General features: G+C 39.0%; 2 protein-coding genes across 2 annotated transcripts; both read right to left on the bottom strand.

Annotated features, from left to right (window-relative positions):
- Window positions 1–23,411: 23,411 nt before the first annotated feature.
- LOC103713638 (exocyst complex component EXO70A1-like) lies at window positions 23,412–45,484 on the bottom strand. Its single transcript, XM_039115898.1, has 12 exons — window positions 45,215–45,484; window positions 44,955–45,050; window positions 44,103–44,308; window positions 41,903–42,160; window positions 38,589–38,727; window positions 38,300–38,512; window positions 36,508–36,713; window positions 30,469–30,669; window positions 30,289–30,388; window positions 27,670–27,779; window positions 27,173–27,319; window positions 23,412–23,868 (listed from the first exon to the last, which is right to left on the bottom strand). The coding sequence occupies exons 1-12, from the start codon at window positions 45,362–45,364 to the stop codon at window positions 23,751–23,753; spliced, it is 1,944 nt and encodes a 647-aa protein (XP_038971826.1). The 5' UTR covers window positions 45,365–45,484; the 3' UTR covers window positions 23,412–23,750.
- A 5,739-nt stretch (window positions 45,485–51,223) lies between these two features.
- On the bottom strand, window positions 51,224–62,302 carry LOC103713637 (serine/threonine-protein kinase Nek5). The gene is made up of 14 exons (XM_008800640.4): window positions 61,403–62,302; window positions 61,231–61,297; window positions 61,079–61,144; window positions 60,533–60,579; window positions 60,405–60,450; window positions 60,239–60,319; window positions 60,100–60,142; window positions 59,952–60,001; window positions 59,119–59,200; window positions 58,977–59,026; window positions 54,908–54,981; window positions 53,707–53,758; window positions 52,932–53,588; window positions 51,224–52,852 (listed from the first exon to the last, which is right to left on the bottom strand). Exons 1-14 carry the CDS (start codon window positions 61,498–61,500, stop codon window positions 51,437–51,439), a joined length of 2,829 nt encoding a protein of 942 aa, XP_008798862.2. The 5' UTR covers window positions 61,501–62,302; the 3' UTR covers window positions 51,224–51,436.
- Window positions 62,303–72,089: the final 9,787 nt, after the last annotated feature.

Raw genomic sequence — 72,089 nt, 5'->3', positions numbered from 1 at the left:
ATGTCATTATAATAGTTTTCATACTGGACAACCAGACCTTAGCTCGCATTGGGACTTAGTAAACTACTACAATCCTAGCAAGAACATAGTCTAGATATCATTATCGGGATAAAAATTTGATCACAAAGATACTGACCTTTAGAATACTTTGAGGTGTCCTGTCCTTCGTATCAAGGGAATACTTACAAGCTATGCACATACTTGATTCACACCTCCACCCTCAATGGTTCTTTTGAGGTAGATTGTTAGTGTTAATTTTCAGTATGATGGCACACTGTATGTCAATACAAAGTCTAATATCGGCGAAAGAAGTCCATCAAGTCACTGTCTATCTTAGCAACCTTATAGGTGCAATGCCCAATCTCAACTATAGTTGTGAACATATTTTGAGTACCTAGGAACATATAATGCTCCTCATGGAAAACACTCGATCTACTTAGATAAATCCTCGAAGAATTCAAGGACTCTTTTCCTGCTCTAAGGCTTATGTGACACAGATACCCTCATCCTATTTATCATTTCATGTAGAAAAGAGATGACCATATATGACGTTTTAATTATTCTCTATGCTGAACATACAAATCGCTTATAGTGCATACCATACTTTCAACACAAAATCCACCATGTAAGAAAATTTTTAAGCGAAAATACAAGTTTGCGTGCAAATAAGAAAAAGCAAACTTCGTTGGTGTGGCAAATAAGGGGTACATTGGGGGTATTTGTAAGTCTAGGGCCCTTTAAAATGATAGCGATGAATGGGCATTTCTGGAGTTTGAAAAGAACAGGGAAACAAAGTCATGAGATCATTGAAAAAACTAAAGTCATCGTAGGGGCTCTTTTGAAAAACTAAAGTCATCGTAGGTTTTAGAATAGGTCGGATGACGCACTAACTGCCATATGAGATACTGTTTGGTTTGATTTGGACTTGAACTGTGGTAAATTTGAGGCTTTTGAGACTCAATTTAGATGTGGTAAGAAGTTTGCTACGATCGGATTGGATGGCATTAGTACTGTTGCGGGGTTTTTTGGGCCCGCGCAATAGCATAGTCCCAACCGAGGCTGAGGGAGACTTAGCTCGCGGTCGACTCAGCGGGGCATCCTGAGCTTGGTCGGGGGATCATGTGCGAGGTCGAGGAAGCCTTAACTCGCGGTCGACTCTGCGATGCTTCCTGAGGCCGAGGGAGACTTAGCTTGCAGTCGACTCAGTGGGGCATCCCGAGCTTGGTCGGGGGATCATGCGTGAGGTTGAGGGAGCCTGAGCTCGTGGCCGACTCTGCGATGCTTTTCGAGGCTGAGGAAGACTTAGCTCGCGGTCGACTCAGTAGGGCATCCCGAGCTTGGTCGGAGAATCATGTGCGAGGTCGAGGGAGCCTGAGCTCGCGGTCGACTCTGCGATGCTTCCCGAGGCTAAGGGAGATTTAGCTCGCGGTCGACTCAGCGGCTTATCCCGAGCTTGGTCAGGAGATCATGAGCGAGGTTGAGGGAGCCTGAGCTCACAATCGACTCTACGGGGCATCCCGAGCTTTGTCGGGGGATCATACGCGAGGTTGAGGAAGCCTGAGCTCGTGGTCGACTCTGCGATGCTTTCCGAGGCTGAGGGAGACATAGCTCGCGGTCAACTCAGTAGGGCATCCCGAGCTTGGTCGGGGGATCATGCGCGAGGTTGAGGCAGCCTGAGCTCGCGGTCGACTCTGCGATGCTTCTCGAGGCCGAGAGAGACTTAGCTCGTGGTCGACTCAGCGCGGCATCCCGAGCTTGGTCGGGGGATCATACGCAAGGTCGAGGGAGCCTTAGCTCGCGGTCGACTCTACAATGCTTCCTGAGGCCGAGGGAGACTTAGCTCGCGGTCGACTCAGCGAGGCATCCTGAGCTTGGTCGGAGGATCATCAAATGAGCCGAAGCATTTTATGAGGTCGTGAGAATACTTCTTGTTGCAACGGAGACCTGTAATTCACAAGGAGATGGGCATTAGAGGAAGTTCTGATGGTCAAGAAAAATCCTAGAGGAGCATCTTATTGGTTGAGTCATTTAACATTTGAAGGGAAGACCCCTAAAAAAGGAAGGTTTTACTGATAATACATCCTGAGGTTCTCGGAGTTCCAACTTCGAGAAATAAGAGTCCCATCAGAGACTCTAGCTTGTAAGCTCCGGGTCGTTGAACTCAAGCAATATGGTACGACCCTTCTCAATTTGGGGCAAGCTTTCCTTGCTCCGCGGGTCGAGAAGCTTCAGCTTTTCTCAGGACGAGATCACCTTCTTTGAAGAGCTTGATCTTGACTCTGGAGTTGTAATACTAGGCCGCTTTCTATTCGTACCTCACCATGCGAACCCGAGCGGCCTTCCTTGTTTCTTTCAGGAGATCTAAGTTGCTCCTAAACTGTGACGAGTTGGAGGCTGCATCGTAGTTCTCCACCCTCGGTGATGGGAGCCCGATCTCCAAAGGGATGACTACTTCCACCCCGTAAGCTAGGTTGAAAGGCGTTTCGCTGGTCGGGACCCGGAAGGTGGTCCTGCAGGCCGATAGGACATTGTATAGGTCTTCGACCCATAGCCCTTTGGAACGGTCGAGTCTGGATTTAAGTTCCTGGAGAATGGTACAATTCATTACTTCGGTCCCTCCATTAGTTTGGGGATGAGCGACTGAGGTGAAATGGTGGTCGATACCAAGCTCCGAACAAAACTTCCTGAAATGGGCGTTGTCGAACTGGCGTCCGTTGTCGGATATAATAACATGGGGGAGCCCGAATCTGCAAATTATGGATTTTCAAACAAAATCTCATATCTTAGGTTCAGTGATTTGGGCTACTTGCTCAGCTTCAACCCACTTGGTGAAGTAATCGATGGAGACAATGAGAAATTTTCTTTGTCCAGTGGCTTGTGGAAACGGTCCCAGTATGTCGATTCCTCATTAGGCAAACGGCCTAGGGGCACTAATTGGAGTTAGCAGAACTGATGGTCGACGCTGAATATTAGCATTCCACTGGCACCGATCGCACTTCTGGATGAAGTCTGCAGCATCTTTCTGAAGTTTGGGCCAGTAGTATCTTTGGCGCAAAATCTTATAGGCCAAGGATCGGCTTCCAAAGTAGTTCCCACATATTCCTTCATGAACTTCTCGCATGGCATAATCCACCTCTGAGGGTCAGAGGCATCTAAGAAGTGGAGATGTAAAGGACCTGTGGTAGAGCTTGCCTTCATACAGGAGATATTGAGAAGCCTGGTGTTTGATTCGGCGGGCTTCGACTTCGTTATCAGGAAGGGTTTCATCTCACAGGAAGTTGACAAGTGGGTCCATCCAGCTCAGCTCGGTTTCGATATAGAGGGTTGTCTCGGGCTCCTCGATACTTGGCATCTTCAGGTACTTGAGTATTGTGGCCTTCGGGAGCTCACTCATGCGGGAGCTTGCCAGCTTCGATAGAAGGTCGGCCCTCGCATTCTCTGTCCTGAAGATATGCTGGATGTCGAAGGTGCCCAACGTGGAGGTGATGTTTCGTACCTTCTGGAGATATTTCTACATTGATGACTCCCTTACTTCGAAGTCTCACAGGATCTGGTTCACGATCAGTTGGAAATCGCTGAAGATTTTTAGGCTGCTGACTCCAAGCTCCTTTGTCAATTTCAATCCGGCAATAAGCGTCTCGTACTCTGCTTCGTTGTTCGAGGTCGGGAACTTGAAGCGTAAGGCTTGCTCCGTAACCACTCCATCTGGGCTGGTGAGGATGAGGCCGGCTCTACTACCCCCCGAGATCGAGGAGCCATCTACATATAAGATCCATGGTTGTTCTAGGGTGTCTTCCTTCGGTGCAGGTTCGATCTCGAGATCGTCTGGTATAGTGCACTCCACTACGAAGTCGGCGAGCACCTGTGCCTTGACCGCTGGTCTTGGGCGATATTCGAGGTCGAACTCGCCAAATTCGACGGCCCATCTTGCGATTCTTCCCGCATGGTCTGACCATTGTAGCATTTATTTTATAGACTGGTCGGTTAACACGGCCACGGTATGAGCTTGAAAGTATGGCCTGAGTCTTCTAGCCGAGATGAGCAGTGCATAGACTGTTTTCTCCAATTTAGAGTATAGGGTCTCGGTGTCTCGCAGGAAACAGCTGGTGTAATATATCGGCCTCTAGGTTTTGTCTTCCTCTCGAACCAGGATCGAGCTCATGGCTATCAGGGACACAGCAAGGTACAGGTAGAGGAGCTCGCCCTGCTGAGGTTTCATGAGCAAGGGAGGAGAGGCAAGATGACGCTTGAGCTTATCAAAGGCTCGCTGGCACTCCTTAGTCCATATGAAGTTCTTCGGCCATTTGAGGACTTTGAAGAAGGGAAGGCATCGCTCTGCTGACTTCGAGATAAACCTTTCCAGGGCTGCTACTCGTCCGGCGAGTCGTTATACCTCCTTGATCGTCCTTGGTAGTACCATTTTTTGCAGTGCTCAGATCTTCTAAGGGTTCGCTTCGATCCTACGTTGAGTCACCACGAAATTGAGGAACTTGCCCGAGGTAACCCCAAAGAAGTATTTGGTGGGGTTGAGCTTCATCTGGTACTTCCTAAGGGTGGAGTATGCTTCGTCGAGGTCGGTGATGTGGTGCTTTGTTGTTTGGCTCTTCACCAACATGTCGTCCATGTAGACCTCCATGTTTCGGCCTATCTGGTCTTTGAAGACCTTGCTGACTAGCCTTTGATATGTTGCCCCAGCATTCTTCAATCCAAACGGCATCACTTTGTAGCAGTAGAGGCCCTTGTTGGTGATAAAGGCTGTCTTCTCCTCGTCCTTGGGCACCATTCGGATCTGGTTGTATCCCGAGAAGGCATCCATAAATGTGAGGAGCTGGTGTCCTGAGGTCAAGTCAACAAGTTGATCAATCTTGGGGAGAGAAAAACTGTCCTTCGGGCACGCCTTGTTGAGGTCGGTGTAGTCCACGCACATGTGCCACTTTTCGTTGGCTTTCTTTACGAGGACCATGTTGGCTAGCTAGTCTGGGTAGGTGACTTCTTGAATGAAGCTTGCCTCAATGAGTTTGTTCACCTCCTTGGCCGCTGCCTGCTGTCGTTCTGGTGCAAGGCTCCATTTTTTCTGCCTAACGGGCTTGTAGGTCGGGCCCACCTGGAGTCGGTGAACTATGACTTCTGGGTCTATTTCTGGCATGTCAGTGGGCGACCAGGCAAATACGTCGACGTTGGCTTGGAGAAACTCGATCATGCTATCTCGCTCGCGAGGGCTCAAGCTGGAGCCGATCTGTACGATTTGATTCGGGCGGCCTTCTCTTAAGGGAATTTGAAGGAGAAGCTCTCCGAGCTCGGCCCACTGCTTCTTGGGCTCGTCTCGTACTTCTAGAGTCTCGATGGGCAACGCCAAGGCTAAGATTGAGGCTCGGGCCGGCATTTCAGTAGGTTGTCTAGCTTTGAGGGTTGCCATATAGCACTGTTTAGCCGTTGCTTGATCCCCTCAAACTTCGCCAACTCCCTGTTAGAGGAAAACTGCATGAGTAGGTGATACGTCGAGACTATGGCCTTGAGGGCATTAAGTCCTGATCGGCCGAGAATAGCATTGTAGACCGAGGCTACACGAACCACGAGAAAGTCCATAGTCATGGTGCTTTCCCGGGGGCGGACCCGGCCGTGACGGGTAGACTGATTAATCCTTCGATCGGGACTGAATCTCTTGTGAACCCGACCAGTGGAGCTTTCATCCTCCGAAGCTGGTCCCATGTCATTCCCATTTTTTGGAAAGCATCGTAGAACAATACGTTTTCCGAGCTTCTATTATCAACAAGAATGTATTTTACATCGAATTTATTCATGACAAAGGAGATGACCACAGCATCATTATGGGGAGTTTCAACTCCTTTTAGATCTTCATCCGAGAACGAGATGACTTCTGTGGTACGTTGACGCTTCGGGGGGGGCTTCCTAGTTCCTTCTTAGCAGGTTCTCTGGCCGAACTTCCTCCAACAGGGCCCCCACCTATGGCGTTGATGGTGCCAGCAATGGGCCTGTTGTCGTTCTTTCCCTCAGGTGGTGTGGCGTTCTCCACTGGTTCTCTTCCCTCGCGTCGGTCTCGTATGAATCAACCGAGCATCCCCCGACGAATAAGTGCTTCGATCTCTTCTTGGAGCTGAAAGCAATCCTCTGTGTCGTGACCATTGTCTCGATGGAAACGGCAGTACTTTCTAGAACGTCTCCGAGCTTCCATCGGTCGCATTTGCGGTGGAGTCTGAGGTAGCCCTAACCCTCCATCTCCATTAGGATCTCGGTCCGAGTAGAGTTGAGGGGAGTATAGTCTTTGAGCCTCCTCGGTGGCGACCTCAGACGAGGTGGTGATCTCGGTCGATGCTGCGGTCTCGAGCGAGGCGAGCTCTTCAGCCGAGGCATGTTCTTCTCTCGATGGGGTGACCTACTTCTCGGGCGGCCATGCTCCTCGCGACGCTTCTTCTGCATCTTCGAAGGTCGTTCGACAGCATCTCGCCGAGTGGCCATGGCTTCTTCTGCCTTTGCATATTTCTGAGCTCGGGCCAACATCTCTGTGAAATTGGTGGGGAAGTTCTTCTCGATGGAGAAGAGAAACTTGAAAGACCGAACTCCAGTCTTCAGTACCGACATGACAATCGACTGATCGAGATCGCGAACCTCCCAAGTAGCGGCGGTGAAACGGTCGATGTAGTCCTTCAAGAATTTTTCCTCCTTTTGCTTTATGTCAAGGAGAGAATCTGACATTCGCTGCTAACGCCAACTAACAGCGAAGCGGATCGCAAACTGCCTGCCACGCTGTTCGAAGGAGGACATGGTGTCCGGCTTCAACCCCGAGAACCAAAGTCGGGCCATCCCTCAAAGAGTGGCAGGGAAGGCTTTGCACAGTAGGACATCCGAAGATCCCTGCAGTGCCAAGAGAGCTCTGTAACTCTCCAAGTGATCCAGCGGATTGGTGGCCCCACTATACGGTTCTATCTATGGCATCTTGAACCTTGGTGGGATCGGCTCGTTCTCGATCTGATAGAAGAATGATGACTTGATGGTGAAGTAGGGGTCGCCCTCATGCCTTATTCCTTGATCCCGAAGCACCTCGATCCGCCGCTCGAGCTCCTCGACCTTCTTGTCGAGTTCTCCACCTTGAGACGTCGGCACAGTTGCCCGTCCCAGCAGAGATTGACCCGGGGCTGACTCGGCCTCGGATGGTTGCGGCCGAGCCTGAGGCTGTGGCCTCCTATCCTGACGACTCCTCCTGAGGAGACGTTTGGGGAGAGTCCTAGTGAGGATGCTGTCTCCCGTCGTTGATCCTTGAGGAACAATGGCGGGGATTTTGACTTTGCGACACCTGCCCATTCGGCGAGAGTGCCGATCGAGCGCGAATTTGCAGGGGCGGCATTGGAAGAACCCCCGCCTATTTCAGGCCTTGGACCGCCGCAGCCAACGCTTGGACCTGTTGCATCAGTGTGTCGAACTGCTGTGGTTGGATCTATGGAGCTTGGCCTACCGGAGGCATCGGCGGCGGGTTTTGGAGGTATTAGAAGCTCCTCTGCTCCTTAGTCTCATGATCACAACTCAGGCTCTTCCTCTAGTGCCAAATATTGTTGCTGGAAATTGGACCCGAGGGTGATCGTGGACTAAAGGGAAGAGCTTCTGCCGCGGGCGGTGGCGGATGGTGGTCTCCGACGGGCGAATGGGAAGAACTTCTGCCGAAGGCGATGGTGGTCGGCTGTCTCCGGCGAACCTGCAAAAAGCCTGGGCCGGGGGTTTCGGCGAAGCCCCTCCGATGCTTACGTCAGAGAGGATTTTGGAGATATCTTTTTGGAAAAGCCCTAGCCTGGAGGAGGAAGAAGAAGACCCCTTCTCCTTAGGGTTCTTCCTCTTTATAGGAGGAGGTGTGGTGGTTACACGCTATCAGGCGTTATGGCGGGGATTTCGGGCTGAAATAAGTTACCTTAATCGGCCTGAGGATTCGAATTAGCTGGCCTTTGATGGAGAATGGAAGAATTTTAAATTTGACGGCTGTCGTGGCATAGATCATGGGGGTCAATCCCAGATATGGAGAATGTGGTGGCCGTTTCAATTCGGAGATCAGCTTGATTTTCAGAGGAGTCGGTTGTGGGTTTTGACTGGGTCCTTCTTAGCCCCGAGGTCGACCGAACTCTGCTCGGTCGAGACTGCGCTTGCTGAGCTCACGCTTGCCGGGTCGCGCACGCCAAGCTCGTGCTCGTTAAGCCCATGGCTGCCGAGACCATGTTTGGTGAGATCAGGCTTATCAATGTTGAGTCCGCCGAGGTCGTACTTGCCTAGGTCATCGCCAGATTTGGGTGCCTTGGTCACGTGCATCGCTAGATTTGGGTGCCTTGGTCACGTGCATCGGACGGTCCACTTTTACCCCCATCAGTCACCAAACTTATTATCTGAGAAATGCTCACCACCATCTGATTGGAAGATCTGAATTTTTACATTAAACTAGCATTGCCCATATTTATGAAAGTGAATAAACATGCGAAGATATCAGATTTTCCTTTTAAGGGATATAACCATGTAAACCAGGAATAATCATCAATAAAAACAACAAAATATCTAAAATTTTCAGTGGAGCAAGCAAGGGCTGGCCTCCATACATCTGATTGTATTTTCATGACAGCTTTCTCGTAATTGCCAGCAGAAGGAAGAAATGGTCGATGGTATGAGTTTCCATTTGGCAACTTGCATTGACTGGATTCATTTTGTTACTAGAACGAAAACTAATTTGATCCTGTCCACGTAGAAATTAAACAATTTGATGATGCGGATTCCTAAGACATTGGTACTACCTTTCTTCAATCACCTTCTAAAATGACTACTAGGTAATGAACACAAGATGTAGGGGAACCAGTTACTAGCACAACGTACTTAGGTTTGGGACACAAGTATAAACACAAGTAACGAATGTAGGGTGAAAACCAAAATGTGATAGTACGTACTGCAAACAAAAAGTTCCAATTAACTTTATTTAAAGCTTTCTTCATATCTAACTTAATTACCATTGAGCTTTTAGTTCTAAGAGCATGTTCCAAGGAATGGATAATTTCTTGAGCTTCTAAAATATTTTCTATTATTTTGCGACCATGTACAAATGCCCCATGAGTTAAATATATTAAGTTAGGCAACATAGGTCTTGGTCTTTTTACTATTATTTTAGCTACTATTTTATATATTGTATGACATAAACTAATAGGTCTATAGTCAGTTACCTGAGATGCATTAGTATTTTTTGGCGGAAGGGTTATAAAGGTTTCTTCCCATGAACGAAGCATAGATGGATATCTAAAGCAGTCCTTGACTGCAAAAATGACATCTTTTTCAATTTTGCATTGATATTCTTTGAATAAAAATGAATTAAGCCTATCTAGTCCTAGGGCTTTATCAGGATGCATATCTTTAATTGCCCCCTCAATTTCTTCTTCAGTAATTGGTGCTATTAGTTGCTCATTCCAATTTTGAGTTACAATGGAGTGGACTGGTGGTAACAAATTTGATATGGTTTCTAAGTGCATTGACCAATGCTGTGAGAAGTGCACAAGTGGCTGCCGCACATCTTCAACTCTGTTCCCTTGTTAGTTTTGTAGCATTGTTATTTTATTTATGTCTTCTTAATGGGTTTGGAATGATAGGACCAAACAATTATGATTTAATGACTACTATGTTTGTTTTGAAGGAAGTTAATGTTTCCATGTAGATAGGGGTGAATTATAGGAAGAATTAATATTACAAAGATACTGAAAGATTGTGTTCTAGTGACCACTAAAGTTGTTTCATAGAAAGTAAATATTATCAGATAGATAGGGATAGGACTCATAGGAAGTAAATAATACCAAATAGATAAGAACATAATTCAAAGGAAGTAAATGTTGCATGATAGATAAGGACATGATTCTAAATGTTTCTTTTTTCGATTTTATAGGTACTTAATTATTCTCAAAAACATTTTACATGATTTCATCTTTTGAATATAGGAATTGGTTAGTCGTCTCACCTTTCTACTCTATGTCGATGCCCTCATTCAGTTGTGACTCCAACCAAGTGCTTACCCCTTTGCCAATGGATAATACCATTAGTAGAAGCACTTTATTTTTTATGAAATGTCAATTATCTTACAAATTTTATAGAAAATTAGTTATTCTCATCAGGAATGTTATAAAAAGTTAAATGTTAGTTGCTTAATATTGACAAGGTTCACATCATAGAGATGAATTTTAGAAAGAATTTAATATTATGAAGATACTAAAAGATTGTGTCTTAATGAATCCCAGGGCTATTTCATATGAAGTAAATGTTATTGGATAAATCAGAAAAAGATTCTTAGGAAATAAATGTTATCATAGAGATAGTAATAGGATAGGAAGTAAATGTTATCGGATAGGTAGGGACAGAATTTTATAACATATTTTTTGATTTTATATGTAGTTAATTATTCTCAAAAATGCATCACTGTATTTCAATTTTTGAGCATAAGAATGAGTTAATCTCACTATTCTACACTACGCCCACACACTCATTTTGTAGTGACTCAAATTCTTACATCTTTGGTTGTGGGTATTACCATTAGAGCAAGCTCTTTAACTTTTATAGAATGTTAATTATCTTATAAAAGATTTTTAGAAACTAGTTATTCTCATAAAGGATCTTATAAAAATTTATCCACTAGCTAACCAATATTGACAAGGGTCACGTCATCGGAATGAATTTTAGCAAAAAATTAAAATTACAAAGATACTAAAAGATTGTGTTTAATAACCACCAAGGCTATTTCATAGAAAGAAAAAGTTTTCGGGTAGATAGGAGTGGGATTTATAAAAAGTAAATATTATCGGATAGATAGAGATAGGATTCATAGGAAGTTAATATTATCAGATAGATAGGGATAGGATTTATAGGAATTAAATATTATCAGAAAATATGGATAATATTCATAGAAAGTAAATGTGTTCGGATAGATAGGGATAGGATTCTAACCTTTTTTATTTTTATAGCTAGTAAATTATTCTCTTCTACCCTATGCCCACACACTCATTTTGTGGTGACTCCGATGAATGCTTACCACTTTGGCAATAGGTAATGCCATCAAAGTGGGTGCTTGATCTTTTATTCAAAGTTAATTATCATAAAAAATAGTCGTTAGCTTCCACATATTATAAAAAATAGTCATTAGTTTGCACATATTGACAAGGTTTCATATTTATATATATCCATCATATTGCTCCTACATATGAGCACAATACATACAACACTATGGATGCAAAGAAGAAAGTAATTTTTTCTTTGATGCTTCTGCTGCTCGTGTTAGCCTCGGGTATAATGTTTGCAAACTTTTCATGTGTGCATGCATATAATATTCGAGGGCTTGAAAAAGAATCAGAGTCTTTTGTTTTATAGTTTGCTGCATTTTTTGCTAACACTGAAGTTGTTGATGTTGTTATTGTTGGAAATATATTGCTTGTTCTCTTTGTTTTAAGATTCTACTTCTAGTTTATCTTTGTTTCTTGTTCTAATTCTAGCTGGAATAGTTTGTCTTTTAGTGTTTCCTTACTTTAGTGTAGTTTTGCTTTAGGCTTAATATATTGAAGTTTGCTTTTTCGTTAGAATAGGATATTGATATTTTTGTCTTTTAGTCGGAAATGGTGATATATTTATCTTTTAGTAAGGGAGAATGTGGGTTTATAAATTTCATAGATACAGATATTTGATGTGTAAGCAAAGTCATTAGAGTATTGGCTTATTTTCCTACACGGATATGGCTCGGATCCAAACTTTTTGAGTTCGGACTTGGTTGCATAGATCTGACCCGACCCGAATGACCCGTTGGGTCAAAAATTATAGCCGTAGACGCGACTCGATCTTCTATTAGGTTGGATCCGGGTCTAGCATTAGGACTTGAATAAGAAACTATGTTGGGTCAAGGTCACTCACCCAACCCATTTATACCCCTAAGCTTAGGCGATAGTAAAGTTTTCCAGAGGGAATGGATTAGGTCAGAGCCTCACACAAAATTTGTTAAACCTTACCAACCGAACATGGTGCATTAGGTGACTCCAGGGATGACAGGAGGCAACCACTTCTTGATATTATCAGAACACACTGTACTCCCATCTTTAGCCATAAAGAAAAGCTATTACAAACTTCCTATGCTCTACTTTGATGATAGTAAATTAAGCTGAATATATTACGAGAAAGCTATGAATGATTTTAAAATATATAGATTACAAATTAAATGTTTGTTGAGCTTTGAAGCATCAGCTTACGACTTGAGACCCAGACTCATGTATTCCAAGTATTAGAGGGTAATAGTAGATGGTAATCTAAGATTACCTGTTATCCTTCTTAAAAATTTTAATATTGTTGTTGCCATTAATGATATCATTAATTGATTGTTTCTTTTTCATGCTTGCAGATGAATTGTCTGGAGCAAATGCTCGTTGCTATGTAAATAAAAATTTCCAAAAGGCATTTTGCACCAATAAGCCCTGCAAGAAAAGTTGTGTGAGTCAAGGATGGCCTAGTGGAGAATGTGGGCTTGATGAAAATTTGAATTGGGTTTGTGGCTGTTGCAACTAATGCCTTTTAAGTTGTACTGCTCCAAATATTCTGTTAATTTGGGTGGTTAATGAATATATTATTTGGAGCTGCCTTCCTTCAAATAATTTAGTCTGATATTGAAATATACCTTCATGTAGTTGGCTTTCATATTGAGCTCTTGTTACTTGCTAGAAACAAAGTATTTTCAAACTAGCTTTTGATGACATTGAAGCTCAGAAAACAAGCACATAGAATGGTCAAGCACAACCATAAGTTTTCTGCTCTCAAGATTTCTATAATCAAAAAATAGGACTAAGGCGTGGCATGGCAATTTTTCTACAATTTTCTAGAAATTTGGAGGGCGTAGAGCCTTCCTGCACCTATCCGTCCAATATGCATAGAGATATGACAAGACCACTCCCGTAAAAAAGCCATGAGTTTTCATCGAAACTCTCATGCCACGGTGGTGAGCTTCTCAATGGTGGGGAAGAGCAAACACAGTGGTGAGCAATGATGAAGGAAGCAACTTCAGAGTGTAATGGTTCATCATCTAGGATTGCCTCGTGGTGGAGGCAAATCGAGCATAGGGACAGGAGGTGCCGATCTTGCATTGGTGGATCCACAATTGGATCTAGAATCGGTTATGTAACAACCCAAGACCTCACCCAAAATGGCTACCCGGAAGGTATTATTTGGGTTCCTTGATCCTGTATAAATACTCAAGATCTACCCAGTGAATAACCGATGTGGGACTAAACACACGCCCGCACGGGTCCTCACAGGTTAACTGCAAAAGCTCGCCCATGAAGGTGTTGGGGTGGCAAAGCAGTAAGGAGACAAGGGAGTGGGTTTGTAGCAGTAGTTTGGAACTTGACCCATACAAGGACTTGGATCCCTCCCAATTTGCCCACCGAAGAGTGCAAGCATAAAACCCTCATTGTTTTTTTATTACTCTCTACTTGAATGGAGACCCATTGAGAAGTTTGGGCTTTGATTTTCAACATATAGATAAAAATTTTCCATGAGGACCGTATTGCACTGGAGTATGGATAAGATAGATTCGATAAAAAATCCAAACTTCAGCTATTAAGATGTTGATGAGTCTAGATTTGAATGGTAAAGATCTCACTGGCATTGCGGGCATGATACATCCATATAACATCCGAATCGAATCAGCCATCCCTTAAGTTTGCTTTAATATGGATGAAGTCCAAATGTAAGTTTCAGACTAGTCGCAGCGTTTGGCAAGCTCAGTTCTTTTGCATGTATTAACAACAATTTGCTAATGGCATACTTTCATAATGCAATTGATTGATATTGTTGATCCTGAAGGATGGATTTTGATGATCACAAAAACAATTGAGTTGAATGCGTACTCTAACGATGTTGGCTTAAATGTGAAGGTTTAAATTTCAAAAAGAAAATAGCACTTACACCCTCCAAAGAATCAACAAGAACAGAATAAAAGGTCCCTGAAAATACTCAGAAAATCTTAATGAGCCAACCTTTATGTTTTAGGAGTCGACCCCTGTGCAGTTCAAAAAAACATAAAAGAATTGCCGTCTGAGACAAGTTAGATGAGCCGACCCTTATGTTTAAGAAGTCAACCCCTGTATAGTTCAAAAAGAACAGAGAAGAATCACCGCCTGAAACCAATTAGATGAGCCGATCCCTGTACTTAAGGAGTCGACCCAATATCTACATGAATCGACCCCCGACATTGAAGAATCGACCCTTTGAGGCCAGCGCAAGAATTTTCTATGGATTGAAGAAAAGAGCCGACCCTTGTACTTAGTGAGTCGTCCTCTTTAGTACATGGGATGACCCTTGAATTTGGTGAGTCGACCTCTATTATCCTAATGGCTCCAACGGCTACTTTCAACAGGATTTTTATTGGGTGCCAACGGATAGTTTTTTGGTCTAACGGCTAGTTTGTACCCCCTGGTCAGTATGAAGCCCATATATTCAAAGAAGCGTTAAGAGAAACAAAGGAGAGGAAGGAGAGGAACAAGATAGAAAATCTAAAACCCAAAATCTAAGCTTCCGAAGATCAAATCCTCACAAGAGAGCTTTTAAAGAGAAAAACCATTTTGTGAGGAAACTAGTTGGGATATTTAACAAGTTGCTGCTGTACAATTAGGACATTCAACCGCAGCCAACAACCATCTTCTAAGCTTCATATTTACATTTATTGTTCATTTATTTTGGAGCTTTGTTTACTTAATGTCAGCATTTATTTCTTTGTTTTAACTCTGCTGTAACAGTTTCAATTGTTCTGAAACTGGTAAAGATTCTTCCAAACCTGAATTGGAAGTTGTTGAATCAGGAGATTCAACAAGGGTAAAGGTTTTGGTTGGTGAACCTATGAAAACCGACTGGGTTGTTTGTGAGCCCAGTAAACAAACGTGTAAAGGTTTTGGTTGGTGAACCTGTGAAAACCGACTGAATTGTTTGTGATCCCGAAAAACAAATAGATTAAGATTTTAATTGGTGATTCTATAAAAACCGACTGGGTTCGTTGTAATCCCGAAAAAATAACGAGTTGGATTGTGAGCTCGAAAAACGACCACACTATAATCAGAGAGGTTATAGTGAAATTTCCAAGAATCTTGGAGAGTGCATGTAGGTGTAGGTTACACCGAACCACTATAAATTTGCTATGTTTGTGTGTGCTTGTCTCCTTACACTTTTGTTCCTTAATCCCCGCTATTATTCATTCATTGCTTTAGTACTTATATCTTTCAAACTGAAATCTTTATTTATCGGCTGCATTTAGAGCCAAAAAGTTTCCAAAAATTTTGAAACCTCTATAGCTTGTCTCCAATCCTCCTCGGATGGTAACCATTTATAGTTGGAGTCTCTTTCCTTGTACATTGGAAACACCGGTTTGAACTCCAATGCTGACTCTAGCATTTCATATGTTGAGTTCCATCGAGTAGGCACATCAAGTTGAAGAATTTTAGAGGTTGGCAACTTCAAATGTTTAATAATTTATTTAAACTTATGAAGTCGTGAAGGAGACATCTTCAGATATTTCACACTTTCACGGATATTCTCAATTACATCCTGTATTTCTGCTAAACCATCTTGTACCATTAGGTTCAAAACATGTGCACAACAACGAACATGAAATATTTTTCCATTGAAGTAAAGCTTTTCTTTGATTGCAAAATTATCCCTCAAGACCTTGACTGCTGTGTCATTCGAAGATGCATTGTCTAATGTAATAGTGGAAACCTTATCTTCAATCCCCCATTCAGTTAGACACTGAAGAATACAATCAGCAATAATAATTCCCGTGTGGGGAGGTGCCAAGCTACAAAAATTTAAAATTCTCTTTTGCAACTTCTATTCAGAATCTAAGAAATGTCCAGTGAGGCAAATATACCCTATTGTTTGATTTGAGGTCTATAGATCAGTCGTTAAGCTAATTCTATCAACATTTCTTAACATTGACCTCAACTTTTGCTTCTCAATTGCAAACATTTTCATGCAGTCATTCCTTAAAGTAACCCGCTTTATTAGCTCAAATTTTGGATTAAGAGCTTTACAGAATAAAACAAAGAATTGATGTTCCACCATCCTAAAAAGATACTCATGCACTAAAATATCTTTGCAAGAATCTCTCTTATCTTGTCTTTATCATACTTGTAAGTTGCTAGCATTGCATAACCTTGAGTAACCTCAAACGACAATAAGCTTTGTTTTAACTCTTTGTCTTCGCTAGACTTAGAAAATTTTTGAGGCATGCAAGCTTTTAAATGTCTTTTAAGATGAGTTGTGGCAACCCCCTTCTTCCATGCCAATTTAGTACTACAATAATTACATTTTGCCTTTGTGTTGCCATCTACTATTACGATATCAAATTCAGTCCACACCTCAGATCTCTTCCTTTTGTTTGAGTCATCCCAAGATTTTTTTTATACCAACTTCTTTCATTTCATCCATTGCATCATCTTTATCAATAATATTTTTCAATTCAACAAGTTCGTTTGCACTATAAGTTGTAGAGGCATGTTGATCGAATTGAGGTTGGCCATCTGACATTTCTTGAAAAATATAAACAACCAATCAAATTACATATTTAACACATAAGCATGCCATACAAAGCTTATTTAAGGCCAAAACAAAATCAATCAAATTTAGACGCCAATACATTTAAACACTTGAAAGCATAACATTCAACCCTCCTCCCAAACATGTTTTCATACAGAAATAATAATAATAATAATAACAGAAACAGTAAAGCAAGTCAGGGAGTTCCTCGGTGCTGCAAGAAGAGGAAACTCACCAGCACGTCGAGGAAGGTCCTCGGCACCGCAGCAAGACGGGTAGGGGAAGGTCTGGGAGGAGCAAGTCGAGGGATCGAGTCGTCGAGGTCCAGATGGGTCTTGTAGTATGGTGTGGGGGTTTGGAGGGGAAGGGGTGAGGGGTTTGGAGGAGAGGGAGGGCCGGAGGGTTTGGAGGGCGAGACCGCAAGAGGGGTTTGGAGGGAGGTAGGGGACAGGGGTGAAGGGGGGTTTGAAGGGTGTGGGGGGTTTGGAAGGGAGGTTTCGGACCTTTCGGTGGTGCTGTCTATAGAGTCAGGGAGGAGGGGTCGGGGGCTCGAGGCCTCGGGGAGGAGGGAGGTTTGGTACTGTGGTGCAGTCGGTGGAGCTGCGGAGTCGGAGAGGTGAGGTGGTCGGGGGCTCGAGTAAACTATGGCGAAAGGAAGCTGAAGAGGGGCGGAGAGACAGCTGTGGTGAAAGAAGGAGGCAGAGGGCTCAAGGGCTTCAGTCTTCAAGCCTTCGAACCGTCGAGAGAACTCAGAGAAATGAGAATAGAGAAGGAGCTGCGTCGAGAGAATGGAGGAGCTAGGGGCTAGGGCAGAGCTGCGCCGCAGCAAGTCAGGGAAGGGGATCGGGATTCGGGGGAGGGCTGGGAGTGGGAGTTTGGGAGACTAGGGCAACTCATGCTTACCGAATACCGAATCAGTCATTTACTCATTTGGTATTTGGTAATTCCGTTTGGGCTAGGCCGCTGGCTGGCTGAGGTCTGGGAGACTTCAGACTAGTCTAACTAGTGACTACTGACTATAGCTCGTTTGAGTTGGGCCGCTAGCCAGCTGGAAGACTAGAACTCGTTTGGACTCGTGAGCTGCTCGGGCTCGGATATAAAGGGGCCTCATGTTGGGCTCAGGCTCAGGTTCGTTTGACTAACGAGCCGAGCCCGAGCCAAGCCCAAGCCGAGCCCGAGCAGCTCGGCTCATTAACAGGCCTAGTCAAGGATGGCCTAGTGGAGAATGTGGGCTTGATGAAAATTTGAAGTGGCGTTGTGGCTGTTGTAACTAATGCCTTTTAAGTTGTACTGCTCCAAATATTCTATTAATTTGGGTGGTTAATGAATGTACTATTTGAAGCTGCCTTCATTAAAATAAATTAGTCTGACATTGAAATATACCTTCATGTAGTTGGCTTTCATATTGAGCTCTTGTTACTTGATAGAAACAAAGTATTTTCAAATTAGCTTTTGATGATATTGAAGCTTAGAAAACAAGCACATAGAATGGTCAAGCTAGCACAACCATAAGTTTTCTGCCCTCAACGTTTCTATAATCAAGAAATAGGATCAAGGCGTGGGGTGGCAGAGCAGCAAGGAGACAAGGGAGTGGGTACGTAGCGGTGGTTTGGAACTTGACCCATACAAGGCTTGACAATGATCAGGAGGAGGCTGGAGGAGTAATGGGGGCGAGAGGGAGTGGAGGCGGCGGATCCAGCGTCCAGCATTGGATTGGGCTTGTCCATGACGATAGGGAGGCGAGAGTTATAAGGAGCTGGTGGGAGGAGAGGGTGGAGTAGCGAGGCAGCCATCGGCAGCACTTCTCATAGCATCAGAGAAAATAGAGAGGAGGGGGGAGAGAGAGAGGACATAGATTGAGAGGTAGGATTGTCAGGAGTAGAGAGAGATGGGCAGAGCAAGCGAGCGAGCGCGAGAGTTTTTTTTTTTTTTTTTTTTTGCTGAAAAAAAAGGAAGGAGGGAGGAAGGGACAAGTCTACCCCCGCGTAGCAGCCCGCACTGAGCCCCCATTCCGCCGGAAGAATGTTCGATGCGGACAAAAATAACCGTATGTTGGGCACCCCGGCCAATTTTACTCATACCTTCCCCACCCATGGGTCCGACTCAGTTATTCCCTTGGGCTCTGGCACGAATACCACGTATGAGTACGTCACACCTGGGACCACTGAGGCTACAGCAAATAAATACACCCTTCCAAATTCCATGTCCGAGCAGGAAGCATCCGGTCTTCATAATTTAATCGACGCCCGTGTTCATGATAATGTTGGTGCAACAATCATTAATGTGATTGACATACCATCCCAGGATCAAGCGCGGCATTGGCGATCACCCCACCCCTCCACCTTTTCCACCATCGGCGGCCTAGTGAATGATATGTTGGAGTGGCAACTGTTGGAGTAGGATGCCGAAGAAAACAAGATCTCGAAATGAAGAGAGACAACTCGATCTCTCTCAAAAATCCAAAAAAAAAAAATTGTAGAAAAATTGGAATATCTTTGGAAGTCATATTAAAAAAAAAAAATTAATTTATACATAATAAAAATAATGTTTTAGTGATTCATCTGCTCAAAAAAAAATTGTGCACAACAGATTTTAGTTGTACTTAAATTATTTGCGTACATTGGTATACACACGAAAAAACAAAAAAATAATGCACAAAGAATGCATGCAGTTCCGCTCACCAAGAAAAAAAACTAAATTCCATGGACCAGAAAATATTCAAAAAAAATATGCGCACAAAATATGCATGCAATTTTATTTATGCATAAGAAAAAAATTAATTAAATTAGAACAAGACTTGGGTAAAAATATTGCTTCTATTTTTTTTGTGTAATTAAAGTACCAGTCCATTTTGATCCAAGTGATTGAGAAGGTTAGTGGTGCATTTTTCCATTATATCTTCAATTATTTGTTTTTTCTTATAGTATAAACATTTGAAGGAAAATTAGATTTTTAACGATTCACTTCTTATTTAATATCCTCCAATTTAGTGTCTCGACGATTGAAGGTGGTAAAATAGCATAATAAAATATCACCTTTATTTCTTCCTGCTAATAAAGTGTGAATCCATGATGATTAAAGAGATTGGGAAGGAGGATTGTTATTGTTTCTACTTTTCTATTTTAAAAAATTTGGAAACTGAAAAATATTTTTCTTTTTTTCAGATTTCTTGCAATAGAAAATTTGTTTGGTGCCCTCTTCTTTTATTTAATAACAAAAGAGAAAGTCCATGACAAAAGTCAAAAGTATGGAACCGAGCAAGCATCGAGAGGGTAGGGAGAGGGAAAGGGGGCAACAGAGGATAATGTAATGGAAGCAACTCAAATGGAAGCGGACTCGATCAAACCGATGGATGTTAGAAATGGATGGACACTACTGGCCCAAGAGAATGAACGAACACATGGACGACAATGGAAGATGGATATTGGGAACAAAAGAATTGGATGCTGAGAATGAAAGAATGGGCGAACAATGGCAAAAGATAGATACATGGAGCGAATGAATAGATGGATAGAAGAGGTGGCAGGACTGAGGATGACGGTAGCGAGGCGGAGGAGGAAGTCGCCTGAGAGGTGGGCAGCCGTGAGAAGGAGGAGTAGGGCGATGAAGGCCTCGAGGAGGCAGAAGGGAGGCACCGAGATTAGGAAGTTAGGCGATGGGATGAGGGTGGGGTGAAAATCTACTTTTAAATTTTCTAGGCAATCATGATCGCGCACTTTCCTTATATGTGGATCAGATTGGTTACGATATTTCTTTTCAAATAATATTATATTACATTATATTTTATTACAAAAAAATTATACTATAATAATATTGTAATATATAATAATATATAATATTATATTATATTATACTATACTATATAATACTATGCAATATTCTTTATTGTCATTTTGTCAAACTAAAAGTACTTTATCAATTTGGTTGTCAAAATGAATTATAAGTTTCATGGCACTTCAAAAATATAGTTACCAAATAACAAACAGTTTTTAGTTAAAAACTCTACTTCTAAAAACTCTGCTACCAAAAGCAATCCCAAATAGAGCTTAAGCAACTTTGTGCGAATAATCTTTCATTGTCTAGATAATTACTTTGAATTATGTGATAAAAATATAAGATGGCTTGTAAAACTGTTGACAAAGCCGGTACAAATGCCTGCTCTATCAATTTTCATGCCAATACAGAATCATAAATAGGGGTGCAAATAGATCAGGTTGACCCGTAACTCGATCCGACCCGATTAAACCCAATCCGACCCATTTTAAAGGACCCATGAGGTTGGGTTGGATTCTAAAATTGGACCCATTATATTTTCGGGGCCGAATCTAGGTTTTCTGAATTCTGATCTAACCCAATCCATTTGAAATTTGGATAACTTTGGGTTTCAATCCTACAGCACACTCCGATCCAACTTGAACCTACAAAACTATTTGGGCTTGTAGCCTACAGGGGTACAAGCCAAACAGGTCAACTGGAGCTGGCCCAGCCCAGAGCTCTATGGCTTGTTAAGGGTCCAACAGGTCCCCGTCACACTCGCTAGCCACCCCATACTTTCGGCAACTTTTAACTCTCCCCCGCCTATTTAAATCCTCTTAGAGGAGACTTAGAGTCAATAGAGCCACACAGTTTGAGAGAGAGAGAGAGATGGGAGGCTCCTCACTTATTAGATGAGAAGAAAGTGGCTTCTTCTGCCCCACTACGTGCATCTACAATAGTTCATAAAGTTCATCGCTACCTCCAACACCACCTCTCTCCCTTCCCGAATTTCTCCTCTCCCACTCGGCACCCTCCTCCTCATTGAAGCCCGCATTCATCAATGCGATGACCGTCGCCGCCCTCAACTACACCGACCTCCGGGCTCTGGCTGCCGCCACCGCCAGTGCCCTCGTAGCTCTCGGCATCCGCCGCAGCAACGTCATCCTCTTCGTCTCTCCCAACTCCCTCCACTTCCTCGCCCTCGCCATCATGTCCATCGGCACCATCCTCTCCACCACCAACTTCCTCCACAGCCGCCCCGAGATCCAATCCTAAATTCAAGATTTTGACCCCACTCTCATCCTCATCACCCCCAATCATGCCCCCAAGCTAGACTGCCTTATCCTCCGCCCTCTGACCCTAAATAGACTCGAACCGGAATCGAATTTTTGAGGTTGGGACCAAGTTATACATGGATCCAACCCGACTCGATTCAAATGATCTGTTAGATCAATAATTGTAGCCGTGAATCCAATCCGATCTAATTCGATATTCTATTGAGTTGGATCTAAATCTAAAATTAGAATCCAAACAAGAAACCATTTGGGTCGGAGGTCACTCATGAACTGGTCCCGACCCATTTGCACTCTTAATCATAAGCAGCATGAAGCTTGCTTGGTGGAAGGAAAAGACTCGTTCACACTCTCGCCAATGCTATGCTTGTTGCTTCATTACAATAAAGTGATTAGATTGAGGCTTTCTTTCCATGGAGAGGATGAGACAAAGCTGCTGGAGGATTTTGACTAGCAAGTTCTGTGGTTTCTAAAGAGGTCTGGTGTAAGAGACCTCAAAAGTTTTTTATGTACTTGCCAAATTGCGGTGAAAATTCTAAAGTGAGAGTTAACACGACTCGGAAAAATTTTATTCTTCAACAGTGCTACAAGCCGAGACAGACTTTTGCTCCTACGAGGATTCAAGCACAAGCATATCTGTTTTGAAAGTACGCAGTGTGGATACAATCATGCTACTAGATTTTAGGAGATCACCTAGGCTGGAGCTGCTCCTCATCTTGTTAATCTCTTGCCCACCCTAGTTGACCAAAGATGCAGTAGTTGTTGAACTAATAGAAGTCTAGTGATGGAGTCTATTTATATCATACAAGCATCGATATTAACAATTATGGCATACCGTACCATTAAAAATTATTATTATAAAACATTGTAACTTATAAATTATTTTTGAATCAATTTTAAAAAAAAGAAAAATCTGCTGTCAGCGCTTGAACCCAGACCTCTCAAGCAAAAACAGTTTTCCACATGGTGAAGTAGAGCTTTTATCAAAAAGCTACGAATTGAAGTTTATCCCTAATGACCCTTTTCCAACTTTTGGAGGAGCATAAAGCTATTATAAACTTTTTTATCAAACATCTTGTAATCATTCAAAAAAGCTTCTAGCTCTCCAAGAAAACGTTTTTTTGGCCCTCAAAAAATAATATCAATTGAGATCTTTGTCTAACATTTTGGCCATGTTTGCTCCCATCATCCCCACAATATGATTCCCTTAATATATCATTAGATTGAAAGTTACCGTCCGCGCTTGGTATTGCAGGCATAACACGGGATTCAGTTCAAAGCAGCCATATATGGGTTAATACTGGGGAATCCTGCGGGATGAACGGAGAGAGAGAGTGCGCAGGGATAGGCCCCTTACCCGCCTCCTTCCCCTGTCGCACTCCGTTTCTTCTCGATCTCAGCCTATCCCGCAGAAGTAATTCAAACAGGCATTGATTAGTACTGCAATAACCGAGTTCCAGACGAAAGAAATGAGACAAGAATTCATAAGCATTGCGATACCGGTCAGCAATTTCTACAAACAGCAGAATTAAAATCAGGCATTAAAATTTCATTAACCTTTCTAATAAAAACTAGCATTTTAAAAGTACGCACTTTCCTGAACATTTTATAGTTCCTGACACAGTGACAGTAGCTAGAACGTATGAACTCACATTCATTAGCATGAATAGTTCCTGACGTAATGTGGGAAAATTGCACCCTATACGCGAATATCTCATTAAAGATCACATGACCACAAGAGAGTGGCACAAGCAATAGAGTACCATCAACCAGCAGCAGGGATAAGAATGCTCAAACACTTGTTGAATAATATGAAAAGACATCAGACCGCCAAGTGATGTCAAATCTGAATAGATCTTGTTTTGATACAGCAGCTAAAACGTGTGAACTAAAAGTAAAATCAAAAAGAAGGCTTCTCACGTCAAACTTCATGGAAATATGGTCTCACCAATGACAACAATCATGAAAACATTTTGCACAAGCACCGTGGTTATAAACCTGCCACAGGTTCATTTATAGGCTTGGAACAAACTGCCACATCCCATCTAATAAGATGTGGACCTAGGTTGTACAAAGCATGCATACTTACAGTGTCCAGGCTCGGGGTGGAGCTAGCTGTTGTCACCTTCTTGTGTCATTCAAGGTCTTTCCCTCAAAAAATTCACCAAGCATGCGCTCAAGATCTTCTGGAGTGTATCTGATGTACTTTAGTGGATTCTTGCCATTCTCAACCAGCGGCCTGAAAGGTAAAAGTTTGCTGAGACGAGCTACCGTGAAAAGAACTGGAGGATTGAAAATTCCATGAATATAAGAACAGAAAAAGTTGTAAGTATTTTCTCTCTACGAGGCACCTAAAATTTAAGTGCATTCTGAAGGATGGTCCCAGAGCAGGAGAAAAGATCCAGGATTTTAAACTTGAATGAAGGGGGGTGGGGTGGGCAGGGAGGGGACCGACATAAAATTAAGAAGATAAGTGTGGTAATATAAAATAAGATTCTGATTGAATCTCACGGTAACCATATCCGAATTTTACACAGTTTCTGCGCAGGCGCTTCATTGTCCTATACACAGTTTTGACCTTTTTGGTTTATTCTATTAAATGGTAAGAGGAGAAAAAAAACAAACACAGATACACTATGCTTTCCCTGTGAAACAGGGATTTAAGATATGTTACATATGAATCTAATTCTTTTAATCATATCTATAGTTAAAAAGAGTAGCACTAAAGAATGGCAGATGTGCTTGCCTTCGGTGCCAAAATCAAGTTCTTCCTCACATCTTGTCATATGATCTTGAATGTCCATGCTAAAAAGCTGCTTTAAATGTTTTCATTACCATGACAAAGCAATGGGTATTTGGTACATAATATAGACGAAACTGGCAAGATTAAAAAGGGATGGGAGAAATTGTGATAGACTTGAAAATGAGGTTAATACCCATTTGGATAAAGAGGGATTGTTTCACTTCACTTGGTTTCCGAATTACTTCAGTAAAAAAAGAAATTATTCATTCACTATACAGAAGAAACTTGTTTGTGTTGTTGCAAGAAAAATCTAGGAATATTTAGATAGATGTATGAAGAGATCAGAGCTGTTTATAATGCCTGTGTGTGACAGAGAGAGAGAGAGAGAGAATAAAGAGATGAAGAAATGGGGGAGAGCACATAGCACATGGAAATAATATTGGAGCAAACGGCCATTGTATTTCTTTGGGCTAGAGAGTGCATTTTTTTCCCACTTTGTGGTAGTTGTGATTTATTAATTGGGTTGTGGTCGTCTCTCCAATTAAAAAAAAAAAAAAGCAACCGGTTGTGATGCAAAAAGTTTAAGGTAAGTTGAGATTCTCATGCCAAATTCTAAGGATCAGTTCCATCACCAGATGAAGGATTTTGAGGTTGGGCTCTAGCATAGAGTCAACTGGACGAATATCATAAAAATAAAACAGGGGATATTATTTTTCTTTTTCCCCGATCCGGGCCAACAAGGAAAACCCTAAACAGTTGGAGTCCCAATATATCAGCATATAAAGGAAATCCAGAATTTTTTTTTTTTTTTTTTTTGCTTTTTTCTGTTTCCGGGAAGGGGGGCTAAGGATAGATTGATTTGAATAGAATTGCCTTAGATGGTGCTGATGAGCCCAACTATGCTTCCAATCGGAGCTCAACATGACAATAGCAGAGGTTAGTTGCAATACATCTGAACAGCAGCCATATAACATTTTAGGTACGGTGAACCAAAATAACAAGCTAAATTATATCAACAATATGTATTTTCACGACTCTGTCCATCCATCATGATTTATGGAGAATCATCTTATGGCAGGAGCTGCTAAGAGCCCACAGGTGACTGCTAGGCCGATGATCTAATCATAGTATGATTCCATGGATTGCCTAAGGAGAGCCTAGGGCTTGTGGTAAATGGTCCAGTCTCTCTGTGCAGTTTAAATACGTGTGTGCGCACACATTAATCCCCGAATCTACCATCAAATGTCTAAGCAAGAAATGAGCCTATATGATTGACCTTCCTAGCATCAAGACTGTGTATGTGTGTGGACATGCATTAATCCCTGAATCTACCATTAAATGTCTAAGCAAGAAATGAGCCTATATGGTTGATCTTCCAATCATCAAGTGATTCAAGTCAAAACAATCTTATCCATTTTTAAATTAGGAATGCTAGAGATGCCATTATGTGCAAAAGAAAGGTTCTCCTGGAATGTAAGGCAGGGGGTTGGCGTACCTTACAGGAATTAGTGTGATATGTGAAGGTGATTGAATAACGAGTTGCCAACCCAGCATTAGTAGGCCCAAGGAGCTTTTGTGTGCAGACAAGAGACACCCTGAAGCACTTTCCTTTTCAAATACTAATTCTACTGTTCTATTGACTTCTCCCATGAATTCATAATGTAAATTCCTTAATCGTTACAAGGGATACTGCAATCTTCGTTTACTGTGTATCACTTCTATTTTTTAAAAGGCTATTACATGATGTCATCCATCTCTTTGCAAAATAATATAAGTTGTTATACAAAACGTTCTGCATCCTGCATATTATAGACATTAGATTTAAAAATTAAAGTACTGCCTGTGCCAGTTCATGCCACTTATCATGTACTGTGCGAGGCCTAAACCGGCATGTGGCACATATGTCAATGCTTGTTATGCATGGCACAGAACAGGACAACAAGTAGTGCTAGTGCCAGCGCGCCAGTGCCAGGTTGTCCTGGCACCAGCACATGGCACTTAGAACCTGGGTTAGGCTCTCCATTCGTTATTCAGTATGTTCAACATGAGCAATCAGTTTTTGAATTGATACATCCATCTGTAGTCTTATTAGAAAAAACAAGTGCAGTCTAATCATACCAAAAGCAAATTTATACACAGAATCCAAATGAAGAAGGTTAATCAAACAACTGAACACTCATGCAATTTGCCCAATTACTAGGATGATGAATTAACCGTATATTCAATTCTACAACTTGCATTAGTCCAACAAGGTACTCGAACAAGAGAATGTCAAATGATAGCCTGTCTCTCTTCTCAAGCTTAAGCTATCATAGAGAAACTTAAATAGCAGAGGGTTATGATGTCTATATCATTTCACACATGATAAATAGGTCTTATGTAATGAATACGATAGAATGAATCAATAGATTCAAAAGCCAATAATAAACAATATAGAACTGATCATAAAATTAGAACTAAAACCTAAATAAATCGAGGGGGGGTGCAGGAACCATGCCTGAATATCCACATCCATACCATAGTCTAGGGAAACTATTCAAAATTTATCCAAATCCAAACTGCATAGGGCATGCATATACATGAACATCTCCATATACATCCAATTTTGGATATCAAATATGATGCAGTCATATCAATCCAATCTGTTAAAAGCCCTAAGTTTGATCCTACCAACATAATTCATGTCTGCATTCAAAGATTAAAATATGGATGCACACGTACAGTTCTGATATAAATCTGTATGACCGCAATGGTTCTAGGAATACTTAAGGATAGAAGGCCACATGTAGAAAAAACATACCCAAATCGTCTTATAAAAGATCTATATGCAGGTAGTAGAACTTCAGCAACCGCAAGCCTCAAAGATTCACGCAACTCTTGATCTGGGACTGTCCATTGACACTGCCTTTGATGGAGCTCCTCAAACTGCATGTTGAAAGACCTAAACCTGACGACAGCAAAGGTGGGTCAGTTTTGTGATACATTATAGCACTACTGCCTACTGGTATTCTTCATGTGCTCTGCATGTGTTTTTTTCAATTAAACAGGGGTTGCCTCTGGGGGCACACTGCACAAGAGTAACAGAAGAAGAGGGAAAGAATGCATACTTATTGCAGGACTACTCATAATGAGGTTGGCCCGCAAGTCTTTTTTTCCCTTTGTTTATTTCATAATTGTTATCTAGGATCCTACAGTCTAGAGGCTTCCTCTTGAAGTCTGGTTTCACATTGCCAACTCCAAGAGTTCCCATTATATATAGTAGATCAATAAGCAGGAAAACCAGATCTAATTCCTGACCTCTCTTTCACAGTTGTTCTCGAGACTCCACTGCTGTTGCCTCCATCACTTCCGACCACACTACCACCTCCTGATGAAGTCAAACTTTGACCAGAAACGCTCTGTAATACCTGGAGTTGATGAAAAAAAGGGTAGTTATACAGCCTGAAGAGTATTTTCGTTCAATATAGAAGATGTGCTATTTGAATATGGTGACTGATATTTATGTCTCATGTAAGATCCTTAGATAAAACTATTGATATTTCGCTACTTGATAACCTTAAAATCAAGTTGATAACTGACATAAATCAACCAGTAATTTAAAATTTGAGAAGAATCAAATTACACACGAGTTGGCATGATTTGGCTATCGGTTGGAAGTAGAGAAATAAAAGATCACAACCTCAGACCAATCATCTATATAGCATGTTCATTGTAGCAGCTTCAACTCTTATAATCTTTCTACAGTTTGACATACAGTAAATTGCTTTACAGAAACTTGGCAGGCAGACTTCAATTTATTTGGTCAGAATTATGGGTTTGTAGAAAAATGAGCACATTTTTATTCCTTTATCTCTATTTAAAATGTTCAATAAAAAAATTGATAAAATAAAAATGACAAAATAACAAGAAAAAAGTATGAGGATTTGTATACAACTAAGCCTAGCTACGTTGCATCAGAGAATATTTATTGTTTAACAATTTCCATATCCTCCATTTTTTGTGCATGCACAAAGCAAAGTACATGCATCATCCACTCTTGCATCATGTGGATCGATCTGTAGGTCCAACATGCATATCACTGCTGTCAGGTTGTACGATTCTGCTCTTCAGAAAAAGTGGAGGATTAAAGGATTTCAAAAATTATAAAGGAAACTCATCCAGCACACTCTACTGAGATGCATCATTGAACTCCTATTTATTTAGAATTTTACAGTCCTGCACAGGGTTACTTTAGCAGATTATGGCAAATTACTAGAGATTTCTGGAATGAGTCAAGCAAAATTCAAAATTTATTCAATATTTTCAAAGAAATGGTTGCATATCTTAGATCTGAAAGATCTAATTATATACGTAACATAAAGTTATAGCTTTATACACATAAAGCTACCCAATGCAGCTAATAATTAAATATTTACAGTACATATGGCTCAGTATGTATGGCTCAAAACCATGGCTAGATCACTAGCTAATATATATTTTTAAAAATAAATACTTAGCCAGGCCCACAACTAGGGCTGGAAGCTGCTCAGTTTTAGCAGCAGATTAGCAGACCCCAAACCTAACCCATATTTGAATCGTCAAACAAATGAATCCAAGCCTAATCCATTTTCATTAAGGATGGATAAGAATGGATTTAAGATTATATAATTTATTCATCAGGTTTTTCAGTCAAATGATCAAGAATAATCCATACACAACCATAAAAGACATGCATAAAATTGTTAATGATGTCAACATGTTATGCAAGAAAATTACAATTAAACAACATATAAACACTACCAACAACTCATTCCAATAATATTTGATTGATAACCACATTTATTATAATCAACAATAGAATTGGTGACTATGTACATAAAAGTTGCTAGTAAAAGCAAATTAGTTTTCTTAAATTCAAAAAAGGTTGTAACAAGGTCCGCAATCTCGGTACCAAGTATTGTATCGGTATCTTATTGGTTCGGTATAATATGGTATGGTACAATATACTTCATCTCGGTACGCCTCGGTACGGACCGGTATGCACCTCGGTATGCCTCGGTACGGACCGGTATGCGCCTCGGTACGGACCAATATGCATCATGGTATGGGGCAGTACGCCTCAATATGGGCGATACAGAGCTTATACCGACTTGAAGGTGTGTTTTGTAGCGGTACAGTACAGTACGCCCCGTACCGGTACGCAGCAGTACCGGTACTATAGCAGTACGGCAAACCATGGTTGTAAAACATTTAGTGTATTATAGCAGTACGGCAAACCATGGTTGTAAAACATTTAGTGTATTATAGCAGTACGGCAAACCATGGTTGTAAAACATTTAGTGTATTACTTTCCGATCAGTTTAGGTTGGCCTGAAATTGATAGTGGCACCTAATAATGGAAACCCATTCATTTTCAAAATGGTCATATTTTTCAATCCAAGCATAAACCAAATTACTCCATTTCGTATTAGACCAGGTTATTTTTTTAACCAATTTCATATTGGAAGTGGGTCAGTCCAGTCCAGTTGCAGGATTACAACCTCTTACATTTGATTCCAATAGCATTAATTCTACCATACCATCACAAGGTTTTAAGCTACTTTTAAAACAAAAACCAATTTGTAACTAGTTACAATTCAGGTTGCACAGCACCACTATAGCTAAGACAATATTTAGAACCGCAGGCATCTCCATCTAAGTAATCGAAAATCAGCATCACTGACTTGCAAGGTAAATCTTAAGAAGCCAAAGCACCAAAAGAGATCTACCATCATCATTTAAGAAAATGTTACTAAAAAATCTGCAATAGATAGGATATGAATGTCAAGAAGTCAAGGACATTAACAAGCATCAATCTAACATGAGCTGCAAAAAAAATACATGACATTTTTGAAGAGGCTTAATTATATGTTCAGATGGGTTTATGAAACTAAAAACCTTTGCCCAAGCTACCCTTCTATACTGATTTGCATTTTGCTGCACAATCCTTCGGTGTCTTTGAATCCAGTCATCACCCAATAAATCCTTTGCTTCTGACCTGAAAATAATAAAGAGGCATTGTTTTTATCTACTCCAAATGCTCGTCATAAAACGTCATGTAACTGTATGACAACATACCTGCGCACAGATCTGACCATATAGTGGATGTTGTTCATAAGAAATAGGTGTGTCAAAGCAGGATCCCTGTACTGCTTGGACTTTCCATCCAGGTTAGTCTGAAGAGCTTGCATAATTCGCATTGTTACAGATGCCAGTTGGGAGTTTGTATCATCCCCAGGTTCAAACTCCTGGAAAAGCTGCTTCAGTGTTGTTTGATAGCTGTAAATGGTTGGTTAGTAGCTTTTCTCAGATAGCTGTTTTATGCATTTTATCTTGAATGTGAAAGGACATGAAATAATTATTTCAAAGGTCAAACTAACAGTATAATTTCATAATCCACAGACCAATCATAAAAAAAGGAACATCCATGGACCACAAGATAAGCAATGTGCTTGAATATGTTTTCTTAAAAACAATTAAAACAGGTTAAACAGAACATTTCCAGGAGAGAAGATCCACAAACAAAATATGAAATGGAAACAATTTTTTCCCAAAACGGTCATCCTTAGCAAGAACTAAATAATTCCATTAGGACTAAGTTTTGGCCTGCCGATACTTGATTTTTAAAATCTATAATTTAAGGGGGAAAAAAATGCTGTACAATTTTTTTTTCTCAAAATCTGGGTTCTGGGTCCCAGTCCAAACGAGTTCCAATAGGGATGAAGTTGCCCTCACTTATTATCATATCATCAGCCTGTCAGTTATATGAGCCATAACCCAATAAATCATGATCTTAGATCAACATAGACAACTAGTTGCTTAAGAGATTTAATGGCCACATGTACATTGGAATCATTCAATTCTAGAGCTCCCAAGAGGGTCAGAATCTAGCTCAAGAAATGGCAACAATCTCTAATCATTTCTTATCCATATTCAGGTACTCCAAAAAATGAGTGCAACCGTGCAAAAGAATTGCATGGAATTTATATTACAACACATTCCCAATTGCAAGTCCCAACTCCAACAATGTCAAATTACTGTCACTATCTAAGGGCAGTCCGGTCGATCATTTAAGCCATTGATAAGGGTAGTCCAGCGGCCAGCACTGCACATGCTGTGTGACCTGTGTTGTGATGTGCCAAGCTGGGACACGTCTTGCCTGCTGGAACAGTCACTTGTGCAGTAGATCACTATCAACCGGAAGCAATCCAATATTGCATGATGGTACTGGATCAGAAAGTTACATGCTAGCCAGCATGGACATGCAAGAGCCAGAACTTGATACCCCATCTAGTAAGATTCATTTATTTTATATTAAAGCTATTGTAATAGTAGCACTATTCATGAGTATGAATCATATCATAATCACCTAAAAACAAGAGTTTTTGCAATTAAAAAGTTGGATGAAATACATGTCTTTTTTGTGTTTAGTAATAGCTTCCAACATGAATGGATAGCTGTGTAAGAATGTTTACACCTAACTCTATAAATACACTACCTTCTAATAAATGCACCATTATGCATTCTCTCTCCAGAAAATATTTAGAGAGAGAGAGAAGAGAGAGTATCACATCAATGAAAAATGAGAGCAAAAGATAGCAATTCATATACAATATATCTGTAAGACCCAAAAAAAGAAAAAAAGTCAAACTAAGGGTGCAGGTTGCCAACTAGCCCCTAAACTGGGTTGAGGCAGGCCCTCTATCCTAACGAAAGTGATTTTCGGACAGTCAGACTAGTGGGTTGAGGTTATCCTCAATCCGAGCAGCTCATCCCTAACGAATGTTGAACTTCGGGCAGTCGCCCCTTGCGCGCTAGACCAGCCTGTTGACCTCAAACCGCCCGGAGCACAGAGATATTCCCTTCTTTGTTTGTGACAAGGGATTGCTGCCTCTAGGTTGACCTCTGCCGGCGATCAACTGAAACGTAGCCTCTGCTTTGGACAAAGCAAACACTAAAGGGGTGCTTCCTCGACCGAAACTGGCAAACTTCAGAAAGAGGTCATTACTCACATTTCAATGATTGATAAGATCGCAGTCATCCATTACATAGCCTCAAAGTCATGTCCACTTTGCGTGACTGGTTGTCAAGAGTCATTCTTAATTAAAAACAGCATGTTCCTAGAAAAGGTAATGGTTCTCAAAATTACAAACAATGGACCTTCACAATTTTTTACCAAACATATCTAAGTTACAATGCAGACCACTTACCCATCCATCTCCTACATTGTCTTAAAACCACCTAAGCATAGTCAGTCATCTCACTAAGATAACCTAATCCTACAAGTCAACAAACCCATTTATAAGCAATTTTTGAAACAACTTAGAAACCTTACTCTTTATAGAAGCACCAGCAGATCAGATATTGAAGACAGCAAACAGAGGACATCAGCACAACATCAAGATTTTTTGCTGAAGTTTGACTCATTTATCAACCTTTGTCAGTAACTTGGCAACACATCATATATAAGAGATTGTGTTTCATTGCTAAGCTAGAATATTGTCAGCTAATTCTGCATGCTAGCTAAATCCAGGCCAAGGTTCACCGTCTCAGTACCAGATCTCGTACTGGTGCCACACTAGTATTGTATTGGTACAGTACGATACGAGATCTTTTCGGCATATCGAGTGTCGGTACGCCACCCATACTAGATATCGGTACCGAACCGGTACCGTACGTACGCTCCATATCGCCCGGTTCAGGCCCGTACAACGAATAATATTCCAGACTGATGTTCCGTCTTGATGCCCCATAACACCAAGTCCTTAGAAATCTATTTGCTATCCTACATCACATCTTTGCATGGATTTGACCTTTTTTTTGCATGCACCCAAATCGAGTTGTATTCAAATAGGTAACCTAACCCACTGCAAATACATTATTAAGACCATAATGGTTGTCCTTTCTATCCCCCCTTAGCTGGTACTTGGGCTGACTTCGATGGGAACACCAAGTACCCACCCTCCTTTTTCGATTCGCGAGGGTTCCTCCCATTCACACTTTCCTCTTTCCTTTTTCCTTTTTAAGGCAGGGATTACTAGGTCTAGGTGGACAGTCACAGGGTAAGATAAAGTGGAAGGAAGAGAATGAAACAAAGAAAAAAGAGAGGAAGAGAGTGAAGAAGACATGAAAGAAGGAGAGAAACAGAAAGCAAGGGAAGAGGAGAAAATTTGACAGAACAGACACTTCCTTTGAACTCGAATCATGAACTTCTGCTCTTTCTTTTTCAGTCTACATCTTCCATGAGTCGCCAACACGACTCTCTCTTATCCTTGAGGATAGTTTGTTGCGAAGCTTTGAATAACTATGACATCTCTTCCTTTTGTCAAGTTCTTGAAATCTTCTGAGTCCAACGTCTTTTGTGCTTGGACCCTTACACATCCTAGAGTTTTCAGAACGGAAAAAAAAAAAATCTAATTTCAGAGAATTTTGAAGCCTAAACTGAAACACAACCCTGTGCATACCAGCATCATAAAACACTAACAACAGATTAAAACAAGAGGTAATCAATATGCAATAAATTGAAGCTAGAAACCAAGATCCAGTTCAATTGGCACCAGCTTCAACCAATCAGCATAAATGAACCATGGACAACAACTTAAAAGATTTGCATGACGTGAACAAGTTCAAAAAAAATAACCAGCATTAGAATCCACTAAATCACATGGACCAGCAATGAGAATAAGATCTGAAAATTAACTAGCAGCTAGAAACTGCTCAAACAAAAATACAAGATGTTCACTCCAGCCCCAGAAACAAGGGACAATTTTGAATCAAAGAGGGAAGCAAAAGATGTAGAAGTCAGCAAGAAAGAAACACCAAGATAAAAGAAAATCTCAGCAACCAAGAGTTCCTGAATATACACTTGTATCCACATCCGCTTGTCCCACAAAGAACAAGAGGAAGAAAAAAGGTGGTGGTGTAGTAGGTAGGTAAGGAGAAGGAAAGAGAGAAGGAGAGGGCATCAGAGTCTTTTCTTTTGTAGAACTCAATGACTGCCCAATGAGTGAGCATGGCCACAATAAATAGAGAACATGGTGGATTGATTGCTTGATCTAGTACTTAGAACATTGAAACTCAGCCCATGCTGCTCCAGCTCTGACTTATCAAAATCCTAAGGCTGACATTTATTTCAGTGCTGCATGATAGACAATAGTGGACTTCATTTATAAGAAACAGAAGAAATAATAACGAGTGCCCACTAGAGAAACAAATAGAAACGTGATCATGCACCTATATCATGATGCCCACATCAGACACAGAACCCAGGTCCTATATTAACAGCTAGCTCTATGTCAGCACTCTGTTGAAATTTTCGGTAGAACCATGCTACCCATTTAGATGGCCTCAACACTTTGATTTCACATCTAGACATGAATCCATTACACCTCACCAACTTAGTGTTACGTGTGGATAAAATACAGGTTGTTAGATCTTGCCTCCATTCTAGATCTGACATGTCACCAATCTTGTCCAATCCACAATCTAATGCGATTGCTACATGATAGTAAGTTTGCGGATAAAATCAAATCTAATAGATTTGGTATAAGCGCACGAATGAGATAATTTTTCAGACACCTCTGAGATGTATAGTGAATAACGTTTATAGAATCATGACCTGAGACACATACATTTATACATGTTATTTGGATTTATCAGTGGAACCCTCTGAGCTTGTTAGCTCTGGCTTTGGACATTGACCTGAATGTTGCAAATTATCAGGATTCATATTGACAAATCTCAACAACCAGTCATCTTACTCATTTTGACTTCCAAAGCTATATCTAAAGTCACATAGCTTGAGTTTGACTAGGCAAGGCAAGGTTAACCTCACCGCTAAATGTAAATCAACTTGTACATTAACAAACGTACTAGTAATAGAAAGAATTTTTTGCATTGTTTATTTTTCTTTAACAACACCTTTGGCGCCCTTGTGATACAAATTTAACATTCATGTGAGCATCTGTCATGTCACCAAATTTTTATCTTGTTCTTATATAGCACTATAGTTTTGCCATTAACAAAATATTCATATCTTATTGCCATCTTATATATATCTTGAATCATAATCCTTCACCTTTCTTTTACCAGCACCTTGTTCTCTACTTCAAATACATTAAAATTAGCTACTCACAAAGAACTACCCATTTATTTTCAGCAACGTCCCAAAGACAATCCTTGCCTGCTCATTATGTTATATCTTAACCTTCCAGGTTGAATCACAGTTGTAATAGTACCATATCCAACTATCCTTCGACAAGTAAACTTTAACTAAGTCTCAAATGATACCACCACTCAGACCAAATACTCTAAAGTCTAAAGGCGTACATGTGTTTGCCACATTCCAAAGATTCAAATGAGGATAATGATTTAAAAATAAAGAAGATTTGAATGTGAGTTTGCTTCTTTGATTAAAGTATACCTATTGTCAAAACCAGACAATTAAGATAAAAATGAGTAACCTGGAGGTAGTCTATGCTTAACAACTATACAATCAATAAAGTGGGGAAATCATCTAAAATGAATTTGTCATATGCAACATTGTCCAACAGTGACCACCAAGGCGAGTAGGGGCTTCAAGTTCAAGTTCGAATTAATTGACGAGAAAACTCCTCAATGGTTGTGATGAGAACATTAAAAAAAAATCAAAAATGATTTTGAAGCGTCCATTTTAAAATGTTTGACATGGAATAACACTCCTCCATGAATGGGATAAGCCCTCTAGAATTCATAAACCAGACCCAAAGTACATGGAACAATGCTTTTGTCTTATGCCTACAGCAGCATTTTCCAAAAGTTAACAAGAAGATATAGCTTCATAATAAGTAAATACAGGCATCTGTATCCAAAGATAATGGATAATTGTTTACAGATAAAACAATGGTTTCAATCATATTTAAGTTATGTTAACAAGTAAATGAATGGGACTAAGGGAAGGAATAAAAAATATTATTTATAATAATAATTATAAACATAAACAAATCAACTCCAGTACAGCCACGTGCAAGGACAGAAATAAGTTTAGTGGAATTCCTACGAGACAATTAAGAACAAAATTGCTCCTCTTAGCCAAGAACAAAATTGGTAGCTAAAGGTAGAACAATTGCAAAAACTTACTCAAAGAGGAATTTCACATAATTAATGACATAGCTAGTTAAAGGGTGGACAGTTCCATCAGCAACAGTTGTTTTTGTTGCATCTTTCTCAACTGCTTCCTCAAAATCACCAAAAGTTTCCTTTGCAGTTTGAGCCAAGCGCTTTGTCAAACCCAACGCAGATTCTCGCATTTGATAACAAGCTTTGCCATCAAATATAGTTTCGATCTAACCAATCAGTTAAAGACAATAGTCATTAAATTCATCATCAGTTTTTATTGAAAAAAATAATAGTTCACAATAAATAAATAATTGGGATGAGATTAAAATAGGTAAAGTGAAATGAGTCGGGTACAGCATGGAGACAACTACAGCCTCATAACAATTGCCCAAAATGTCAATTTGCATATGTTAAAGCAATACCAAATCTAATCACAAAAGCCCCACTAGGGAAATCAATCTAACACGAAATCCTTTATTAGTAACTACGTGTCAGTTAAAAGGAGCTAGCCCTGTTGTATCCCTACTCCCCTTCCTATGTCATGATATTTCTTGGTGCACTTTTTATCTTTATTATTTCTGTCTTACTTCTTTATTTTATGTTATTCATTTTTAACTTTATTTTACAGAACCTACAAGATAGTGTTGTTTCTTTTAGAGAACATCATTACAAAAGTACTAACAACTCAAAGTAAAACTTCAATCATTCAAAGTAAAACTTCAATCGTTCAAAATAAAGTTTGTTGTACCGATTAGTACCGTACCATACCAAGCGTACCATACTGTACCAATACCGAACCAGTTCGTGGTACAGTACTGAACCGACACTCGATATACTGAACCTTACCGTGTTGTACCATGTAGCTATACTGTAATAGGATAGTATTGGTATGGATTTCAGTATCAAAACAACATATCTTGGCTCAAAATGTTTTAATCAAATCATTAAAAAGTATTAACTTCAAAGTATTGAACTTTGAACATCTTGGGTGATGTCACAACATAAAATAACATGATAGTGTGACATTATACTCAATGTTGGTCTTCAGCAATCATCGAGGCACTTGGATGATCCACCTAAACCATGCTTAGAAAATTCATGTTTCAATGGCTACCTCAATCTTTATGTGGCCACACGCAACCATTTGAACACCTATTCGCCATCTAATACTCCCGTAATAGATAGCTATCCATTAAAAGAGAATTTTATTTCCAAAAACAGTATTAGTTATGTCATACAAGTAATGTATTCCAACTTCCAAGAGTTTCACTGATAAAATTGTACAAGTCAAACAAGTTACAAAAGTTTATTAGTTAAATGAACAATATTAGATAATAGTACTTGCATAATATAACATGCAATAGTGGTAAATCAACATGTTGTTTGGGGGCTTTAGGCTCCTGAACCTTTTCTAAAGAATCTGTAAAAAGCAAGAGACATAGAGTGAAACTTAATCTGATGAACTAATGTCAAGATTTTTCAAATGCCCAAGCATCTTGAGTATCTTACTATGACATGAAACACCACTGACAGAACCTACATTAAGACATGGTACTGGCACAGCTTCAGATGATAAATAAAATAGATACAGATACTTTGAAGTTTGAACTATAGACAGAAACATTCTAAGAAAGAATCTTCATAAAACATTACACTATGGAATGTCATGCATTATAATGACAGTATGACAGTATGACACTATAAATTTTGTCATCTTTAACAGTTGCTAAATGTGACTAGAAGTTATAACATGCAACCACCCTTATGGAAAGATCAGTATCATTCTATCGGGAGGAAAGTATGCTTACTATACCTCTGGTTGAAGTTCACGCATTATTTCATACATGTCTAGAAGCACAAACAACTTTTCTGGTGACCTTTTGCTTTTAGCAATAGCCTCTCCAAAACTAAGTAGAACCGCAACACTGTTTGCAGTTACTTCAGCAAAACATTGATCCTTGAGAGAAGAAATGCCTTCAAAGATTTGATCACATAATTGCTGTTCGCCGGCAAAAAGCAGCTTGACCTGTTTCAAGAATGGTCAAAATACTCTAGGAACAAAAGAAATACACTCTGAAGCTGATTTTCAGACACATCCTTACTGCAATTCGCATGAAGTGAATCCAATTGCCAATTTTGGCCTCCAAGGACTCCCACTGCAACTTCTGCACCTCATCTTTACTGAGTTTTTCCACTCCCAAGCTTGAAAGGCTCTTCTCTAAAGCCGTAGCACGAATTTCACTGAGTGGCAAAGAATAATGTCCTTGAAGTAAATACTTTGTACTAAATTAGAAGAAAAAGTCTCATGAACATGGATACATGGTTACAGATTACTCACAAAGAAGTTGTTCATAATGCAAAGTTAGAAAGATGGTATCCTTACACTAAAAAGATGATACAAGCAGGTGATGTGAAGAGTAGTATATTTAAATAACATGATACCATGAAAAGATATGTTCATATCACTTGATCTTCAAGGGAAGCCGTCTGTTTAAAGATGTCTATAAGGTTTATAAAGTTGACATGAATAATCACTATAAATTCAACCAGTAAATCTTCAAGTAGGCTCATACAAAATGCAAGGAAGCCACAAAAAACTTGGGTTTATCTGGGCATATGACGACCTAGTTCTTGATCAAGTGAGGCCATCAAATAGGTCAAAAATTTAGCTGGTGCCCACAAAAATAACTAGTATATCAGCCCTCATTGTGTTCATCATGGTAGTGAACCTGCTTGATCTTCAAGTGAGACCATGCCAAATGCATGGCATCCTCACCTCAAGCCATATGCTACTTGATCTTCAAGTGCGCCCATGCCAGATGCATGGCATCCTCACCTCAACCCATATGCATTGGGTAATGCGGCAGATTCTGAGTCAACAAGAATTCAATGTGAACTTAAAGAAACGGGCTTCTTATATAAGGTTGGGATTATTCAAAAATGAAATATCAATGCTAATAACTGATCCAAAATCTCAACTCCAGAGGAATAAGCAAAAGAACCAATACATATAACCTCAAGTATTCAGGATTGGTGTATCAATTTTAATCATTTGATCATATTAATATATGTTAGGTTGCATGTAAATGGCCCAAAGCCACACAAACCAAGGAGTCCACATTGAATATGTCCCTAAGTAGCTGATGTAATTTCTAAATTTGCCTCCCACATTTTGGAAGTGACTTGAATTCATAAGTTATTATGTCTAGACTTTTGTCATTATATCTGACTAACATGATCCTAACCAACCATAATGACATATAGTTGATTATAGCTGACCACATTTGATCATAGCTAAACAAATCATCTTTGTAACTTCCAAAAGCCTACTTCTAGTCTGTGCCAAATCAAATTGCCTTTGTAAATTCCAAAAGCCTACTACTACTCTGTGCCAAATCCTGAACTGGATTTTAACTTCCAAACATTTCTTGGACTCCATACAATCAAATTAACCGTAAGCATTACACCTCTATTAACCAAGTTTCTTCAAACTTATTAACACAATTTCCATCCACATTATATCTCCCATCACAAGTTCCTCCGAATTACCACACATACTTATGATGCATTGGAAGGCTCAAAAGTTGTCAGAATTGCTCAGAAATTCAGTTTTAATTATTCATTTTCAATTTGCTTAGAAATTCCTTCGAATTCAAATTATCCAAAAGGTTGTACCACGTTAGCCTACTGAGTGTATATGATAAATAAATCAAGGATGGAAATGAACCTTCTATTGAAGACAGATAAGTACTGCAGACCCTAGTACCACCTAAATTCTAGTCCACTCCTTTGACACTGAAAAGAAGATGAAAATTTCATGGAGGTGTTCAAGTCTCCATCTCCTCTATACCAACTAAGATGGTGATACCCAACTGATAAGGTTTCTCATTTACACCCATTTCAAAGTATTTAGGTAATCTTACATATTTCATGGCAAAGCCATGAATTAAGGTGTTCCAAGATTCACTTCCTTAATGTTCTCTCCATTTTTGAATATTTTGACAATCCAAACTCAGTTGATTTCACTCCCTTCTTCTCTAACAGAGGGGTATCCTATTATAACAATGATTTTGAAGAGAGATCATAAGCTCCAAAATTTGCGAAATCACAAACTAAACTAGTTTGTTTTGCAAAGAAAAACAACCTTTTATGAAGAGATCATGAAGTCAATTTGTTGTATTAAGGCCAATACACACTCATATTGCACAAAGAACCTAGAAGCTAGATAACCTTCTCTTCTTTGATATTTCAAATTTTAGTTTGCTATGAAAACTGAATCTGGCTGATTGGCTGCAGGCAAGAGAAGGATTTGAGAAGAGGTGTGAGAAAGGCAAAAATTTCCTTTTCCTTGCAGTACAGTCATGTTTTCTAAACAGGGCCCCTCCTGTCCCTCCATTTAATTCTTGCCATTGCAGAATCTTTTCTGAAATAGCAGCGAGCAAAAGAATGTACATCATCTTAAATAATACTAGATTCATAAAAATGACTATAGATGCAGCCTCACAATTTTAAGAAATAAAAGCTTGAACTTACTGGAAAACTGATTGCTTGCAGTGGAATCAAATTCTACATAGAAATAGCAAAGTATGTTCAGATGGTAGTCTCTCCTAATATTCATTCATATATCTCTCCAAATTTCATCATAACAATTTTATCCTTGCTCTTACTGCATCAAATAATTACATTTCTGACATTCTTCTCCTCCTTTTTATACCAATTTCTCAATATTCTCATCACCTTATTCAGACTGATAATTTATATGACCAGACAATATTTCATACTTCCATTATATTCCACTTCCTATAGATAGATATCTTTCTTAATACGGCCATTTGAACCTTCAAATTAACACCATGAAGTTCCATGCACAGGTGATCCTAATATTTAGACCTTTCTGGAACTGACCTAGATACTTTTCAAAAACAACCCAAATTGTCCTTTTTATACCAATTTCTCAATATTCTCATCACCTTATTTAGACTGATAATTTATATGACCAGACAATATTTCATACTTCCATTATATTCCACTTCCTATAGATAGATATCTTTCTTAATACGACCATTTGAACCTTCAAACTAACACCATGAAGTTCCATGTACAGGTGATCCTAATATTTAGACCTTTCTGGAACTGACCTAGTTGCTTTTCAAAAACAACCCAAATTGAACTGCGCATAAACTAAGACAACAAGAGCTTACATTAGTGATAATACCTAAGGAATAATTCAAAACTCTATACAACAATTAGATATTTATTTCACATGATAATTTGGAAAAATTATAAAACATTATTTCTGCTCACAAAATCTACATAAAAGCAGTCCTCATATCATCATGTAAAACAGGTTATTTCTAGCCTCTTCAACAAAATAAGAAGAAAAAATAGCTAAAAGACATCAAAGTGAATTCTATACCTGTAAATCTTTAAACATTGATGTTGGTGTCCAGCTTGAACCAACTGTTGAGCTAACTTACGTAGTAGAGGCAAAATTCTAGGGGCAATGAGAGTCGGAGGTGTGTACACAGCAGTCTCTAAGTTTTTGGCTTGATGCTCAGAATTATTGGTACCTGTTGGGTTTTTATCACTATCACGCTGTTGCCCTGGTGACCCAGATGATGGTCGGAGGGCATCCGGAAGACAATCAAAAAGGCGATCAGGCTCCACTGGTTTGCTGAAACCAAATTGAGAATGAACTAATTAAGGTGCAAAATAGTTCCAAATGAATGCACTTCTTTTCTGATCAAGCAGAAGATACTACTTATGCGATATTGAGGGGAGGGGAAACATTTTATTGTTTAACAGTATGAGCAACATAAATCAAGCATTGCACCAACAGAAATATTAAATCGCAGCCATTCCGCATCATATTGAGAAAAAACATTTTATAGCTTAACAGTATGAACAAAATAAGTCAGGCATTGCACCAACAAAGTATTAAATCACAGACATATGGAATAGCTGAATGTATTTTAAACAGCATTCCACATCAACTTGCTTAATTACTTCTTCACTTAAAGGTGGATCCCTATGGAATAGCTGAATGTCTATAGAAAGATTTCTTTTCTGTTATGTCAAGGTTAAACTTCTACAGCTTAGCAACAAGATTGTTTTTTAACTAAAATTCAACTGAAGTTGGTTAACCCCAAGGCCGATTCCTTCTATAAGGGATCAAGTTGCTTCTAGATTTGCAAACTCTGAAAGTGAAAGAACAAAAGATTTGAGAAGGTCATTGAACAGATTGTTTCCCTGCATTATTCTTCTTCAGTGGTAAATTATGGGGTTGTCACTTGTCAAAAAATATGGAATAGCTGAATTTAAATACTATGGTGAATGGATGGTCTTGTCTGAACAATTTATTGATAGTGTTTGTTCATTGATAATGAAATGACAGTAGCAACGACATGAACTCAATGAATGGTCTTTATTCATCTTTTAGTCTTAAACCATGTAACTTTTTCACGTGGATACATAAAATAACACATTATCACTGTATTTCTCAAATATCATGAGTAATATGGTTTGAGCAGTACGTGACATCCCACCTAGTAGGGAGCAACTTAGGGTGATGAACAGGAGAGGCAGTTCCTCAACCCAAATTATAAACAAGAAAATCGATCTGATACAACCTATTGATAATATTTTAATACTTATCTTATTACCACAACATGATGCATACATATTGATTGTACCCCAACATAATCGCATCAAGTACTGCTTATACAGATTTAATGATGAACTATCACACTTCAAACCTAATGATCGAGCATTCAATGATAGCAAAAACGACATGTACTGCTCATATAAATCTAAATACGAATTATTGGACTAAAACAAAACCTGATAAATCACGCACTGAATCGTAGTATCAAGACAACAACAACAGCAACAACCACAGTTTGCAATCTCAGTAGTAGACCCTACTAGTAGAGAGGGTGCGGTATGGTACCATACGGTACCATACTGGAAAACAAAAAATAACATAGTTTTGTTTTTCTTTGTTCTCAAGATTTTTAAGCTTCTTTTATTCAGTTTTGAGTTTAAAGAAAAGGTGTTCTAAGTTTGTTTTTGATGTTTATTTACATACTTTACTATTTATGTAACATGCCTAAAGAATAGTGTGACTCTATAATACATGTTAAATTAACTAAGTATAATATTGAAAATGTAAAATATCAATGGTCAAAAATTGAAAATGCAACATGCATGCATATGTTCAATTCCAAGTTGTGTGTCGATATCCCTTGTACATATCTAATCCATGTTCATAGTTGATGACCACTTGCTCACCCTTCCACCAACCCCCCCCCCCTCTCTTCTTCCTCTCTTTCTCCTCTCTTACCTTGAAACAATGGGAGTAAAGCACTTTCCCCCCTAATTATTAAGCCCCAAACTAGTATGGGGCCCTTAACAGGCCGAAATGCTCAGAATCAAGCAATTCTGAGCATTTGGCCTGGTCAAGACAAGTTTGCACCAGTTCGGGCCAAATATCATACCAAGGCCCATGAATCATCACAGTATGACACCAACCAAACTAGGTGGTTCCGTACAGTACGGTATACCACTATGAGGACAATAACAACAATAAGGCATCCAATGAATTAATAAAAGCAAACCTGTGTTTGGCAAGAAGTCCCCTAAATTCATCCTCCAGCTTCACGATGGCCTTACCGAGCAAATTATTGACATTGCTAAGCACTCCGTCACTGCTCCTGAAGCTTTTATTTGAGTTAAAAAACCGCAAGACACTTCTCAACTGATCAACTGCCTCCAAATAACTTTCTAGGTCCTCGTGTGGTCCCTTCAGCACTTTAATCTCTGCCTACATATTTAACAGATGATCAACATTAAGATACAAACCTTTAAGCAGACAAGCAACACGACAATAGTCACAAATTGCTTATCTTTAAAATAATCAAAACCGATCTTTGGAGCAACAAGCCCAATTTTTTGATTTCCAATAATACTATCGACTACTAAAACAGCAAGTAGACTATGCTTCCATGTGTAACACATTGTATGCCATAACATACTGCCAACCAAAAGTCGCTCCCTGTTTCCATAAACTCCACATAGAGATGTTCAGAATTCAAGATTACGCAATGTGTTAACTGCATACAGACATCCTTGTGAGTATTTTCACCATTTTTTAAATCTTAGACACCTTGAAATTTGTATCATAAATAATATTTGCTAAAATTTGTATGATAAATAGCATTTGATCTAAACTAAGAGTATTTCCCAAATTTTAAGCGAGATAGTTTAATTAGTTTAATTAGAAGAACTCGAATCTCAAACACTATTGTCTGTGCCTCGATTCAGTGACATGATTTCACATGAAATTTATCATAGTAGCGGACGAAAGAATACAGAGGCAAAACCAATTCTTAAAGTATAAATAATACAAATAACGAGAGAGAAGAGAGAGAGAGAGAGAGAGAGAGAGAGAGAGAGAGAGAGAGAGCAACCTCTCTTGTGCGATCGAATTGGCCCAGTATGACCTCCGCCGACTTGAGCGTCTTGTCGATGTTCTCATGCGCTACCCGAACCGCGTGCGTCCTCACCTGCATCACCCATAAATCAAACAAACAAAAGACAAAGATCAAAAACTTAAAGCCAAGGGAAACCACAGAAGTACCAAAATAAAACCAAAAAATCTCAACGAATCGAGACCAAAATCCAGATAAGAAAAGATCAAGAAAAAATAAAAGAGGGGAAGATACGGGACCTGGGTGGGGCGCATGGCGGCCTCGAGGGCGGAGAGGCGGTGGTCGAAGGAGCCGAGGATGGAGACGCTGCCGTCGGTGATGGTCTGGCTCTTCTGAAGCGACTCCCGGAGGAACGTCGCCCTCTCCGTCAGCGTATCGATCGCCCCCATCGCCACCGGCGATCTCCTCCTCCTCCTTCCTCCGTGGATCTGGAGGAAGCGTGTTGAACTTGGAAGAGGGATGGTTTTCGACTTTTCGTTATTGGAGTGGAAGCGAAGCGGGGCGGGTCTGGCACTCGGCCCGGAAGCGTCGATGCTTTTAATTTAGGTTTTTTTTCCGACATACCCTCCTGAATATCAAAATTTACATAAATATCTCTATCAAATACTTATTTTGTATGTATATCCATACCATATAACGCTATTAAGAAGTTAGTGATTTAAAATTAAAAGGATTTTTTACGTACATACCTTCCTAAATATTAGAATTTACATAAATACTCTTTCAAAATTAATATTTACATTTATACCCTCATCAAATACTTATTTTGTATGGATATCCATACCATCTAAGGTTATTAAGAAGTTAGCAGTTTAAAATTAAAATGACGAAAATACCATTAATGAGCAAACATATAAAAAAAACATTTATAAGGGTATACATGAAAATAGTAATTTGGAGGGTATTTATGCAATTTTATATATCGAAGAGGGTATACACGTAAAAAAAATTAGATTTTTGTATAAATACCTTCTAAATATTAAAATTTGCACGAATGCCCTCCAAATTAATATTTACTTGCCTACCGTCACAAAACTTTATTTTTCTATAAATAATTTTGACATAACGATTCCGTTAACGTAATTAGCCAAAAATATATTTATTTATATTAAAAATAATTAAATTTATAAGAATATTTTTTATTTCAAAATTAGGTAACAAGTTAACAGTTCTCACCGAAAACTAAAATAAGTTTGAAATAGAGAAAATAAAATTAGATTTTTTTGCATGTAAACTTTCATAAATATGTAAAATTGTATGAATACTCTCACCAAATATTATTTGCATATATACCCTCACGTCTACTTGATGAAGGGTAAAATGGATCGTCCAGCCCACAACTAAAAGGCTGCCCAGTTTCGGCCCAATAAGCGTCAAAGCCAATCGGCTAAACCTTCACTTCGGCCTAGAGTTAGCTCGACTTCGAGACTCCGCCAAAAGCTCCACTAACTTCAGATATTCGCTGACTCCCCCGACCAAGCTCGGGGTCCCTCCAGTATTCGCCGACCCGCCCCGACCAAACTTGGGGCGCCTACCTCAACAGTACACCCTGACCTTCGAGCTCGGGGTGCTCCACCAAGCACATCTCGGAACCTAGGAAGCCGAGCTACTCTCCGCACCCTTCAAGCCGACCTCGCCAAACGCATGATGCGACCTTTCAACGAATTCGGCCTCGCCAACGACCGCACCCATGTGCATGCCTATGCCCACCTACATGGCCGTACATTACAACACTATCATGCCACATCTCCATAACCGACCTTCAACAGTCAGACGACACATTGACTACTCCGGCCATACCTTGTTGTGACTGCCAACACCCTACTGTTCTCAAGAATGGGCAGTACTATACGCCACCAACCAGCCTAAGCTGCGCGTCATCCGTCTCAGAGCCACGCTCCCTCATGATGAGAGCCGACAGTGCCTCTGCCACCTGAGCCTCTCCACCGGGACTATAAATAGCTCGGTCAGATAACTTCTAAGGGACCCTCTTTTAGCTGGACTAAATTGATTCCACTCTAACTTGATCATCGGAGGGCTCTCACCGGAAACACCAGTGAGGCTTTGTGCGGGTCCACGACCGTCGTGCAGGAGGTGGCTCCCATCTTCTCCTTCCAACCAATGGCGGCTCCCTCGACTCCACCGGCGTGGTCACCCTTGGGCCAAATTTGAACCACAACACTACCTATTAAGGATATTTCAGTCATTTTTAATTTTAAACCTCTAATTTTTTAATGATGTTAGATGGGATGGGTATATATGCAAGAAAAAAGAAAAATGAAGAGTATACAAGGAAAACAAATATTTTATAAGGGTATACGTGCAAATATCAATTTTGAAAAGATATTCATTCAAATTTTAATGTTTAGAAGTATATGTACGCAAAAAACCCAAATTAAAATGACGAAAATATCATTAATGGATAAACATGCAATAAAAAATGTTTATAAAGGTATATATGAAAATAGTATTTTTGAAGGGTATTTGTGCAATTTAATATATTTAGAAGGGTATACATGAAAAAAAAATCTTAGATTTTTGCATAAATATCCTTCTAAATATTAAAATTTATATAAATGCATAAATTTTGGAGGTATACGCACAAATTAAGTATTTATATGGGTATACACATAAATATTAATTTTGGAAGTGTATTCATGCAAATTTCAATATTTAGAAAGTTTTGTAGAAAAAAAAATAATTTACTTGTACTTTTTAGAAGATACTATTATCAGACAGTCCCTGGTTTAAGATTGATTTCTTGAAAGGTCCCTAAGCTCGGTTTTCGCGGATTAGGTGGCGTTTCCTCGTCGCAGGTTTCGGAAGGCGGGGCAGCTGAGAATTGCCAAAAAAAGGGTTAAAAAGGTTAAAGAGATTAAAAAGGTTAAAAAAGGGGAGAATGCTTGAGAGTAAAGTAAACGGCAACTCCGCGTGGCATGTGAGGATCACGTGAGAGGAAATTCGAGGCATGCAAAATTTTTTGTGATGTGGTAAGTGGCCCCTCCATCATAAATCTCTACTGTTTCAAAATATAAATGTTTGGAAATCTAAAAAATATTTCTTTCAGATTCGGTCTATCTGTTTTTTATCCTTAAAAAGCACTTTCATTTTTTTCTAGATTGCCTAGATGTTCCTTGTTATATACAAATAAGAAAAATAAAATTTAGAATTCATTATGTAAATCAGTAAGGAAAAATTTTACCTAATTACCATTATAGCATAAATGAATTAAAAAAAATCAAAAGATTCAAAACTCCATCCTTTCAATAAATATGGAAAAATTTAGAAAAATATATTACAAATATGTAAGGAAAATAGTATACCAAAAAAATTGTGATAAAAATAAATAAAACATTTAAAATGTCAATTACCACCGAAAAAGGGAAAATCTTGATAAAATATTTCCTTTTCAGTGAAACCATCCAAAAAAACTCCTCCTTCTACTATTTATAAATAAAAATAAATAATACTATTTTCATAATTTATATTTATTCATTTAAAAGTTTATTTTTTTTAAATGTGCATCATACATGTGTTAATAAATTCAAAATAAATAAATAAAAAAAATATTTATAGTTTTATTCAATTATATACAAAAAGCATCTAGAGAATATGAAAATTTATCAAAAATCCTAAAACATCAATCATGAAGCAATGTTAGGCTTTACCACCATTCTAAAATAACTTTAGATAACTTTCCTCCATTCTATCCTAATTCTCCGTGTCACATAAGTATTAAAACTAAAGAATTGTGAGGCATTGAGAAAAAAAAAAAAGAGGTTGTAGAATATAGATGGGTCGAAAGAGAAATACAAAGTAAGAGAGAGAGGAGAGAGGGGTAGAATACCAAAAACTTTTTCTAAAAAAAAAAAAAGATCAGGAGAGAGGGATGGAGCACCAAAAACTTTTTTAAACTTTTTTTTTAAAAAAGAAAACAAATCTTAACCAATCTATCCCAAAAAAGCCTATCATATTTACATGAAACCTAGTATCAATTCAATCATTTTGACCATAAAAAAGAAGGGTGAAGCTCAGTCTAATATCCACAAGCTTCCTTTCAATCCAAGATGGTATTCATCCAAAGGGTATTCATCCATAAAAAAATGCTCTTATTCTCCACGTTGTTTAAATTTACTTCTTTATTTTAATCATCAAATTGTTGTTCCAATAAATATATTAATAAATTTATTTGTTATTAGGAGAACAAGTTGACCATTCTTGTGCTAAATTATTAAAAATATGAATCTAAACTTTTGTTTTATTTGTTTTAAATCGACTCATGCAACAACTATAGTTAATAAGGTACACGCAGCAACTGTAATCTATGTTACTTAACAGGGAAAAAACAATCATAAATGTGGAGCATTGAATTTTTGCTGGAAAATGCTTTAGGGTACCAATTAATGGGCACATGAAAAGTTATATCTTATTACTAATATCGTGTTGATCTCTCAACAATTGAAACCCTTGGGATGACATTAATTCCTGGTATTGTTACCAACCCCCTACCCTACATTGCCAAATGAATTTCTTGTGAATAAAAAAATTATCTCCCCATAGCAATACTTCTTTTTGGCCTCAATCTTTCTTTCTTTCTTTTGTTCTTTGTATCCAAGAACACCTTTGAGATGAGAAAGCATTTTACTATCTACAGCTAGCATTCTATTAGTTTTGTTCACTGATTACAAAATAGTAAAATAATAACTCAGCTTACTTGGGAACCAAAAACACCAGATAACTCTTTTGTTCTTTTTCCACCTCCATGCAGTATGGTGGGAAATGACATGATAAGCAAAAGAGAGAACCACCATTCCAGCCTGAGGCTTGATCATGGTGTGTTTGGGTGTTTGTCTTTTTAAGTTGGAGCAAGTGAAATATTGGAAAGGAGATTGGAAGCTTGGACGCTGCTAGCGAGATAAGCATGTGCATTGTAGCTAAAAAATAACTTGGATGACAACTAAGATTCGCCGTACTGATACCGGATCCCGTACCAGTGATGCACTAGCATAAGCGTATCGAGTGTCGGTACGGTATGGTATACGGTACATCAGACGTACCAATACTGATATACCAGTACCGATATCTATCGGTACTGCATAGCATGATGGTAACAATAGCTCTAAATGCTGTCAAAAGAAGCTAACACAAGATGCTATGCATGCCAAATTTTCCTAGCTAGTTTTGAGCACCATCACTACCTACCTATATCCCTCCTGTCTTTCTATGGGACCATGACCATCCTTTTAGGTGTCCCTCTTGTGTGTCAAGCATGCGCCAGGTTCTAGTTGACCATTTAAGAATTCAAGTGAAGTTTTAGTGCAAGCAGCAGTTTCAATATATGGTCAGCTGGGACAGTCAGTTTGTTGGATGCAGTCTACGTGACCTACAGCATCAAAGCTTGAAGGCTGGCACAGCTTCAGCCTGGTTAAGTGACATATATAAATGATGCTTTCCTCATGTTTTGATGCAGTCTTGTTTGTATCTTAATAGCCATAACCATATCCATATCCAACCAGTATTTAAATTGGTTTTCTGGTCTATCTACAAACTATTTAATTGGCACCGACGGAGGGGTGAACAAGAAGCTTATCAAAAGTGGGGACATGCTAAACTTGAAATTTGTCTATAGCTTCATCCCTTAATAAAACCAAGAGATTATATTCTAGTTTATAATGGAATGAGAGACACAATGAGTCTAGTTTATCAGATAATCTTCAAACTCTGGTTACAACCTTTGGAATGGGTTATGGTCCGAGACACCATGCAATAGACCAAATCCCATGTATATAACTAACAAGGAAAATAGAAAACTTTTAGGCCAAAAATGAATGGGTGAACGTTGATGTAGTTTTGCACAACAGGTTCCATTACTAGGATTATAAGCAACCTAAGAAAACAAACACCAGAACATCTGCAAGTATATATAACTTGCTAATGGATTAGTACACCAAGTTGCTAATCACTGCAGCTTAATCTACCTTAATTATAAACAAAAATCACCAAGTCCATTTTGTTTTATGATCAGACATTACTAAAAAGGAAACAGGAAAAAAAACCTTTCATTATTCTTATCATATGTACGAAATGCAATATAAGGCAATGTAGATGTTGCATATCAGCTTGCAGTGGAGGTTCTGATGGTCTGATACATGGATTAGGAAGTGAATATAGAAGAAATAACCTGGATGATGCAATTTGCTAAACCTATGAAGCATCAATAAGCAATGGCCAATAAAAATATCTTCATCCTACATCATAACATGCATCTATCACTTCTTCAAGCTCATGTGTTTGGATAAAAGATGTCTTATTTAGTTCACAAATCTGACTATTTACAACATTTTTTGCAAAGAATACAAAAAAAATGTGGAAAACAAGCAAGAGCAAGAGATATTACTAATGAATAACATTTTGGAGGTAGGAAAGGGGAAATAATAATCCAAAGAGAAGGGTATGAATTCTCATCCCAGGTGGCTGCCATCCTCATTCATCATCCCTTTAAAACTCTTTGCCAACCAGATCACAGTTTCTCGTGGGGAGACCTTATCCTTTCCAAATGGCTTTAAAACAACTGCAAGCTCTTCCAACCTATTATGCTGTAGTAGCTCCGCCGAAAGCTCTAACAAACCTTCAAGTGCCTCTGCTCTCTGTCTAAAAGATTTCACATCCAGTGTTTCTTTAGCTGGAGATTCGTCTTCCTTTGACCCAAGGTTGACATCTGATGAATGTGATCGGACCTCTGTAGAATTTGATTTTACAGTTTCTAAGGTGTCTGGTTTCTCCTTGATGATATTGTTTTCTAAAACATTAGATTTAACAGTTACAGCTTCAACAAATCCAGGAGGTTTCAGGCTTGGTGAGATACTCCTCATGTCCACATCTTCTCTGACTACATTAAATAGCTTCCCCATATCTATGTTCTGAACACCCTTTTCAACATTCTCAATTGCTGGCTGCTCGCTGCCAACCCGAAAGCTACTGTGTCTTATGACATGAATAACATCATCAAAAGCTGGGGTTAAATGAGCTGCCGGCTTTTCCAAAGTCTGATTTGGAACTGGTCCCTTCTCCATAGGAGTATTCTTTGGGGTTGCTGAAACAAAAGGTGCAATATCGGTTATGGATGAGAAGAGCTCTCTGACAGCAAACCTGTCGTCACCACTTTGTGTTGCAACAGGATTCTTCTCAGGCATGATCACAGATCCATCATCTTTACAAACAAACTCCTGCTCAGAGCTGGGAAAGGATGGCTCCAGGACAGAACTCAGACACAGTTCATCATTACTAGCACTACTCTTTTGCAAGTCAGCTGGATTGACCTCAGTAATTGGTGTATGTTTATAATCATGATCTAGACTTTCTACAGATGAATAATCAACTCTTGACTGCGTGAATGAAGAAATCGAACATCTTGGTGGATTAGATTCAGAAATTTTAGGGAGCAAGATCTCGTTGGCGTGATCGATTTTAGAGTTTGAGCTCCCTGTCTGTAGAGATTCCTGAGTCTGAACAGATGGTGCTCCCGAGTTGCCTGTATCAGTTTGCATTCTTCTTGAAGGATCCAAAGAAATCTTTTCAGATTCCTCAACCTGGCTAATGACTTGCTTGGGGCTATACACAGTTTGATTTTGACTCCTCTCATGCTCTGGACTTATCTTCACAGGAACACCCTTGTTACCATTGTCAGTCGGACTCGAACTGTCAGGCACAGCAGGTTTGGCTAAAGGGACAGAAGGCCTTCTGACAATACTGGGAGGTGGAAGCCTTTGCTTTGCCTTGATAGGGTTGCTATCTTCCATAACTTGTTTTACCGGAACAGAGGGTGAAACCCCCTCATGTCTAACTTTAGTTTTTGGGGAGCAATCCAATACCGGTAACTGCAACAAGTGACAGATAAAATGAATGAAAAGGGACAATTCGAAAATGCAGGTGAAAAATAATGGAATCTACACTCACCAGATGCTTCAAGGGGTGTGATGCCAGCACTCTTTTTGCAGAATCACTATTGGTCTTGACTGATTCACAAGCTGGAGCTGGAGCTTCTGCATTGGACTTGGAGCTTGAAGAACTGGAACTAGTAGGCTTAGATGACTTGGGAGATGGTTCTGTGCCATTTTTATGATTTGGTGTACCTCCTATTTTAACACGACTGGCTCTCGCCGGTGAGCTGCTCTCTCTGAGTCTGCCCTCCTTAAGAGCCATCATTATATTTTTAACAGTCTTTGGTTGCTTAGACTCGACCTTTGGCTGCTGATCAACATGCAAGGATTTCGATGAATCTTGTCTCTCTGTCTCAATTTTAGAGAAATCACAATCACCTATGACATCTTGTGAGGGAACAAAAGCAACCCCATCATTTGAAGAAGTGTCTTTTTCAAATTCCTTGTGGTCACAGTTGACTGCTAACTCTGATGTATTTCTCTCACTTGACTGCAAACTGTCCTTATCACTGCTAGAAATGCTGCTGTTTTGGCTTTCAGACATGTTCTTCTGACCACTGCATGAAGTAGAGATGTGCTTCTCTGGTGACTGAGTTACACTTGAAGGATCAGGGGATGGTCGATACTGATTGGCATATGGTTGTAAATATGGATGTCTTAGAATTTCAGATGCCTGATTGGATTAAATCATTTCATCATTAGACAAAGTTGTGGAGATAGTATTATTAAAACATAAAGAGACCAAAACTTACAAATGGCCAAAATTGTCGACCTTAAAAAGAAAGGCTTACATTTGGTCGATGCTCTGGGTTCTTTCTCAACATGCTCTTAATAAGTGTTTTCCTGCATGAAATTACACCAAAACAGATCTCTCTTCAACTAGTTGATTCTAGCAAAACAAGAAAGCAAAAACAAAAAGGGAAAAACTGAATGGCAATTTCCCAAAACATGAGCTTATGGCAGATATTTTAAGTAGAATAAACCAGTAATCTCAAATCATTAACAGAAAGAGTCATCTGGGCTTTAGGAGATTGCATAAACAGTCAGTCCATGTCTAAACTGCCCAACCCATAAGGCCCAACCAAACGATGAAGCCAACTGATATGGTCAAAAATAATAGTAACAAAACTTTCTCACATGTTTTATAGGAGATTTTGAAGTTTTAGGTTTGCTCGGGCTTTATGTGGGAATGCTCTACGCGTGCATATCAATTTCAAGAAATCCGATTAACACATTTTTAGATTAGAAATGCACATTTTCTCATTATAATATGGGAACAATTAGTAAAATAAATCTTGATGCTACTACAGTTATATGTTAATAATATAGCAGATATTCAAAAAAACAGATTTATCTAATTCTTCTCAGGTTCAGCTTGTTTTTTACAAATTTCAATCTATCTAGAAACTATTATAAACACAAGCAATGTGTTACTTGCTTTATAAAAACCAGGATAAAATAACAAACAATATCTAATTGAAATATTTATTTGCCCAAACCAAAAGGACAATAAGGACAGACTTGATCTGAGGCCTTAACTCTGTCAAAGGATGTTTGCAAGCTTGGGGCCTTAGAATAGGCCAAGCTAAACTAGAAAGAAAAAGAAAATAAATGAATTGTTACTGACTATACCATGTTGGGTATCTTGTCTGCTATTTAATCTTGATTATCAACAACACTAGATTCTACCAATGTTAAGCACTTGCAACTGAAAAATGCTGAAGACACTGGTATCTCCAAGTCAAATGATAAGAAATACTTATGCATCAAAACAGAGTAGACAATGTTATCAAATACCAAAGATTAATATATGAATACCAAAACATTGATATTTTTCCATTAAAAGAAGCAAAGCCGATAAGTGTGAGGAAAACAAAATGAAACCACCCTACAATCACAAATCATCCTACAATCACAAATCTTCAACGATTTCATCCAAGAAAGATTATCACTAAGCTTCAACAAGTATGTAATAGCATAGAGAACACTCACAGGGAAGAAGAATAGCATGAAGGTAAAGGGCCAATAGAAGACCTGTTTATCTTACTTATCAATCCAGCCATATCCTGAAAAAGTTTTCACATGAGCCATTAATACAAATCTTGCCCGATACTTATGCCATTAATGTTTCGTGTCATATTTTTTATCAGAATAAGTGATAGCATTTGAGAAGATGTAAAAGAGTATTAAACATATAAAAAGGTACAGAAGAAAACTGATTTAAGCTATTCCCAGACAAACTAATTCTTCAGAATAAATAAATAGAGTGAACATGTGAAACAAAGTAGTAAGACGCATGTTAGCTATTTGAAAGACTAGCTCATTTACAAGAAAAGATCAAGTAACTATCTTCTATTAGCTGCAAAAGGCTCCAACCTGTAATAAGACTGATTCAGAAAGGACTAAAAAAATAAGGTTCAACTACAACTTATACCATCTAGAATTGGCGCCTTAAACCATGTTGCAGAATAATAATCCAGCTCAGTCAGTACCTTGAGATATAAGCAGCTGCTGGATACATAACCTTATACATTAATTTGTATCCAACACATGAGCAAAACTGTAGTTGCTTACTGTGGCCAATATGCTAGAAAATCAAGAACTACACATGGGATGGCCACGACCACATTTTGTATCTGTGACAATGTATGTACAAACATACACATGTGAGAGAGTGAGAAAGAGAGAGAGATAGCTGAGCTAGAATCCTACCAATTTAATTCTGAATTGTATCAGTTCAAATTACATGATGAGGCCATTAAAATAGAGAATCCAACACTAAAAATAAAATTGGCTATGTAGAGTGCCTAGGAACCAAAATGTTTCAAAGGGTTTCCTTTTTGGGTAAAATAAGCCTTAATGCATTACAAATGAAGAAAAGATGCATAGATATAATTCCTCTGATTGAATATTTTGGAGGTTGGGGAGCAAATGATCAAAGTGAAAACATATACTCCTTTGGACGACCACCATGTTTGGCTTACTGGTGCAGCTAATTCAATGTATGCCACACAAAGAGGCAATGAGAAATCTGTCATTTAACCATCAGCCCATAAAGCATCTGCCAGAGTATAAAAGCCCCATGGTGGGGCCTTGTGAGTTAGAGCATAGTCAATGAGCGATTAGCTTTTGTTATCTCAATTTTCAACGACCTCAATGTATTTCTCAAGGATTCAAACTTCAAAAATACCAAGGTGTATCGATGACCAGATGATGTGTGCCATATCTCACAGAACACCAACAAATAGTACCAACTGGAACACTCTGGCACAACTAATACACCATATGGTCTATTTTGGCCCCCAACTCTTTTGCCTTTTATTTTGTTTCTATTGCTTTACTTCTATATTTTTTTGCATAAACTATATGTTTCAATTAACAATCAAAATGTAATAAGGCTACTGGAAATAAATGGTTTAATAAATAATGTTAAAGAAGCCTCCCCAATACCTTTAGAGCTCTCTTCTGCCTTCAAATGATCGAGAAGGAAAAGAAAGGGCCTTGATACTTGCTTAGAGCCAAGTGGTACCAAGCAGCTTGGGCTGGGTCTGGGTGCAATGCGATCGTGGTTTGGGCCTAGTTTAGCTAACTTAGGTATATATAGCCATAGTTTACCAGCTCCTAGCCAGCATGAGGCCAATATGCCCAATCCTTTAATCCCACAATTTTCTCACCATGTTGCACTTCAATCAAAGTTCCCTAAACCAGTACCGGAGATGGTACCTATGAGCAACTGGTTCAATACGATAGGGATCCGTATGACACCATTCCAGAGCATACCAAAAGAGGAAGAGAGAGGGGGAGAGATAGATAGAGAGAGGGGGGAGAGGAAGGAGAGGGAGAGAGAGAGGGAGGGAGAGAAAGGTCAAAGGCTGTCAACAGAGAGCTCTGAGAGCCCTGAATCTGGAGATAGATAGAGAGAGGGTGGGGGAGAGGGGGAGAGAGAGAGGTCGAAGGCCGTTGACAGGGAGCTCTGAGAGCCCCAGATCCAGCAATGGACCAAGAGGGAAAGGGAGAGGGAGAGGGAGAGGGAGAGATCGAAGGCTGTCAACGGGGAGCTTAGAGAGCCCCAAATCTGGCAATGGACTGAGAGAAAGAGGAGGATAGAGAGACTTACCCAGAGACGTCGTCATCATCATACAACGACGGCATCATTGACATACGAGGACAAAGGTAGCCGGGGTTAGGGTTTTGAATTCATCCAAGCGTCAAATGGGTGAGGGGCCTTGTTTATTTTCTGAGTTGAATCAATAAACCTACCAATAACTGACCAGTCTGGTTCCATACACCTTGAACCGGCCAGTTCGACATGGTTCATCTAATCATATGGTTTCCTATGAATAAACTGGGTGATAAATGAAATGGATGCAAGCCACTAAAATAGAGAATCCACAAAGCTTACATGACCTAGACTAGTTAGAATTCCTAAAAACAAAAATCAAATGTTTCATAAGTTTCTTCTTAATGGATCAGGCAGTCATAAAATGGATAGTTGGATACACATGTTGTTTTTGAAAATGCAAGATGGGCTTTATCAATAATTAACACTGATGATCATGATCTATGAGTTTCATAACACATAAGATCAACATAACTTGGTTTAGATTTTCCAAACCACAAATCACATGAAATCTTTGTCTTGCCCTTAAGAACTTTCAATTTATGATTACCAATAGTCTAGGTAAAATACATGTAAAGGATTTGGGTTTTTGGTTTGACTATTGAAGCTTATATTGTACATAAATAATATGCATATACATATAGTTAAATTCAATATCAAGTTTGCTGGTCCATGATTCTTTATACTTAACATTGGAAATACTTATTTTCACGGTATATTACTCAACGAAAATGAAAAGCTATGACACTTTATTAGAAGTCTCCACACAGTCCATGAAATTTATTTTGGCATGGGAAAGGTTGAGACTTGAGTTGCAGTTGCAGTAGCCTCATTTAACATGACACTTCAGAACATCATTTTGTAGGTGGTGAGTAAAAAACAACTTCCTTGCTCAATCCTTTTATATCCTCTCTCTGCAGTGTTTGGAATCCACGGGAGGTTTCTATGCTTCAACCATGAAGTTCTTTAAAAAAGGAAAAAGCAGGGGGAAAAAAGAACTTTTCAGAACTGTTGTGTGGCAAATGTTAAAGGTTAAATCAGTCTTAGCCCATGTTTGAGCCAACGATAATAGAGTATCTTTTCTATGGGCTTTTAACAAACCAATGTCCTTCAAAAATTATTCTTGTTGAAACTGACTGAAAGAGCATGGGGAACTAGAAATCAGCTTACAAACAAAATTTTGAAAAAATGGACAATATTAAAATAGAATGTACACCAAGATGATGCTCTAACTAGCTCAAAACCAATATTCTTTTGGCTGAAACAAGTGAAATAAGTGCCAAATTTCTGAAACAGAGACTATACAGGCATCTATCAGTTTCTGAGGTCCATCAATTTATGATTGTCAAAAATTTCAAAATAATTCAGCCAAAATATTTTGTTTCTGGCCTTTAGCCAATACTTGAATCTATGAAAATGTTTTGAGCTTAAACCATTTTGAGGCTTTGCAGAGCTATTGCATTCTTTTAAGGTAGAGGCAGAGTTCAATTGGAGAATGTATGATGAAATTTTTTACTTAATGTCTTCCTCTATTTAATAACAAAATATTTTTCATAAAATACTGACTTTTTGCATTCTATTTACGTTAGAAAAATCAATAGCAGTAACATTTCTTTTTATGCACGCATATAATCATATATAATTCAAAACAATGCCCATAATAAGTTGACCATGTATCATTCATCTTTTGTTGAGAAGCAGAAAAGACAAAAGGTAAGCATACCATAGGGAACTATTTCCTGCTTCATTATTTCACTTATGATAGAATGGAGGCATAAGATATACTGATCATGTTCAGTATAAGGTGTAAGCTGGCACTGATATCAGTAAGGAACCTTTAATCTAAGGGAATATGTTGGAAGCTGACATCGTTGAGAATTAATGCCATCACATCAATTTTTCTAATAACCAAGAGGGGAAAAAGAAATGAAAGAAACTTACAAAAGCTTTAAAAGCAGGTCTATGAGCGGCCATCTCATACATACAGCATCCTGCCCATCCAAATTCCATTCAAAGCTCAAAATTTAGTATATATCTCTAACAAAGCATCTGCAAGAAGAAGTTTATAATTTAGTTGTCCTACCCAGAGACCAGATATCTGACTTGAAGCCATATGGAATATCAGCAAGCAGCTCTGGACACATGTAATTGGGAGTTCCAACAACCTAAACAAAGCAAATTCCCAGCCATCAGTCTCTTAATGACATAGCAAGTATCGCAAATTCAACAGTATATAGAAAAACAACAACAAAAGAATGTAAAATAATGGGGACGCCATTTAACTATTATGGCTGCTCCAATGGCATAAATATATTTTCCTGGACTCTAAAAAGGAAAAAAACTTTCCTGCCTTTACTTTCAATAAAAGACATTATCTCATGGCAACATTTTCTAAAACATGGCATTAGCTTTCAAGCAAAAGTTTCCATGTAGGAGACTTCCAAAATGGAGAGCCTTGAAAATCAGAATAATGGTATGTCAAGATGATAACACTTGAAAAGTTTGCAATAGAATCAGCATGCCATTGATTAATGTCCTTGACAGCAATCACAAGCTGGGGAAAATACCATTGCAATCAGTTTTTTCCTTGTTTTTTCTTTTTGGAGGAAGCTCATGGAATTCATTTGAAATTCAAGATCATGTATAATGTAAACTTTTGGAGCTACAACACGGTTCCTCAAGTTTACACCCTTGAACGGATATGTTTGGATTATGTTGGCATATCTGTGAAATTTTTCTCAGAAGTTCTATACCGTTCTCACCTACCAGTACTTAGTAACATCAAATGTACCCAGGTTTTTGATTCCTCAAATAGCATGTTTCACATAAAAAATAAGGACTGGCAAATATTGATTATTTAAGCCACTAATTTCATGAAATTTTTAAATTGAAAAAATTAAGTAAAATCACACATACAGAAGAAGCCAAATCATTTGCTTTGAGGGTTTTAGCAAGTCCAAAATCCCCTGCACATCAATATGAAACACACAGGCGAAAAAATAAAAGTTAGCATGATGTTAAGAAATCTAAGTCTCTACATATTTAAGGGTCCTGAGAAACTAACCAAGGCGAACATCTTGATCCTTGGTCAGAAATATATTTGAGCACTGCCAAGAAGGTTCAAAAATAAATTTGCAACAAGAATCAGTTGATATTTTACTGTAGAATAAGAAAGACAGAGTTGCTTCCATATACTCACAAACCTTGAGGTCACGATGCAAAACAAAGTTGGAATGCAGGTATTCAACTGCTAATAATAGTTGAGTGAACCATTTCAACAATTTCTGAGGAGCAGTAACAATTATCAATAAACAATCAGCATATAAAGCTCTTGTTTAAGTCAAAAATTATCCAGAAAGTTGTCATAACCTCTTCCGGGAAATACGTTCCATTTGATCTCTTCATCAACTCGGCCCTGCCAGATGCCACAGATAATAAGGCATACCAAGTTTCCTTTTTATGGAAAAAAGAAAATCCGATATCAGAAGTGCACTTACATATCTCCACCTTCACAGTATCCTGTAACTATACAAACATAGCAGCCCTGCATTGAGAAGCATAATCTAGACATAAGCTATAAACAAGATATATATATATATATTGAGAGAGAGAGAGAGAGAGAGAGATGGACTTAGCTAAGCTCAATGATCAAAGCCGTTGGATATGATCCACTTCGTCTAAAATGCTTCCACGCTAAAAATTATATAATTTGGAGACTCCTAGCCTATGCATCAAGTGGTCAAAAATTGGATAGACTAAATAAAATTAATTTTTGATGACTTGATGCATAGACTAGCCATCTCTAAATCACATGTTTTTTGGTGTACAAGCAATTTAGACATAATAGATCATATCCAACGGCTCGAATCATTAATATAGGACCTCGGTTGTCCAATGTAGACCTGATCGAATCTAAGTGGACATCCACTTGAGTGTAGCCAAGTCTAGCTCTATGTGTGTATGTTTGGGGGTGTCTATATATACATATTATATATATAAACAATCTAAGTGTATATATGAGTTCTAGCTACTTCTCTTCAAACCTTCTCCACCCAAGCTTCCTTGAACTCGACGATGAAAGGGTGTTGCAGCCGAGCAATGAGAGCCATCTAGTCTCAAATTTTCATAAAGATTAGAACACAATTTCTAAACAATGACCAGAACAAGCAAGCAAAATCACATCTATTTCACCAACCTCTTGATGAGCTGATCTTCTGCAGCGCTCAGTTTGCCTTGCGAGCCGGATTTTCTTTAAAACATACCTGAAATCCAAAAAACTCTTAAGCAGCTGAACAAAGACCCCCAAACTGTAAAGAAATAATTCGAAAATAAACAAATTTAAGTTAAAAGCACCGATGTGAACCTACTTCTTCTTCTCCAGCTTATGATTCACTAGAATCGCCGCTCCAAAGGCTCCTCGCCCAATTTGCTCCATTATCTCGTATTGATCCATTCGAGACTCCATGGATCTGATCCACAAATGTAAATATGTTGTACTCTATCAACAGACCTTCTCTGAATCCCCAGAAAAGCAGCTTGTTTGCTCCAATCTGCCACCACTCTCCTCAGTCCCCAATAGAAACACCCTGCTCCATAAATCTTCAGTTCATCTAGTGAGATCTCCTATAACTTCTCCAACTACATCTAATACTCAGAGAAATAAAACAAATCAAATCCGCATTTCTGACTCATAACAAGACTGAGGTCCGAGATCCCATACTGCTATAAAAGGAAAACCAGACAAAAATTTCCACAAACTGAGATCCAAACTCCACTGACAACATTAGATCGAATCAACCAATCCCGGAAATCACCTCAAAAGACCACCTTTTTTTCCCTAACAATCGGAATCCCATAGATAGAACTGCTTACTACCCGATCCCCCACCATCTCTCCCACATTGCTCAAAACATCGCCTTTCCACCTCCTCCACTCCCGGAACCAGCCGATTCCCCTGTCCTCTATCCCAGCCGACTCCGCCACCGCCGCCAATCACCGGACTACCGATATCCGGCGAGAAAACGCTATTTCTCGCTCCGGGAACGCCGGAAAGCGAATCCAGCGGCGGGAAAAGATCCAATCGAGATATTGGATAAGCTCTCTTCGTCGCCCCTCGATCTCCAGCAGCTTTGGAGGGCGAGGACGGCAATGCGTTTGGGTTTCTGGTGGGCTCTTTTGGGGCTCTCTCTTTCTCTCTCTCCCTCTCGCGCCGGAGCGAGAGAGCCTTCTTTCTTCTTTGTGGCCCTTTTTTTTTCGGCTTTTCTCTTCTCCTCCACTTCTCCTCATTTTAAAATCGTCCAGTGGGAGAATTATATATAGCTGCGGATGCTAAGAGCACTTACTAACCATGGTTAAAGGCAGGTGAGAATAGAATTAATTACTTGATTTTGGAGTTAAAAAAAAAAAAACTTAAGTCTCTCTCTCTCTCTCCCTCCCTCCCTAGTCCCTCCCCTGTTGCTTTCAGTGGGGTTTTAATGGTAGAACAGTGGACTGTCATCTATGTCCTCACTGGATTAACTTGAGCTTGATGGTGATAAACCTGAAAAAGAGGAAGGAAAGAGGATTAGGAAGCTCCTTTTGCATAAAATTTTCATATAAAACATGATTCTAAATGAAGATTAGAGTACAAATGGAAGAGACCTACAGTGTGATGCATGTAAAAATGATGTAGTGGTCAGAGAAGTTAATGGTTGTTATGTCATGTCTACTTTATACAACTGCCACAGCAACCCCTAATAATATATTAAATGTGATACCTTTTGTATTAATAATTTTATATATAGATGAGGATGTGGATGTAGTAGTAAATGTAGAATCTCTTAATATGCAAGCAAGGGTCAAGCAAATATAATAGCTATTACATGTGCATTGCAATTATAAACAACATTTTAGGACCATCCTAGTGGCCACTGACGATGATATTATTGTTTACATGAAAGCATATCAATATTATACTAGTACCTTTTATAGATAAACAAATGCTAATTATATTGTGCTATAAAAACATCAATGATATTGTCAAATAGTATGGTTACTCTCATTACTTTTATTCCAAAGATAACCTGACGATTATTATCTTCCAAGATGAAGCAACCAAAATTTGGCCAAACAAATTGCATTAACAGTCATCGATTCTATTACAACAGTAAATAACTAAACTCCAAAGGCTTTTATAATTGAGAATAAGACTACACATATTTTTCCTAAGTGGTCCCTCCGATTGTGATGCGAATAATCTGAAAAAGAGCAATCTTGTTGGCAGATAAAACTTTTGCATGAAGATAGAGATGTTCATGTACTCTTTTAAGGATGGCATTCTTCTTCTTTATGTCTCCACCAAGATAATTGGTTAAGCTGTCTCTCATGAAATGGTGCAAAGTATTTATCAAATTTTCCTACGCTTGCATTAAAATATCTGTGCGAGAGGTCAAAATAGGGTGGCTTTTCCATTAACCAGATGCAGAAAATGGCTAATTTTTGCATAGAAATCTCCATGCAGTCAGATTAGCTGCAGTTAAAAATATAACACTCGTTAATGGCGTTTCCTCCAATCCTTTTGCGTTCGGATAAGCCGACAGGGCCAGCTCAAGGCTAGGATCGGAGGCACGGATTCTGGTGCTCCTCGGTGCACGTTAAACAAACCTTTATCTCTCTACGTGGCATCCACGGAGTTCAGAAACGGACGAGCCTGGGCGACAGTTATGGGCCCACGTGTCAGGTCATGGGAGCGCTGGTAACGTGGTGTGGGTCCCAGCGGAGTACAAATCTTGGACGAGGAGCGTGAGGTCCATTGAATGAAGGGTTGGGATTTACGTGATGGATGGGAGGAGCTTTGGGTCCTTTTGGCTGTCAGTCAACGTCCGGTGGTGGGAGGGAGAAGCAGCCAATTGTTTGAGATGGTTTGAGATGAGGTCCAACTTACAAGAGCCAAGACAACTGAAACATTTATTTAAAGTGTCACAAAATTTTCCAATCATTTAGCAGCTTTCTTTCTGGTTTCGGTATCAAATCTTCTCTAAAGTAATCACAGAATACATGTTTGGATTTATGTGTGATGCATGATATGCGCTAGTTTAATGTCCAACTTACTACTATTGATAGCAATAGGAGGTGGGGTAGGTTAGCATACACGTTATGGAAGATCTTAAAAAGTATTTATGTAAATATGTATCAAGTTAAATATGATATTTTTTTTAATGTATAGATGTAGATCTAGGTTTATAAGATATTTAATTAAGGTTGTATTGGATATTGTTTCTATTTTTTTTAAAAAAATAGGAATAAAAAATTTGCTTTGGATTTCTAACAATATAAAATATGTTTTTTTTTTTTTAATAACAAAAGTCATGAAAGACCACGGTAGAAGTCGGAAGCATGGAACCGAGCAAGCATGGAGATGGTAGCTAGGGAGTTGGGGAGGGGGGCAACCTGAGACAACATGACAAGAGCCACCGACGAATGCTGGAATGGATAGACACCATTGCTCCCAAGAGAAAGAATGAACTGACAAACAATGATGGAAGACAGATGTCGAGAATGAATGAATGGATACCAAGAAAGAAAGAATGGACTATTGATGATGAAAGATGGACACTAGGAACGAACGGACTTATAGACAAAAAAAGGTGGCGAAACTAAGGAGGATGGCAGCGAGGGGGCGGAAGAAGTCATTAGAGAGATAGGTAGCGGTTGGGTGGATAGTGAAGGGCTCAAGAAGGCAGAAGGGTGGAGCAGAGACCGAGAGGTTGGGCATAAGGGATGAGAGAGGAGTGAAACCTACTTTCAAAAAAAAATAAAAGTAAAAGTTTTTTTGTTTTTTTTAGAAATAATAGCAGTTATTTAACAAATTAAAAAAATAGAAACAAGATAACCAAACATACTTTCAGCAACAGATTTTATGTTTCTATTTTCAAAAAAAAATAGAGAAAAAAAATGATGCTAAACAGAATCGAAGTATGCTTCTTTTTTTGCCCTTTCTAGAAAGTTAAAGAAGGCATATTGGGTATAAGTTACCAAGTTTAGTCTAAATATTTGGGATTCACTTCCCAAGTTTTGGAGGACATGACTGCTATTTTTTTATTTTTTTATTTTTGGATTATCAAAACGATCAAAATGGCCACGAGCAACGTTTTAGATCTACAGCTAATCATAGTATTTAATGGAGAATTAACCAAGATTAAAATCACAAATATCCCAAATGGAAGTTGACAATGTTAGTGTCTGCAGCCAGGTAGAATTTACTGTGGATGAAATTTTTCCCATGGTTAGTTGTGCATGTGTTGCCATACTACATTATACGTAGACAAAAAGGTGAAGAGGTGCTTTGCTTTTACAAAGAAAGGGAGGGAACATCATAAAGCAAAGGAATTAGCAAGACTAGTGAATGAGATAATTCTAGGAGGATTCAAGAAGAGAGAGCAAGATTGATGCAGGGATTTGTTATCATTTGAGCACATCAGGAAACGCGAGAAAACGGGAGATTATTATTTCCAAGGAAGGTGGAGGTTATGTTGGATTTAGACAGGAATCTAGTGAAGGTGGATATTAGACAAAGAAAATCTATGAGGTCTTTCCATGATGCAACCAAAATTGAGCTAATCCTAGATCGATGCATGTGTGTTTCTGTAGGCATGTCTATCAAATTACAGGAGCTTGCAATTAGGCCTGTTAACGAGCCGAGCTGAGCCCGAGCTTGGGGAGGCCCGGGCTCGGCTCGTTTCACAGAACTCGGGCTCGGGCTCAGGCTTGGTACCGAGCTCTGTATTGAGCTCGAGCTCGGGCTTGTTTGGTAAAAGAAAAGCTCGGACTTGGGCTCGTAAAGCTCGTTTCGAGCTCGGGCTCGAGCCCCATAACAAAAATCCACATTAAATACCACAAATGAGGTCCTTACATCATTAAAATGAGGCCCATTTCCTTGGTCTCACTGTTGTGGCTCGAGCCCGTTTGGGCTCGTGAGCTGCTCGGGCTCAAGCTCGAATTTAAACGAGCCTCATTTTAGGCTCGAGCTCGAGCTTGTTTGACTAACAAGCCGAGCTTTTAATAGGCCGAGCCCGAGCTGAGCCCGAGCAGCTCGGCTCGTTAACAGGCCTACTTGCAATAGTCAAAAGCCAACTTATTAGGGTTAACTCGAGCAATATAACGATAAACAAGGATAATAACATGGACATCTGGCCATGTTTAAAGGGGATGCCAACTATGGCGGGTAGGAATATTAAAAACTTGATACTTTTATTCCTAAGAGTTAGTACATATTGCAAGAAAGTTGGTTATGATGCCATCACTCATGTTTTTTTTTTTGATACAAATGCCATCACTCATGTTTCAGCATACCTAACAATTACTTTTTGGATGCTATGCCTCGATCATGTATGACAAGCAAGGGGACCTTAATTATCAGTTCACTTTACCCTTCCAGTGACAAGGTTAGCCTAACCCATTAACAAAGAAAAAACACAGTAGAAGAATAGGATAGGCAAATGATGACAGCGTTTGGATGCATGAAGGCAGCTTGAAAGGCTAATTTTGAACAACAAAATTTACATTGGTCAATTATGCTTTGTTTTTCTTTTTTTTTTAAAAAAAAATAAATTTTGTCAAATATAAAAATGTTGATCATTATGTACATGGTACTTAAATTTTTGAACCTTGAAATGTTGTTAGTACATTATCATCCTCTTCTTTCTTCTTTTCTTTCTTTTCTTTTTCTTTGTTTTCATTGATTTGGTGCTGGCCTTACCTAATACATAAGCAAAACTCCCTCAAGAGTTAAACAGACCTACAACCAAAATGCCAACTGAAGCATAAACATATTTACATCAATTAAAATTGTACAACTCCTGCAGAGATTGTCTTGCTCACACATGATCACACTGTGACATTGTGCACATTTCTGAACTTCATTTTATTTTTTTCCCTCTATTGTTCCATAACACAATGTTTTACAGCTTGAGGGTTGCAAGAATGAATAAGTTATCACTAATTGAGCAGCAAGGATCAAGAAAAATTCTAGAAGTGGACACCAAATAGTGTAAAGAGTGATAAGTAGGAGGAAAACAAGTGACCATGGACTGGAAACATTTTCCAGCATTACATTCAAGAGGTAATTGATCTGGCATTTAGCTTCCGGCGTCCGGACGGATGCCCTAATGATAATAAACTGGAAAAAAAAAAAAAAGGAAGACAATTGTCATTGTGGGTGTCGTTTTGTTTCATTTGTTCCCTTTTTCTCAACCAAAAAAAAAAGAAAGTGCTTATAAAACAAAGGCATAACCACCATATTATGGTAAGGCTGAACCCTCCAGCCAAATGGAAAGGTACACTCCAACCGGACCAAAGGTAAGTTACTTGGATGGGTATAGCCCCACTTGAGTGCAGGCTTAGATGGCTGTTAAAGTGATACATCAATATAGTGATACATCTTGAACTAGTTCGCTGAGTTATGTACATCACATAGCTTTTTCCTTAATCTTAATCTCAACTACTCCAAAAAAATAAAAAAAAGAATAAAATGAAACAAACTTGATTTTTTTTATTTTAAAGAGGGGGGTTTAACTACTTTAACGCATGACCTAGGTCAAAGCCTTGGTCCTTGACTGGACCAAATCAAAGCTCGCAAAATCAAAGACCTGTTAATTGGGGCTTGAAGTGAAGAACTGTGCTACTCAGAACAAATACATGCCCCTTTGATCAAGGGAAAAGAGGTGATGCCTCTCAAATAAGCACTCGACGATTACAAGCTTGATTTATATTTGTCTAAAATTTTGTTGTCATATATGATACTAATATTTGCTATTCGAAATTACATGGTGAATGAGAGACGATAAAACTAGTCCTAAATAGTTACAAAAAGGCTAGATTATTACGATTGCAATTTTCGGATATATAATAGTAATATCATATACGACTATTTTCATTTATTATAAACTTTTTAATTTAAAAGAAACTAAAGGCTACTTCATTAATTACTATGTAGGAAAAGATTTTAATCATTGTGAAAGTGAAAAGATCTATCTCCCTCAAAACTTCCAAAACTTTATTTAGTTCGTAGATATTTTTAACTATCAAGGGTAGGTGAGATTTTGCCCCAAACCCTCATCTGTGGTGCTCAAAATTTCACAAAATTTCTACTAAAACTCAGTGGGGTTGGGAAGGCTAGAATTGATTCTCCTAGTTAAAGGTTGGTTGGCCAATATTTTTAAAAATAGCTTATTTGGATGCAAAATGACTTATGACCTTGTTTACCCTAAGTTTATTTTTTAACCACGTTGAAGAGTGTTCATATCCCGCATGAAAACCCAGGTGTTTAGATGGATAGACTTAAGAGTATATAAGCACCACAAGAGTTCTTAACCTATTCGGTGTGAGACTTTTTTTTTAACACCTCCTCTGATGTGTAGAGCCTAAGGAAAAGATCTAGATGAACAAGCCACAATCTATAGAAAAGTTAAAAAAACTTTAATTATCGACAAACAATTGTCGAGGAGAATTGCACCTATACTTACATAATTCAGTAAATATTTGAAAAGATAACCTAGTCATAATGAGGGCTATATAGCATAGAGAAGCTGAAGTTTCAGTTATAGAAAATAAATATGCAACTTTGACCCCATCTAGGTTCAACTTAAAGGTTGATTTGAAATGGAAACGAAGTCTTACTTATAGAATCAAGCATGTAGGTGATCCATTGCCAATCTGCTGTAAGTTTTAAAGCACAAATAGAAGAGTTAACAACCTTTCTTTTTATATTTGTTTTCTTTGTCTACTTTTTTTTTTGTTGCTTAGGAAAAGGAGGGGGGAGGAGAATTAACCCCACCCGCGTAGCAGCCCCCACTGGCCCCCCCTTCCATCAGAAAATGTCTGATGCGAGTAGATAATATACTCATACCCTCCTCGACTCATAGTTACCCACGTATGAGTACGTCACCCCAACACCACTTCAGTACTAGCGGACCAGAAGTGCTCCCATCGAGCGCATCCAAGTGGGGGGCATCCGGTTTCCACATTTAATCGACGCCCGCGCATTTCGAACCTGGACTACACCGATGGAAACAAAGCCCCGTTCCATCTGTGCTACCACCTTAGTGGTTCTTCATCTACTTTCATTTGTACGAGAACCACAGAGTAGAAAATTCTTTATCTAACTTAATGAAAAGGTTGGTGAACTAGTAACCATAAACCAAATTGCAAAACCAACAGGCCCTAGATCACTATTTTTGTTATTTTTAGAACAATAATAGGAGCACTATCTTTTGAGATCAAACTTGGAATCCCTTCTTAGCACAAGTGTCAAAAAAAGAGGTGCAATTGGAGGACCAAGGCCTTCTGCCTTTTCCTTTTCCTTTTCCTTTTTTTCTTCTTTTTTTTTTTGAGAAATTGCAGGCAGGATTCAAACCAAGTTTTTAAGTATAACAGACAAATAACCTTACCTAGTATACAGATTAAAACCCCCTAGTTGACTTGCTAATAACTTGGTCAGAATGCATGCATTTAATTACCAAATATACTAATTAGAACCCAATAGAAAGGCCCAATGGGCCCAATATTAGCTTCAGAGCCCAGCAATGGAAGACTAAGGCCCCGTTTGGCAGAGCTGTTGGTAGTAGAGTTTTCAGAAGTAGAGATTTTTGAAGTAGAGTTTTTATAAAAAGCTAGTGGTTATTTGGTAACTATATTCTAAAGTGCTGTGGAACTTTAATTTGTATTTGACAAATAAATTAAGGAAGTACTTTTGGTATGATAAAATAACCATAAAAGATATTGCATAGTATTATACAACAGAATATATTAAAATATAATATATATTAATACTTAAATATATGATATAATATAATATTAATGTAATGTAATATAATATTATTTTAATCTAAGGAAGTACTTTTGGTATGATAAAATAACCATAAAAGACATTGCATAGTATTATACAATAGAATATATTAAAATATAATATATATTAATACTTAAATATATGATATAGTATAATATTAATGTAATGTAATATAATATTATTTAATATAGGTAATATAATATTGTATCCTATAGCATAATAATATAACATAATTTGATATTACATGATATAACATATCAATGTGTTATGAGATAATGTTATATTATAGTATAATACAATATTTAGATATTATAATACTATTAGACTCTTTGGAATAAAATGAAGAACAAAGCCAAAAAATTCTTTCCTCACACAAAATCAAAACGATGGATAAATAAATAGAGAAAAGAAATAATACCTTGATCACATGGCAAGGAAGAAAATTAAGGCCGATTAGGGTTCCTTGTTTGTTGGGGCTCCTGTAGATTTCTTTCTTCGTGCATTATGATATAAAGGGACACTTCCTATAAGTATATGATTTTATCATAGGTATTATGGTCTAAAAAGAAAATTTTATAAATTTAAAATAGCTTTCCGACGCATGCTAAAAGTACTTTTCCGAAGAAGCTCCATTTTGGAGCTTCTTCCAAGTAGACATTTTCAGTTTTCTGGCAAAGCTAAAACAATTTTCCAATTTTAATACCAAACACTTCTATTCCATCTAAAAAAAAAGTACTTTCTGTCCTACCAAAAGTTCTACCAAATGGGGCCTAAACTAGTTACATAGAGATGTAGCTATTTATATAACCACCTAAGCCTAGAAGTAAGAAAAATAAATTTAAAGATCTACATGCAAGGGAAGTGAGAACAATGTTGATCTAAAAGGATAACTAGTAGCTTTCCATGCTAAGGACTGCACGAACTCGTACCTCGAAGTAACCAATGATCAAGGACTCCACCAACTTGCCTCGCCACCAACCCCCTAATCCAACCGATGATTGTGCAAAATCCTCCACATAAAAGAAAGGAGCAAAATAGCACCCAAAAGAAGCAAGCTTTATTGTATGATCAAACCGGGACACATAGGGGATAAGGATGATTGGGTGTTCTTAGAGTTCAAGCAAAATTTAAAATCCTAATGCATCCAAATTAGGTCATCTCACCAAAGAGAATCCTAATGCATCCAAATTAGGTCATCTCACCAAAGAGAATCCTAACGCACCAAATTAGGTCATCTCACCCAACAGAATCCTAATGCATTCAAATTAGGTCATCTCACCCAAGAGAATCCTCATGCATCCAAATTAGGTCATCTCACCAAAGAGACCAAACTGCCATCAAAAAGGTTCTGACGAGAGTTATGGTGCCGTTAGAAGACTTTTGATGGTGACAATGCAGTGTTATGGATGGAAGGCCTCGAACCATCTGACGGCTCCAATTATGCATCCTCCCTTCTGACCATGATAATGGTATCTCTGGGTGCCTCCGGATGGTGCCTAGTTCGCCCGTGGAATATTTTGGGCTTTTTTAGGCCTCTTCATATGCCTTCGTTGACCCCAGCCTGCATCATTTCTCCCTAGATTAGAAGAGTTTGGCTCTAACGAATCCTGGTATTCTTCTGAGAGGTAGGTTTCACTAAGAACTTCTAATAAGATCACCTCCTGCATGGCACAATTTTGTTGAATATAGATTCAATCTCCTGCTTCTTCTTCTTGTGGGCTGGTGGTTTCCTGTAGGTATACTTCATCAACATTGAAGGTGCATGATCTACAACATTGAAGGTAGAGTTGAAGTGACGACCGGCAAGTCAATGATGTAGACATTGTCTCCCACTGAGTCAATGATGTAGGGGGCCCAGGATACTTAATTAGGTTGTGTTGCTGGAAATTGGACCCGGGGGCCGCCGCGAAGCCGGGGAAGGAGGAGCTCCGCTGCTACAGGGGGCGGACGGCGGTGCGCCGGCCGGCTGCGTCCTCCGCTGCGGGGGGGTGTGCAAGTCCTGCAAGGAAAACCGGTGGCCGGGCTCCCCGGCGCCGGCCCTCCGATGCCTAAGTCAGAGGGGGCAAGTATGTGGAGAGAGCAGGGAAGAGAGTATATGGAGAAGACAGCAAGAATATTTGGATAGGATAAAGAAGACGAAGAGGATGATGTCCTCAATTGTGTCTATGCTTCCCGGCGGGTTCAGTCCCGGGGATCTGTTTCCGTTTTTTGTTTGTTCCCCCCCTTGGTTC

The sequence above is a fragment of the Phoenix dactylifera genome, unplaced genomic scaffold (genome assembly GCF_009389715.1).
Source record: "Phoenix dactylifera cultivar Barhee BC4 unplaced genomic scaffold, palm_55x_up_171113_PBpolish2nd_filt_p 000026F, whole genome shotgun sequence".
Taxonomy (NCBI): Eukaryota; Viridiplantae; Streptophyta; class Magnoliopsida; order Arecales; family Arecaceae; genus Phoenix; species Phoenix dactylifera.
Note: the sequence above shows the minus strand (reverse complement) of the source record. Positions and strands in the feature narration are given on the sequence as shown.

Coding starts and splice junctions, on each gene's coding strand:
- LOC103713637 (XM_008800640.4), bottom strand. CDS start 61,500: ATGGAGTCTCGAATGGATCAATACGAGATAATGGAGCAAATTGGGCGA. Junction 59,027..59,118: donor GTCAGATATCTGGTCTCTGG/GTAGGACAACTA, acceptor TTGGATGGGCAG/GATGCTGTATGTATGAGATG. Junction 53,589..53,706: donor ACCCAGAGCATCGACCAAAT/GTAAGCCTTTCT, acceptor TAATCCAATCAG/GCATCTGAAATTCTAAGACA.
- LOC103713638 (XM_039115898.1), bottom strand. CDS start 45,364: ATGGGGGCGATCGATACGCTGACGGAGAGGGCGACGTTCCTCCGGGAG. Junction 44,309..44,954: donor AATTCGATCGCACAAGAGAG/GTTGCTCTCTCT, acceptor TTAAATATGTAG/GCAGAGATTAAAGTGCTGAA. Junction 27,780..30,288: donor GAAGGGTAGCTTGGGCAAAG/GTTTTTAGTTTC, acceptor CATCAACTCCAG/GTATTACAGAGCGTTTCTGG.